Raw genomic sequence first — 72089 nt, forward strand, 5'->3', positions numbered from 1 at the left:
GATCCCTCAGGTTGCTTTACAGAGGCTGTAATTAATCATAAATCATACTCTTCACATAATAAGATTCTGTACTTGAGCTCAAAACTGTGCAACTCTACATGGCTGCATTAAATGCCCATTGTACAGCTCTTCAGATTCTGCACATATTAAAGCCATTGTTCCATGCCATAAACAGCTATTGGTATTCATAGCACACTGGTGGCTTCTGTCAGTTGTAAATAAAAGTCAGTCATTCAATAGACAAGAAAATATTGTCAGTATTTGATCACATATATCACTTATATACGCAGTAATGCACATTTCTAACCATATATTGCTAGAACAGAGCAGAGGAATAATGTAATAAAAGAAAATATTAAACAGTATATAGTTTCATCAAGATTAAGTGCATGCTATTAACAGAAACAGGATAAAGGAGGTCTCTTTTATGTGTTAATGATGATTATTATTATTAACAGGAATTTATAAAATAGCATCTTACAGTGCTGTCCAATAGCATGCACACAATTATTATATATTATGCAAGAAGTAGATAGGGCCCTGCTCATTATAGCATATGTACAGTATATATATATGTGTATATATATATATATATATATATATATATATATATATATATATATATAGAGCGATAGTGGGACGCACATCCATTCAAATGGACAATGTCTGGGTGCCAGTCGTAAAGTAAATAAATATATCCCAGCAGATGACGGCACACCAAAAAATATATATATACATACACAATAAAGACCATGAACACTCCAATATTTGTGATTCTTAAGGTGATATATATATATTACAATTAGAAATAATAAACATATCCTTTACCCTGATACTTATGAATATATTACAACTTTTAGTATGGTTTAGACAAAAGCATTCTATGGCATTTAGCAATTAGTCTTCATTTTTTGTGGTTTTTGAATTATTTATGGGTTTGTTCTACAACTCTCAGGCCTGGAATTTGGTTGCTTAATTACCAGCAAGCAGGCTGCAGCGTGGAAGTCAGAATAAAAGATCAATAGGCAAGAGCTTGAATAGAAAGATAAGCTGTAAAAATAAGAACAGTGAAACTAAAACTTTAAAATCAGTCAGCTTTTTGGTTGCCTTCGTCAGAGTTGGAAATGATGTTAGATCATTGTTAGACTAGTTTCTGAGGATGAAGACGAGAAGGAAGTTCTGCACTGGGCCTTGGAGAAAGTCCATTGTGTCCAGAGGAGGGCCTTGTATCAAAAAGAAGGACACCTAAAGTCTATGATTTGTAACAAAGTATTGCTGCTGTCAGTAAATAGAGGGACATTCTTTAGAAATGTATTGCTTATGCATGATGTTTCCTTCATAGGTCCAGGATTGTCTAATAGCCAAGGGATGCATGCAATGGATAGAAAAAAATGAAGCAAAAAAAATTGTACGGATGTGGGAGTTGTGTAAAATGTGCAGATACTTTTGTACATCCACACACAGGGAGGTGGTATAAATAATACAATTAATAATTTTATTGTCAGAAGGTTATGTGATCTATATATTGAGATATCTCCATGGGTGCAACAACTAGACTCCTTACTATATGGGTGGATGAACACTGTTTTCTATTAGAAATAAGCATGTAAATAGCTCTCTTGTACCAATAATTTGGCCAGTGTAGACTTCTGGCAGCAGCCTGAAGAGGAAAGCAGAAAAGAGAGGGAAGTAGATAGCTTCTCCATAGGTCAGTGATCCTTAACCAGTGGCTCGTGAGCAACATGTTACTCACTAACCCCTTGGATGTCGCTCCCAATGTCCTCAAAGCAGGTGCTTATTTTTGAATTCCTGGCTTGGGTGCAAGTTTTGGTTGCATAAAAACCATGTGTGCTGCCAAACAGCTGCCATCTGTAGGCTACTAGTCCACATAGGGGCTACCAAATGGACAATAATAGCACTTATTTTGCCCCAACCATGAACAATTTTCACGCTTGCGTTGCTTTTTACATCTGAATGTGACTGACAGGTAAAAAAAATGGTTGGTGACCCCCTCCATAGGGAATGAATTAGGATTGGGAGTTATCTCTCTCCTTATAATAAAATAGCTGCTGATGTATTTTTTTAGGTTTTGGCAGAGTTCACTCCAAGAGGCAGATTACTTATGTAGACATTGTAAGGAATAATAAATGGTTTAATACCATACACTGGGCAGGGAGGGTTTTATTATGTTCATTTTTTAGATCTATGGGATTTGTATTATAATACAATTAACAGGTGTAGCAGATCACATAACAAGAGCAGCAGCAGTATGGAGTATTCTGCTTGAGAAAGAATGCAAGTTTGAATCTAGTAACCCATAGCAACCAATCAGATGGTTGTTTTCAAACAGCTGCTCAGTAAATGCTACCTGCTGACAGTTTCTATGGGTTACATATTAGAGCAGACGTATGACCAGTGATCCCCAACCAGTGACTAGTGACCGGCATGTTGCTCACCAATTCCTTGGCTGTTTCTCCTAGTGGCCTCAAAGCAGATTCTTATTTTTGAATTCTAGAGGACATGTTTTGGTTGTATACAAACAAGCTTTACTGCAAAATATAGTCTCCTGTAGGTTTCCAGTATACAAATAGTCAATCATAGCCCTTATTTGGCTTCCCTAGGACTTTTTTCATGCTTGTGGTGCTCCCCAACTCTTTTTAAATTTGAAAGGGTTGGGGACCCCTGCATAAGACCCATTAAGAGTGTTAAATTATAATATTTGTGTGCACAGTTATACTATCCATACCCTATATCAAAAGCAAAGTATGTAATATAACTTTCTGATATTGTTTTATGCCCCTTTAAAAGTCCTAAAAACTGCTGTATTTTCTTCCCATATATATACAGTTTCTTCTATTGCCCTTTTATTGAACCAACCATGTTTAATGTTTATCACTTAGAGAATCCACTTGCAATACACATAGTTCACTCGTAAACATGATTTACAAATTGTATTTGTATTTTTCTATAACAAAAATCTCCAACTTGTGGTCTGTCAGGCTCTTTTGGAGATTCAATAGGAAGAGCAGTTAGAACTGCTGTTAGTGTACAGCTTGCTGAACTAGACCCGAAGGAATAGATGCAAGTCAAAAGCGTGGTCGGAGAACAGGCAGAGAGTCGGTAGGCGGGCAGAGGTAAACGTAGTCAGGGACAGGCAGAGGTCGGAGGCAGGCAGAAGATATTCGTAGACGGTAATCAGGCAATAGGTCAGTAGGCAGGCAGAAATGCTCGTAGTCAGGAACAGGCCGAGGTCGAAGGCAGGCAGAAGGTAATCGAAGTCCAGGTCAGGCCGAGGTCGGTAACAAGAAAGACAAATCCAAAGAATAATCAGAGAACACAGTAACAAGCACTAGCAAGGAAATCACCAAGCACTGTTTGCTCTTGCTGACGTCTTTTTATAGGGACAAGTTTGGCGCCAAAAGCATAATGACGCAGCGTCAACGCGCCCGCGTCCATCGCGACGCGCGCGTCCGAATGAACGGTTCGCGGTTACAGGTACCTTACATTGCCCCCCCCCTGAGGGGCGGCCTCAGGACGTCTTCGGCAGGCTTCTCAGGGTGACTCCTATGGAAAGCTGAAACCAACCTCGGAGCATGAACGTTTTCCACTGGTTCCCAGGAATTCTCTTCGTTAGGAAATCCTTTCCACTTGACAAGATACTGTAATCTCCTGCCTCGAAGCCTTGAATCTAGAATCTTCTCCACCTCAAATTCCGCGTCGCCTTGACAAGAAACCACAGGAGGAGGAGGAAGGATACGACCATGAAAAGTATTAGGAACAACCCTCTTGAGCAGAGCAGAGTGGAAAACAGGATAAGCTTTCAAGGACTTTGGTAAATCAAGTTCAAAAGAGACAGGGTTAACAACTCTTTTAACAGAAAAGGGTCCCAGAAACTTCGGAGCCAGCTTCTTGGAGGGGTTAGAAAGGCGTAGATTCAATGTAGACAGCCAAACTTTATCACCCACCTTGAATTCCGGATCCTCCCCTCGTCTTCGATCTGCAAAGATCTTAAAGTTTTGTTGAGCCTTGCTGATGTGTATCTTCAGAGTCTCAGAATTTTGCTTCAAAAACTTCAAACGATCCTGGAGCGAAGGAAGGGTTATTTCAGGCAAGATATCTGGAAACATAATAGGATGGAATCCCACATTAGAGAAGAATGGTGTTTGACCTGTGGAAGAATGTATAGAGTTGTTATAACAGAACTCAGCACAGGAAGAAGTGAAAACCAATTGTCCTGGAGATAAGAAGAAAAAGTACGAATATATTGTTCAAGAGTCTGATTGGTTCTCTCGGTTTGGCCATTAGTCTGTGGATGATAGGCAGAAGACCGGGACAATGAAATACCTAAAGCCTTACATAAAGCAGTACAGAACTTAGAGGTAAATTGTGACCCTCGATCGGAGATAATTTCATTGGGTAAGCCATGTAGTCTCACAATTTCCTTAATAAATACCTCTGCAGTAACTGCTGCAGAAGGTAACCGAGGAAGCGGAATAAAGTGAGCCATTTTTGTAAGACGATCTACTACCACAAAGATAGTGTTATATTTGTCTGAAGGGGGAAGTTCCACAATAAAATCCATCGAGATAGAACTCCATGGTCTCTCAGGTAAAGGTAAGGGGCGAAGTAACCCTACCGGTTTGTTACAAGATGGTTTAGACCTTGCGCAGGATTCGCATGAACGTACAAAAGAGATACATTCTTTTACTAAAGAAGGCCACCAAAAGAATCTTCTAGCCAAATCCAAAGATCTTCGAATCCCCGAATGTCCAGCTAAAGGATGATCATGAATAAGTTTAAGAGCCTCTAGACGAAGACTGGGAGGAACAACCAACTTGTTGTTTCGAAAAAGAAGTTTATCTTGAAGTGACAAGTCATTAACCCCAGGATAATCCGTTAGTGACTGAGGAAAATTTCTTAAATTTTCGATAAAAGAAGATTGAAGAAGTAAAAAATGTCCAGGCTGAAGAATCGTGTCAGGTGCCAAATCATCTTTTTCTACAGGAAAAATTCTGGAAAGAGCATCCGCCTTCATATTCTTAGAACCAGGCTTGTATGTGATATGGAACTGAAAACGAGAGAAGAAAAGTGCCCATCTTGCTTGTCGAGGATTTAATCTTTTTGCTGTGCGTAAATATTCTAAATTTTTGTGGTCAGTAAAAATGATCATTGGATGCACCGCTCCCTCTAAAAGATGTCGCCATTCTTCTAAGGCTCCTTTAATAGCTAACAGTTCCCGATCTCCCACGTCATAATTTCTTTCAGTCGGGGATAATTTCTTAGAAAAGAAGGCTACTGGATGTAAAATGTCCTTAAGTCCTGTGCGTTGGGAAAGAATTGCTCCAATGGCCACCTCCGAGGCATCAACTTCAAGAATAAAGGGTTTGGATACATCAGCATGTACAAGAATGGGGGCAGAGACAAACAACTTCTTTAGACATTCAAAAGCTTGTTGAGCAGCCGGAGACCAGAAAAATTTAATTTTACTGCTTGTAAGATCGGTGAGAGGTTTGATAATAGAAGAAAAACCCTTGATGAACCTTCTGTAAAAGTTAGCAAACCCTACAAAACGTTGAATACCCTTACGATCCACAGGCGGGGGCCAGTTAACAACTGCCTCTACTTTCTTGGAATCCATCTTGAAACCTTGATCGGAAACTAAAAAACCCAAAAATTCAATGCTGGATCTCTCAAACTCGCATTTGGAGGCCTTGGCATAAAGTTGATGTTGTCTGAGGCGAAGTAACACCTCTCTTATATGAAGCCGGTGTTCTTCCAAGGAATTAGAGAAAATTAGAATATCATCAAGATAGACAATGACGAACTGGTCCAACAGATCATGAAAGATGTCGTTGACAAAGTGCTGAAAAGTGGCAGGAGCGTTGCAAAGACCGAAAGGCATAACAGTATATTCGAAATGACCATAACGAGAACGGAAAGCAGTCTTCCACTCATCTCCCTCACCAATACGAACCAAATTATAGGCTCCCCTGAGATCAAACTTTGAAAAGATTTTAGCACGACAAAGTCTTTGAAAAAGATCAGGAATGAGGGGTAACGGATAACGATTCTTGATAGTTATTTTATTGAGTTCTCGGAAGTCAATGCATGGTCTTAAAGAATGGTCTTTCTTTTCGACAAAGAAGATGCCTGCTCCAGCGGGAGAAGTAGAATGTTGGATAAAACCCTTAGCAAGGTTTTCATCGATGTAATCCTTTAAAGTAGCCAGTTCAGGTTCGGATAAAGGATAAATTCTTCCGAAAGGGATGGCTGCACCGGGAAGTAAATCGATAGGACAATCATAACTTCTGTGTGGAGGAAGGGAGTCCGCTGCTTTCTTACTGAAGACATCTAAAAAATCGTGATACACATGAGGGACCAACTGAAAAGTCTCATCATCCACAGTGGTGAGGCCTAAAACTTGTGAGGAAGGAAGACAATTTTCACGGCAGTAATTAGAATTAAAAACAAGTGTCCCAGACTGCCAATCAATACAGGGATTGTGACTTCTTAACCAAGGAATTCCAAGAATGACAGGGAAGAGAAGATTTTCCATCACATCAAATTTTAATAACTCAAAATGCCCCTGAACAGAAAAGGTCGAAATATGTGGGGTCTCCAAGGATACTGGTCCTGAAGCAACAAAATTTCCATCCGCCATCTTGACAGGAATGGGCTGGGTCTTGGGAATGAGCGGAATCAAATGAAGATCTGCAAAAGCCTGATTAATAAAACATCCATAGGCTCCTGAGTCCACCACGGCATCCACTTCAAACCTTCTTTGGTTCCACTGAAACGAGAGATGAAGTAGAATATAAGATTGCAGCGAAGGAATGCAGGGCAACTTGCAAGTTTGAGATGAAGGAATTTTACCATCAGGTCGTGTGGGACAATTCTTAAGCAGGTGTCCAGCCAGGCCACAGTACAAACATAGATTTAGACGTCTACGTCTCTCCTCCACCGAAAGTGCCTTACGGACCACACCAAGTTGCATGGGTTCTGGGTCAGAGGAAGGAGAAATTGGGAAAACTGGAGGAGGAGCAGTAGCGAGCACCCAGTCCGTAGTAGATGAGGTGACACCTCTTTCTTGGCGCCTCTCCCTGAGTCTCTGGTCGATTTGAATAGCGAGGGAAATCACTTCCTCCAGGGAAGAAGGTAAACCAACCCTTGCCAATTCATCCCTTAGGGTGTCGGACAGTCCCATACGAAATTGATGTCGAAGGGCTCTGTCATTCCAGAGGGTATCTGGAGCCCAGCAGCGAAACTCAGCCACATACTCTTCTACTGGACGACGGAGCTGACGAAGGTTTCGTAGAGCTGCCTCAGCTGTATCTACTTGGTGAGGGTCTTCATAGATTTTAGACAGGGCCTGAATGAAGGAATCTGTCGTAGCCAAGAGGGGACTATTTTGCTCCAATAAACGATGAGCCCACGCCTGAGGTTGCCCTTGAAGCAAAGAAATCATCACTCCCACCCGGATCTGATCGGTAGCATGAGACTGAGGTTTCAATGTAAACAGAAGACGGCAACTATTAATAAAGGTTCTAAAAGTCCTTTGGTCCCCAAAAAACTTGTCAGGCATAGCTACCTTAGGTTCATGAGAAGAAGAAGTTGCTCCTCCGGCGGCAGCACCTGATTGCCCAGATGTGGGAGCGACTGAAGGAATCGCAGAAATCTGTAAATCTTGCAACTGTTCCTGCACATGCAAATAATCTCCCCGCAGTTCTCTCACTACCTGGGTTAGTGAAACGATTTGTTGAGACAAGTCGACCAGGGTAGGCAACTCTTCCGAATGCTCCATTTTGGCTTGGTGATTCTGTCAGGCTCTTTTGGAGATTCAATAGGAAGAGCAGTTAGAACTGCTGTTAGTGTACAGCTTGCTGAACTTGACCCGAAGGAATAGATGCAAGTCAAAAGCGTGGTCGGAGAACAGGCAGAGAGTCGGTAGGCGGGCAGAGGTAAACGTAGTCAGGGACCGGCAGAGGTCGGAGGCAGGCAGAAGATATTCGTAGACGGGAATCAGGCAATAGGTCAGTAGGCAGGCAGAAATACTCGTAGTCAGGAACAGGCCGAGGTCGAAGGCAGGCAGAAGGTAATCGAAGTCCAGGTCAGGCCGAGGTCGGTAACAAGAAAGACAAATCCAAAGAATAATCAGAGAACACAGTAACAAGCACTAGCAAGGAAATCACCAAGCACTGTTTGCTCTTGCTGACGTCTTTTTATAGGGACAAGTTTGGCGCCAAAAATGTAATGACGCAGCGTCAACGCGCCCGCGTCCATCGCGACGCGCACGCGTCCGAATGAACGGACGCGCGCCCGCGCAAAGACGCGCGCGCGCGCGACAGACGCCGGGAATCCTCAGGAACCTAAGCACCCCCGTGTCTGCGCCTCGGCTGCGGTTACAGGTACCTTACATGGTCAGTGCTTTTGTTTGAGTGGATTCTTTCTCTATTTGTCCTCTTTATAGTCTTCTTGAGCCATTGAAGTTAGCCTTTCTAAAATGTTTCTAGTTCCCTTTCAAGCTGCTCTTTTGAAGCACAGTTGCCGAAATAATGGTATTTGGCTGCATGGCAGGATAGTTCTCTTCTGAATACTTTTTCTTTCTGCGTGCAAAGCTGATGTCCCATTCTGCGTGCAGTATATGATCCATTTGTGAGCAATGCTGGATGCGGCTGTGTGTGCTGTGCTACCAAGGTCTGAGTGGGGAGTTTGATCCATTTCTAAGAACGGCAATGGGCACAATTCTATGGGCATTGTTGGATTTATTGTTATGTGCAGTGCTGACTAATCTTGGATATATTTTCTGCATAGTGCTTGGATGGTTCTGAGGTGTTTTTTTTAAGCCCAATATAATGTTCTTTGCTTAAAATGTTTATTTTACTATTGTGTTTGCAGTCTAACAGACCTCTCTCTCATTCATCTGTGTGACTTATACAAGAAAGGTGCATTATTATCAAACCATGTGTTGTTAGACGCGAAGCAATCTCCACAAGCCAAGGACATTTCCTACAATAAAATAACCTGGGAACATTAGAAAAGCACTTCCTTTATTATAAATATAATACATAATTGTCCTCTCAGAGTCTGGCAAGATGTGCAAATTTGGCGGATCTGTCTTTACAGAGTTTGAATGATACGGAAGAGACGAGCATAAGAAAGTGACCTTCGTTTCATTATACATTCAGTTTGGCTGTGTTTAACAGGAAGAATGGGGGAGCACGTAAAACCAAAAAGACAACAAATCTGCATTAAATAAATATGTCAGGGGAAGTAGGTTTGCAAATATCGGCAAAAATAGTTGCCTATTAATCCAGGTTAATATCATTTTACAGAGTATTCCTGCTGTCTTCATAAAATGCTATGCAATGAAATATAGAGAGGATAATACACCCCATCCAGTAATTTATAAGACTATTAAAAGCTGCCAAAGAGTTCTGTAACCCTATAAAAGATTTTAAAAAGGTCATGGAACTCCAAGGTGACTTTTAATCGCCTTTTAAGTTTTAGTAGGAGGGATATTATCCTTTGTTATCTACAGAGTCTAGTGATAGTATGTGATCAGCACTAATATGCTGAGTGCTGTTAAACATCCAGACATCTACTTACCTGTGTACCCCCTTCATTTATTTAAACTGAATCCCCCTCATGCACCTTCAGTCTGTACTGAGCCCCTTTTTATCCCATTTGGGGGATTCACTTACTAATATCTCTCCATCAAGAGAAAGCAGAGGACTTTGACCCATTGAAACTCTCAAATTAGTCAAGTGACTTTGACTTATTTCCATTGGAAAGTGGAACAATTTATTTTGTGTTGTTAAAGGAGAAGAAAAGGTTAAATCAGTAAGTTGTTCCAAATGTAAGGACCCCCCCCCCCCCAGTGATTATACTCACATAATATCCTGGCCCGGATCGGGGGATTTCTCAGCTAGCACCAGAGAGCGATCCCTTCTTTTTGCTTCTTTACTCTACGGTGGCCCCAGGCTGGCACATGAGTAAAAAAGCCGGATTTCAGTTGAAAGTTCAGCTCTACTACCTCACATGGTCACCCAACATGAAGAAGGAAGAACAAGAAAAAGAACGCTCTGTGATGCTCACTCAGTGAGTCAGCCCAGTTTTCTGCTAATAGTGATTATAATTAGTGATAGACTAATTTATTCCCCAGGCCGGAAATTCGCAGCGAATTCCCGCCGACGAATAAATACGCGAAAATTTGCCGGCATCAAAAAAAAAATGGATGCAAATAAAAGGACGTCGGCATCAAAAACGAGACGCCGGCACCGTTTCATGAATTTTTTGCGAATTTCACGGGAAATTCGCACATTTTTCAGCGAAATGCCACAAATTTGCCCATCAGTAATTATAATAACCCCAGTGATCGAAACTCTTCCTCCTCCTTTAAGCATTCTCTAATAGTTGTAAGCGAATTTTTCGCATCAAAATTACGCATTTTGGCATCTGTGAAACTTGCGAACCTCCAGGAAAAAGCGCCCATTAAGTTTAATACATATGGAGTGAGGAAAAAAGTCGCACATGTGAAAATTTGTCGCGCATCAAAAAAATATGTCGCCTATTGCCTTCAATCCTTTCATAAATTTTTTGCCATTTCACAAATTTTTCAGCAATTTTTTTGCTCATAACTATTCCCTAATGATTGACCAGTGATAATAACATAAAAACAAAGGCAACATTTGCTCCAGTTCTAGTAAATCACAGAAATCAGCAAGTATCATTAAAGTTTGAAGGCAAACTTTAAATTGGACACAGTGGGACTCATTATAAACAGTTCCTCAAATTGCGAATTTAAGTTACTGTCAATGCTATTTTCGCACACAAGAACCTCGTACAGTGGGTGCACCCATCACCCATCTTATTTATTCACAATGCAAATTCGCAAAAGACGGGCTGAGCAGTGCAATATATTAGCGTTCAGGAAAAAGCATGTGCAGAACAATCATTTGCGAATAAATATGCGATGTGCAAACTTTATAAATGACCCCCAGTGGGTTTTAAGAGCCGGAGCAAAACTGTTGTTATCATGTCAGATATATTACTGATGGCACGTGAACATTTTGGCATTCTAGCTAGATCTCTCTTCTGTATGATTGACAAAACAACTAAAATTGCCTTTGAATTGAAATCAGTCTGAATCTCTGCTGGTAAGAAAAAAATATGGAAATTATCAATGCAAATTTGCAGCTACTTTTTATTTTTTAGAGTTTTTTAATAATACATATTTTATATGCCTATTTTACCCTTTTTTTAACTTATCTTCAAAGTAAAATATTAAATGCCATCTGGTTTCTAATATCAGAATTTGGAATACACAGTTTGTTGGTTCTGGTTTACTCTTACTACATAGCAGCTTTCCAAACCTGTAGAGAAAAATGGGAACCTATGGGATATAGACTTGTAGCCCACCCTTGAGTGTGCTTTAGCTGTGTATTATGGCTGTGTGTGACCAGGCTACAACTGCTTGTCTTGTGCCAAAGACCCACATGTACCTGGGCAACTCCCTGCAACTCCCGGTACCTGGTGTAGTTCAGTGCAGCAAAGGATCCATTCAGAGAGGTGATTCTTGCAGCAAAATAACTTGTTTATTTACAGAGAACAGTTGCAATGGATTCATTCACAGGCGCTTAGATGTCCACAGAATAACAGTAACAGGATTCTTTCTTTCAAAAAAAAAATAGTACAGTTAGGTTATCACACTCCTGGGGCAAAATCCTCCCATAGAGTAAAGCTTCCTGCCCAGGAATAATCAGCTTGGGGTCTTGGGTCCTGTCACCCTCACTGGTCCTCACCTCACCCACTGAATCCCTGAGCTAGTGGTCTACTCACTATAGGGGGTCTTAACCCCACTACTTCTCTTGGTTGGAGCGGAAACTGCTCACTACATACCCTGAGCCTCTCTATTGCTCCTAGAGCAACTATGAGAAAATCTTACTATCACTCAATAACTCTATCTTTACTACAGGCAGACCTGGACCTGTAATAACTCACAGTGAGGTAAGGTCCCAGGAAAGACTTTGAGCACATGGGGCTAAACCCCTTTATACTTTAAACTGCCACCTAGTGGACAAACCCTTTAATTACTATGGACCCAGGAAAAGGGACATACAGTAACTACTTGAGTAAACTGAAAGGACCCTTAGGTGCCCAGTTACATAGGGGAGACTGCCTGAGTAAACATACACAAACCTCAGGGTCCCTACAGACGGATATTGAAAGATATTATGCAATTGACCTTCATTTCTTATGGCATTTGAAAGGTATAACTTGCTGTAAATTTAGAGTTAATTTTCATTATTTAGAGAGACCTTTCCACAAATAACTTACATCAACTTAAAATACTGTCAGTTCCCAAAAAGTGATCAGTTAGATGCAAAAGCTTTTCATGTAAAAAAAAAACTGGCAATATTCTTTTCAGCAAATATATTTTGGCTGGTTGTCTTCAACTCTGAAGAGTTTAAAAATATGCTCTGTTACACCTAGTTGTTTGACGTAGAGGTATGGAACCTGCTATCCACAATGCTCAGGTCCTTGGGTTTACCAGATAAGGGGTCTTTATGTTATTTGGATCTCCATACTTTAAATATACTAAAAAAAAACATTTAAAGACAAAACAAATTTAATAGGATTGTTTTGCCTCCAATAAGGATTAGGCTCAAGTTAGGCTCAAGTACAAGGTACATGTTTATTATCATCAATTTTTTAAATGGAGTCTACGGGAGATGGCCTTTCCGTAATTCAGATCTTTCTGGATAATGGGTTTCCAGATAAGGAATCCCATACTTGTATTTGAGATATAAATCTTAAATATGGAAGTTTTGTAATGTTAAACCTTTCTTAGCAACAAACCCAACATGTTTTGCCTCCACTTATTACAGAAATGTACTTATTCATTGTCAGTCTATCACGGCTATGAAATGTAATATTTATATCCACATGATTAATGCACGCAGATGCAGTTAAATATTCTGAGTTAATGATTCGACTGGGCAAAGTCTCAGGGCTGCTCAAAGACACAGAAGTTTCGCTCTCGCAGCAAATAACTGTATTTTTCTTTGCTTACTTATATGGTGTTTGTAAAACACTTATTGCGGGCAGTTATTAAACCATGGAGTGATTAAAACACAAGATTAATGAACTAAGCAAGAGAACAAGTCAGAGAAATGCAAGACAGCGATAAGTGCTTGTTTCATTAGGGTTATTAATGTGATGTTTATTTCTTCCTGTTCTTCTAACCAGCTCCATGTTAAAATGACATGTGCATATGATTGTTTGGGGCAGTTCTATTACACCTACTGACAGAGCCTTCCGTTGGGACCCTACAACTGCCACCACCCTGGGCTCCCTTGTGTTAGTAGGCAGTTGCACCCTTGCAGACGGATGGACACAGAGGCTCATGGCACAACTATGTGGAAGTACAAGGAATGTGTTTGAAAGCAAGAAGCTTATGAATAGCTTCTATGTACTCAATAACGTCATTGATTTTAGTACTAGTGCCCTTGCTACTGCATTTGTAAATTAGCCCTAAAGTCTCTGCAGTGTGACAATATTCACTCTTCTAGTATGTCAGGAGTGATCCCTTCTGATAGACATTATGGGGGAAATTTACTAAAGGGCGAAGTGGCTAACGCTAGCGAAAATTCACTAGCGTGACGTCATTTTGGCACTTCGCTGATTTACTAACGGGTGCTGGTGTAAATTCGCTATCGAAGTAGACATACTCTAGTGCTACTTTGCACCCTAACGCCAGGCGAAGTTGCACTCTGGCGAAGGGACGTAACTACCTTAATTCACTAACTTGCGGATTGTACTGAACGCCAGACTTGACTTCGCCACCTCAGACCAGGCGAAGTGCAATAGAATAGATAGGAGGATCTTCAAAAATAGTTGAAACTTTTTCTAAGTCCTAAAAAACGCTGGCGTCTTTTACATTTTTCAGGGTGATAGGCTGAAAAAGATCAAACATTTTTTTGGGGTACCCTCCTTCCCCCCTACATTTCCTAACATGCTATAAACTATACAGTGGGCACATGTGCAATATAAGACCTCTATTTTATTTAATGAATGTTTCCCAGGCTTGTGTAGTGTAACGTAGTTTATGTTGCTACATATACGTCCATTGTACTTTAACTTGGTGCCGTATACAAATTAGGCATCGCTAGCGTAACTTCGCTTTGCTTGACGATTTAACACTGGCGCAACTTTGCTACCTTTTGCCTCCCTGGGCACAATTTCGGATTTTAGTGAATTTGAGCAGGCCTGGCGAAGTGCGGCGAAGTGCGGCGAAGCCGTTGCTAACGCATTTTCAGCACTTAGTGAATTTGACCCATAGAAAGATCATACAAATAACCAATGCTAATAAGCCACTATGTTGAGTGATGATATATATAAGACAAAGTAAACTGTTGATAGTGTTTACTGCCTCACAATGTAAGCACAGCAAAAGCATCCTTGCAAGGAAGTAACATTTTGCTTCAATGTTTTCCATTTTTCTGGGATAGTCAGAAGGTTTTGTAGCACAGCCAGCACATGTGCTTACCAGACCCTGCCTACAGGTTACAGTAATTCTTTATCAACCTCCAATAATAAGATTAATGCTGTATTTTGTCAGAAAGGAAAACACACGTAATATGGACGATTGGATGATTTCAACCAAAATAAACAGCAGGAAAGTAGAAAGATTAAATTTAAATATTCCATCTAAGCTCAGAATGTTTGGGAAGCCTAGTAATAAATGGAAGGTTGTGTTATACTGAGCATGCTGCAGTATGTTGCTGAAATGGCACATGCATTTAGTTTTGCAGAGCTATTCCCAAGAAACCAAAAGTAACATTTAAAATAAGATTTTGAAATTCAGCTGAGAATTCACACTGAAGAGGTGCCATTAGTATCCTCCTATTAGAGTTGCACAAGTTAAACAATTCACAGAATGCGCCTAAATAACAAATGTAGATGATGGAATTATATATTTTTATAGATTCCCAGTAAATATTAACTGTTTTTAATCCAAGATAGCACATAGAATCCAAATTGTATTATAAAAAAATATCTGAACACTTTCTCATAACAAGGTACATGTATGTGCACAAATGCAGTGAGCAAAGAGCAATTTCAAGCACAATTGCCGTGTTTTTTCCCACAATGCAGATTTTTTTACCAGATTCTGCCATCATTAAAGTGTCAAAGGGACGCAATTGCCATATGGATCTTTCTGTAATTTGGATCTTGATACCTTAAGTCTACTAGAAAATCATTTAAACATTGAATAAAGCCAATAGGCTGGTTTTGCTTTCAATAAGGAATAATTATATCTTTGTTTGGATCAGGTGCAGGGTTCTGTTTTATTATTACAGAGAAATAGGAAATAAATCATCATTCATCAAATTCGGATTATTTGGATACAATGGCCTTTCCGTAATTTGGAGCTTTCTGGATAAAAGGTTTCCGCATAACAGATCCCATACTTGTATACTGATATATCTGATTAGTAATTGTTTAGAATTTTCTCGGTGCATAAATATATTGTATACTGTAATTATAGGGGTCATTTACAGCTATGAGTCCAATGTGCAAAGTGCAATTTCAGATGCAATTCACCATGATTCTTTCCTACAATGCAGTGTTTTTTACCCGCAGTTCCAGTATCACTGAAGCTGAGTGCAGAAGAGCCAGGGCCGGAACTATGGGTAGGCGGAGTAGGTAAGTGCCTAGGGTGCAAGGTTTGGGGGGTGCCCAGCACGTACCTTAACTGATGCCTAACCTAGTCCGGTTTGAAGCGTCCTGGTCTTTGAGTGCGTGCGCACACGAGTAAGTGAGTGGAGGGGGATATGTGTGCTGACGCGGCCTGTCATATACGTGCATTTACTCTCACATATAAGTGCAAGCGCAGTGGAGGGGGCAACACAGCATCCGGGTTTCCTCGGGTGCCCGACCGTTCTGGCCCGGCCCAGAGAGGAGCATCTGCAGAATTTGCATCTGATGCATCAAAATGGACATGATTGCTGCATCTAGCATTTCAAGAGTAAAAGTTGCATGACTTCCAAACCGCAAAGTCAGAACAGCGTTTGCATCTGGTTCACTGGGCACATGTCTGGTATGCCTATTAACACAACCCGCTTTAGGAACCCTAGAGCTACTGCCACGTCCAGGGTAGTGATAGCAATTTGCTTCCCCAATGTCAGTAGGCACAGTTTCACACCATTCATCCAAAGAGCCAGGATGGGGACAATTCCTATATGAAAGTGCAGGAGCATGTTTGGATGCAAGCACCTTACTGAATTGCAGCAATATGGGCTCTCCATAGTATGCATTTTAGAGCACTTGTAGTAACATTCATAAATAAGCGCTTAAATGCCTGTAATGCCTAAGCCGTCTTATGACAAGCCAACTGCAAGCTTCCTTATAACCTCTCACAGTCTTCCTATTTTGTCCCATTACAAGAAGCCAGGACAGGGGAAGTCATAATGTTATTAGGGTATAAACGGGTTCATAAATGAAATCATGGAGACAAGAAAACTTGGGGTCTCTTATAGACTGCTCTTTTAGATATCATTAAACGATAACAGCAAAAGTATATAGTAAATGTGTTCTTACCTGTAACATATTACTGATTCTCAGAATTTCAGCATATTTCAGCATATTTAAGCAGTGATAGTGGTGCATAGCACACTCCTTTAGGGGACTGAAAATAAGTAGTAGCTGTAGGTGATCATTACTGCACATCCAGCAGCTATTGCATCTACCTGTGACAAATAAGCACTTAGGACTCATAAGCCATATAGCTCTATACATTACATTATATTCTTATTCAGTGTTGCAATATCCCACTAATGCCAATTTTTAACTCGTGTATTGTTCTTATCTGTACAGAACCTTCAGCTATATCCCTTTGTCCACCTCTAAAGGCCTCTACCTTTCCTTTATTCCATTTGACAGTAGGATATATAAATGTACCTTTATATGATAACATTTCTTCTTTTTTTTTTCCCCTCATAACTTTTCAAGCATTCGATATCAAGCAATCAATCAAAAATCTTTATTGTCAATATGTTTGTTACAGTATATTGAAATTTCCGTTTCACCCATGCAGACATAAAAACAATATGTTTAAAATTTCAAAGATGAAAACCTTAACAAATTTTTCAAAAAGAGTACCAAGCTCTGCTATTGCATTTCCATACAGACGTGCGTAATACATTTTCTAAAACCACCCTCCATCCTTTCACTTTAATATTACCAAGTGACATAAACCTTACATGTGCCCTTCACTTGTTATTCATTATTCAACCTGACCTCTTTCCAACCTCAATTTTACTCAATATCACCAAAATATGTTGATACTTGTGCATTTGCTAATAATTTACTTTTTATCTATGAAAATATTCAAAATACACCTTGTGCAAATATAGCACAGTGGATGCGCAAATACAGAGGGATTCCACCCCTATAGAAATATAAGTCAAGGATTGTATGCGCTTCCTATACAAAATAAATTGTAACCACTTCTCGCCTCCCTATTCATCATAAGCGGCTTAAATGTCTTTAGGTATGCAAACTTCCGAATTAATTCACGATCCTCATCCGATCGTCTCCCAGTGCAACCTCAAAAACATAAGAGTGACATAGATACACACCAATGTGCGTTATCGTAAATAATAAATAATTTAGTTAAAATGATATAAATTAGCTAAATATATGAATTCCAGGAATAAGTAAATTGACTTAAATTATTACTTAAATTATAAATTTTTGTTCTATTCCTGGAATTCATAGTTTTAGCTAATTTATATCATTTTAACTAAATTATTGAATCTGAACCATCATGTAAAAGTTGCTAATTGGGATCATGTCAATGTCAATTATGTTAAATATGTTAATTATAAAAAAAAGTGACCTAGTGATGTGGGCTAGAGCCTCTGATGAAGTGAATCAATTGATAAAATGCGTTAGGCTGAGTACTCTAATTTTAAATGTACCGTATATACTCGAGTATAAGCCGAGGTACCTAATTTTACCTCCAAAAACTGGGAAAGCTTATTGACTCAAGTATAAGCCTAGGGTGAGAAATGCAGCAGCTTCTAGTAAGTTTCAATCAAAAAATTGAGGGTTTCTGCTCCCATGGAGGTACCGGCGTCTCGTTTTTGGATGCTGGCGACCATTTATGGACGCCGGCGAATATTCTTGGAGACTATTCTTGGACGCCGGTGACTATTCTTGGACGCCGGCGACTATTCTTGAACGTTGGCGACCGTTTTTGCGCTTGACCCGAGTATAAGCCGAGAATTTCCTATGATTCCTTCTACTGTTCTAACTACTTTCTAGGGATTTTTGTTCAGCAACTGTGCTATTTCCATACCAAACTGTAATATAACAGCTCAAGACACTCCCAGTAGTGCCACGATAAAAGGATGTAAGACTGGAGGGGGGAAGACTAGCTTTCTTTAACTTTAAGAAATATAGCCGCTGACTTGCTTTCTTAGTAATCAAAGCAGTATTTACATTCCATGAGAGATCATCTGCTAAATTCACCACTAGGAACTTCACATTCCTAACTATCTCAACAGCCGATACATAATGGGGAATAATCTTCAGTTTACCTACCAAAGTCAATTATCATCTCTTTAGTCTTTTCTACATTCAAAATTAAGTTATTTTTGTGGCACCAATTCACCAGTTCCATAACCTCCTTCCTGTATGCAGAGTCATCATTTTTACTGATGAGTCCTATAACTGTTGTGTCGTCTGCAAATTTTACAAAGTGGTTAGAATTGTACTGAGCCACGCAATCATGTGTCAACAAGGTAAACAATAATGGACTGAGCACACAACCCTGAGGAGAGCCTGTGCTCAGTCTAAGGGGCAGATTCATTTAAGGGCAAAGTGGCTAAAGCTAGCGACTTTTCCTCAGCATTGCCACCTGCAGGGACATCGCCAATTCACTAACAGGTGCAGGCGCCAATTCGCTAGCGAATGGGACCGTCTCTAGCATTCATTTGCACTCTATCGGCAGGCGACTTTTCACTTTGGCGAACGATCGTTACTCCGCAAATTCACTGAAGTGCTGATTTTACTGAACGTTACCTCTTTCACCAGAGTTGACTTCTCCACCTCAGACCAGGCAAAATGCTACAAAGCAGCTAGATCTTCCTCTATCTTATGTCACTTACATCATATCTTGTGAGCTGAAAATGCATTAAAGGGATACTGTCATGGGAAAAAAAAAATTTCAAAATGAATCAGTTAATAGTGCTGCTCCAGCAGAATTCTGCACTGAAATCCATTTCTCAAAAGAGCAAACAGATTTTTTTATATTCAATTTTGAAATCTGACATGGGGCTAGACATTTTGTCAATTTCCCAGCTGCCCCAAGTCATGTGACTTGTGCTCTGATAAACTTCAATCACTCTTTACTGCTGTACTGCAAGTTGGAGTGATATCACCCCCTCCCTCCCCCCCCAAGCAGCCAAACAATAGAACAACGGGAAGGTAACCAGATAGCAGCTCCCTAACACAAGATAACAGCTGCCTGGTAGATCTAAGAACAAGACTCAATAGTAAAAACCCATGTCTCATTGAGACACATTCAGTTACATTGAGAAAGAAAAACAGCAGCCTGCCAGAAAGCATTTCTCTCCTAAAGTGCAGGCACAAGTCACATGACTTGGGGCAGCTGGGAAATTGACAAAATGTCTAGCCCCATGTCAGATTTCAAAATTGAATATAAAAAAATCTGTTTGCTCTTTTGAGAAATGGATTTCAGTGCACAATTCTAATGGAGTAGCACTATTAACTGATGCGTTTTGAAAAAAAACATTTTGACAGTATCCCTTTAAAGTTAAAAAAACACTGGAGACTTTTCCTTTTCTGAAGCGGAATTACCTGCAAAAGTCCTGACAAACTTTTTTTGGGTTTTCTCCAGACATTTCATAACGTATGGAACATCCATTTTACAGTGGGCTCATGTGTAGGGGATTATATTAACTCTCTTGTCTTTATTAAGGTTCCCTGGACATTTGTAATAAAAAGTGGTAACTTCAAGCATTTGCACCTACATTTATAATAAAGACGTCCATACAACTTTAAATTACCCGCCGTATGCACAGTGACCTAAGTGCAAGATCACTAGCGAATTTGTGCTAGGCACAAACGAATGCTAGCATATCTTCGCTATGAAATGCTCGCACTGCCAAAGTAACGCACAAAAAGAAAAGTCGTCAGCGTTCAGCGCCCAGGGTGCATCTTTGCATCTTAGTGAATTCGTGTAGTGGTAGCTAATTCGCGCCTGGTGAAGTGTGATAAGCAGTCGCTGGCGACAATTCGCCCTTTAGTAAATCTGCCCCTAAGTGTTTTTGAGTTTCTAATTGACACATATTTTGGTCTATCAGTTACACAATGAGTCACTTATACCCAACAATCCAAGTTTCTCTATCAGCTTCTGTGGAACAAGTGCATCCCACTGTGAATTAGCTGAACAGAGGCAGGTGAGAACATTTGCATTATCATGTACATAATTATGATGCGCAGTTGCTTCCATGACATTGATGAATCAGCCAGTGATTTCCTTCTAATTAATGATTCATATAAGGCTAATATCTTATATTATTAATTTATGGCAGATAAAACTGCCACTGTTTAATTTATAACATTGTGAAAACTTGCAGTTTCTAAGTGAAAGCAATATATTTCATGATTGCAGGACCAGCTATACACACAGTGGCCTGGGCCTTGATATGTCAACTTATGGCCCTGCAGCTTTAATAGCCACTGCTTTGGGAATATGTAACATGTAATAGTTTGGACTGACCTCATTATAATAAATGTTCCCACTACAGTTAGGGGTGCTGCCCATCATGCAATGCCAGGGGGCCCTTTTCTAAAGCAACCTTTCAATTGGACTTAATTGTTTCATTTTTATAGTTTTTGAATTGTTTGCCTTTTTCCTCTCTTTCCAGCTTTCATATAATCACTCTGTACGGCTACACAATTAGGGGCAGATTTATCAAGGGTCGAAGGGAATTTGAGGGAATTTTCGAAGTAAAAAAATTCCATATTCAAAGTAATTTTTTGGATACTTTGACCATCGAATAGGCTACTACGACTTCGACTTCGAATTCGATTCAAAGTAAAAATACTTAGACTATTCGACCATTTGATAATCGAAGTACTGTCTCTTTAAAAAACTTTGACTTCAATACTTCGCCAAATTAAACCTGTCGAAGTGCTATGTTAGTCTATGGGGACCTTCTAGAGCATTTTTCCAAGTTTTTTGAAGTCGAAGAAAAATCGTTAGATCGATGGATGAAATACTTCGAATTGTTCGATTCAAAGGATTTCATCGATCGATCGAACGATTTTACTTCGACCGCAAATGGCCAAATTCGATGTAAAAAAAATTTTAATAATAGAATCCACCAAACGATTTATTGTAGGAGATCCCCCATAAGCTAAAACACCAATTTGTCAGGTTTTAAATGACGAAAAGTTGAATTCAAATTCTTAAAGGGACACCACATGATAATTTAAAAAAAAAATTTTAAACTCAAATCGAATTTGGACTATTCCCTAGTCGAATTACACTAAAATAAACTCGAAATTTGAATTTTCAATTCGACCCTTGATGAAACTACCCCTTAGTGTTAAGCAACAAACCACAATCGTTTGAATTAAACAGTTATATCAAAACCAGTACTAATTTATAAGCCTTTATGTTTTCAGTAGTCATTTCCTAGGTCCATCCATTTTTCAGTAAAACAAATTTTACTAAATAATAACTGATTTTTTTCCCTATGTTGATAAATGACTGTGTCCTGCTGTTTCACATATGGCGAGTTTATTGTTGGCCAACGTTAATGTGATCCTTAAATCAGTGTTGTCAGTCTCCTACACGCCTTCCATCCTAACATTTAAAACTTTAATCTCAACTAATGTTTTTTAAGATAATTTCTAGCTACATTAAGTATAATCAAATAGGGTTTAAATTATACAATCTGATATAAATTACTGTGCTTAACTGTTTTTGAGGCTTAGCTAAGTCAATGAGATAATAGGATTCTACAAAATATCCTAGAGGCATTCATACTAGTATCTTTTAGTGGCGACAGTTTCCTTGTTCAAGTAGGAGACCCGAAAAGATCAATCCCTTGTAAATCCTGTGTTGTGCACATGTTCATAAAGACAAAACCTTATAGAAGTTAGAGTTTATAATAAAGCAAATGGTACTAATAACTTATAACACGTTCTCTTTGTTTCATGCGTCAACATCCATCCAGGAACATTCATTAGCCCTGCTCTTCTCAAATTCTTAACCAAAGTAAATCACTTTTAGATATGAATAGTGTAAGTTATACATATCAATGACCAGAATAGCTTTAGTTGAGCTATACATGAATGCAAAATTTCTTTAAGGAGAAGGAAAGTCATTTTATACTTGGGGGTGCCAAAAGTTAAGTTCTTCCAGTGAGCACCACCGAGCGATCCTCTTCCTGCCTCTTCTTTCAGCTCGTGGGGATGCCTAACTTTTGGCACCCCCAAGTATAAAATGACTTTCCTTCTCCTTTAAATAAGCATCATAAAAATGCATTACAATACTAGGGAAACATCTTCACAACATCATGTTCCCATAATTAAATTTTTACATTTTCTCTTGCTTCAGGCATTATCTCTACCACCACTCTACTACTCATTCCCCACTCAGTACATATATCTTTGTCCTTCCAAATGGGGAAGGAAAGTCTCAATTACTGGTGGGGGCCAGTTCAAATTAGTCACTGTCATTAGACACCCCAGGCCAGTATTATTCTTAGAATGTAGGCACCCTAATAACTGGGAAATGCATCTTACTTAATCCAGTATGATAATAGTATAAATAATTGCTGTTGACGTAACATTATTATAATGGCTCCTTGTACATCTCAAACTCACCTTGCAGCTTATGCTCACTTTGCTACTGATCGGTCTGTGCTTTAGGCTTGGCCCCTTCTGAAAATATTCCTGATAGTCAGGAAAGTTTTAATAACTCATAAACTAGATGAAACTGCTGAGAATCCTTCTTCAACTTGATCTAAATTCGTAGAAATCAGCCCCAGGGTACTATGGTAAGATTGTTGCTCATCAAAAAATGTTGAATTCATACTTCTGTTGTGCTTAGTAAAGTAGATTAGTGTTGGAAATATTGAGTATTTGATTTTCGCAAAACATTATGATCCATTTTTTTGTCATGTACAGAAGGGTATAGTACTGTCATTTACATCATTTATGGCTGATATCTTAGCAATATTAATCGAGAAGCCGAACTTTATCTAAAAAGTCGGCTATTTCGTTCAACTTCGTCTGCGTTTGCCCGGGGAAATTTGAAGAAAGAAGAAGTCGGAAGAGGATCGCTCCCTGGTGCTCAAGGGTACAACCCCCGGCTGGTGCAGTTCACTTTGGGGAGGCTAACATTTGGCACCCCCAAGTGCAGGATGACTTTCCTTCTCCTTTAAGACTTCTGTATTTAGCAGTCAATTGTAATCTATCACTAGGTGAGTCAGTTATTTTGAAAGACTGAATATACAGTATATTTGTAGGTGTTTTCTACAGTATCATTATTGTGAGCAAATACTGTGAATGTCTTGTGTCTCCAGTGTGATTGTAAAATCAGCGACCAAGGCACTCATCCAGAAGCAATTGCAATACCAAAACTAATCTCAGAGATGATAGTTCTGGATTTACAGTCTTATAGAATGGCAGCGTAACCTGGATTGAAAATGTGTTTGCATCACCTGTCACCGATATGACGCTCAGTCCTTTTATATCTATAACTCATTGCTATTGTAATAGAAGCTATAAAATGAGTTCTAAAAGGCCTCTTATGGTGTTGTCCATGTGATTGCTCACGTGTGGATAAGTTGTCAGCTGAGAGCACAGCCAGTAAAGTCACTGAATACACATTTGTTTTTATTTGCTGACATAAAACACTTCTGTAAAGCTGAAATTCTCCTGAAAAAGAGCTGTGTATAGCGGTGACATTTTCACAAACGTACACTGTAATAAAGAATGACATTTTTCTAAATGTTTTTCACGGCAACAAATGTCTAGTGGAATCTATTTTAAATAATGTAACGTACCATAACTGTTGCAGAAAATGATGCATGAGGCGTAGATGCTCTGCCCCCTTAAATGGGAACAGGATTATTTCATTGTTTTTTAAGACTTGATTTACAATACACATAGCTAGTGCTAGAGTCCTGCAGTGGGTTTGGTTCGGGTATAGATGCGGGTCATTAGTCAGGTCGCTGGCTTAATCTATATTTCTTATAGTATATTATCTATATTTTACACCTTTTAGGACAGAGACACACAGTCAGATTCGGGGAGATTAGTCGCCCGGCGACAAATCTCATCTTCTTCGGGTTGACTAATCTCCCGCAGGCTAGAATGAAAATTCCCCAGATGGCAATCAGAGCAATTCGTTCTCCGAAGTCGCCCAAAGTTTCCTCGTGAGGCAACATTGGAAAACGAAGCGCTCCGAGTGCCATCCCGCTGGCGATTTTCATTCTAGCCGGCGGGAAGGCAGTTTAGGGAGATTAGCCATCCTGAATAAGAGATTTGTAGCCGGGACGACTAATCTCTAAAGTCTGACCGCGTGTCTCTGCCCTAAATATTTTACATTTTTTTACCCCACCAACTTCTGATGATGCCACTTCTGGTCTGCAGCAACATCACTTCCTGTTGGTGGTCAGTGGATTATGGATTGGATTGAGGATAAGGCAGTTGCTGGTTGGTTGGTGGGTCCAAGCGGGTAAAAATGCAGGTAGTGGGTTTCGGAACGCAAGTATTGGTTTTGACACCTATGCTTTTGGAAGAATCTATCTTCTATTAGAGCCTGAAATTGAGGTCATGAAAGAATATATTCTATATATTCTATTTTATAGAATATATACATATAAGCCTCATACAGCTATTTTCTTTGTGGAGAAGAAATACTACTCCCTGCCTGTGTATTGACTAACATGAATCAAATATACTCATCATCAGAAATTGGTACCTTCTGCCTCTAGTATCAGAGTAGCTTCAATGCCTCTATTCAGCTTTAGTGTTCTCCAAGTAGCAAATGAGAGAAGAGCATGATTTAATGTGCATCAAGGAAGATGGCAAATTTTTGAATTTAGTCATGCCATTTGGGTTCTTATAATGCTTCAGCAACCTTTTAGCACTTCAATAATGACATCTCAAAGAGATTTTCTGAATCTCTTTGTTATTGTTTATTATGGTATTCTAGTCTTACCTATCTCTAAAGAGTGTAATTATATCAAGAAGGTATTTTCTTCTTTAATCCTGATGAGAAATTGAGGTGCACATTGACAACAATCATTTATTACAGGTTCTTGCATCCATACATGCTCCTTACATTTGTGAGAAGCCCCACAACAGCTGCCCAGCCTGCTCTGATGAATAGTTCGCAAGTGAGCTCATTTAAAAAAGGGCACTCAGAAATTACTGTCAGCCAGCAAGTGGTGGTTAGTTTGGAGTGTAGTATAAACACAACTGACCTGCACAAGCATATTAGATTGTGAGCATGCACCCCCTGCATTCTAATGCAAATCTAATCTGTGTCTATTGCAACTTGCAAACAATTGTCCAAAGGGATGCTTCATTTACAGACCCTTCAAATGGACGCTACATTTTCATCTGTACTGGAGCATAATGTTCAAGTTTCCATAGAAGCAACTTTCAAAGTTGTTAAAACCTCTATTCCACCTTCTGTTCATCTATAGAGGTCCTGGTATTGGTACACAACCATCTCAATCCAGAAAACCAATGGCTTGGCCCAAAGGTTTTTTTATTGGCCAAATGTAGTTACCGCTCCTCAATTATTAAATACAATTATGTATTTAAAGACTTTAGTTTAACAGCTACCTTTATCTAAATATCCTTGGCACTCCATTTCTAATTTTTTTTTCTTCTTCTTGCAATACAGTTTTGTTGTGATGGCTCATTTTGTCCCACTATCGTAATTACTCTCTGCTTCTAATATTTTATCAAGCAAATTATTCATCTACACAGTTTTACTGAAATAGGTAAATTTGAGTGTGGACTCCAACTCATCTGCAAATTCTGGAGATCTATAAGTCAGAGCATCTGTTCATAATAAGTCTATAGCAACCAGCTGAGTTGTCCCAGCAGCTTGTCCCAATAAGATAGTTGATCAGTAGTATCACTACCTTAATGGACATTCTGTTATTTTTGCCCTGATACTTATATCTTAAAGGGATACTGTCATGGGAAAAAACATTTTTTTCAAAATGAATCGGTCAATAGTGCTGCACCAGCAGAATTTTGCGCTGAAATCCATTTCTCAAAAGAGCAAACAGATTTTTTTATATTGAATTTTGAAATCTGACATGGGGCTAGACATATTGTCAATTTCCCAGCTGCCCCAAGTCATGTGACTTGTGCTCTGATAAACCTCAATCACTCTTTACTGCTGTACTGCAAGTTGGAGGGATATCACCCCCCTTCCTCCCCCAGCAGCCAAACAAAAGAACAATGGGAAGGTAACCAGATAGCAGCTCCCTAAGGCTAAGGCCACACTAGGCGATAGCGCCGCGATTTGACTCGCGGCGACTTTTCGCCGCGACTTTTAAGCCGCAATCGCTGGGGAAACTTTTGCGCTGGCGTCTATGGGGAATCGCGAAAAATCGCCAGCGTAAAAACACACGCGGCGATCTTTTTTCTATTGTCGCTCGAAATCGCCTAGCGATCAATAGTAAAAACCCATGTCCCACTGAGACACATTCAGTTACATTGAGAAAGAAAAACAGCAGCCTGCCAGAAAGCATTTCTCTCCTAAAGTGCAGGCACAAGTCACATGACATGGGGCAGCTGGGAAATTGACAAAATGTCTAGCCCCATGTCAGATTTCAAAATTGAATATAAAAAAATCTGTTTGCTCTTTTGAGAAATGGATTTCAGTGCAGAATTCTACTGGAGCAGCACTATTAACTGATGTGTTTTGAAAAAAACATGTTTTCCGATGACAGGATCCCTTTAACAAACAGCCCTTGACATCTACAGTATGTGCGCTCACCTAAACTCTTCTGGAGTAGGGGTGAGTAGGAAGAGAAGCTTATAATGAATACCAGATGACAATTAAAGTAATAGCGATGGCGCCATAAACTAGGCCATGAATTTGCAATTTAACTGCATTTTGGATATAAAAAAGTATCATTTTATTACATGTTGTGTTATTGTTCCAGAATTCAACTGGAATCCCTCTAGCCCTCTACTCTACTCTACTAAAACTCCCAGAATTATTTTCAAACTATGAAAACTATTTTATTTGCATTTCTGCTAGAAACAAAATAATATCTCTGAGTAATATAAGTGGCTACTAGTACTAGCTGAGACCATGAAACTATTTTCCAGCATTTTCACAAATTATGTTTGCTAATATATAATTAATTTCAGTTTTAGATAAATACAAAAAGTTTGAGCATAATTCATGCTTAAGTCAAAGTGAAAATGAATAATGTTTTTATAAATTGTGTGAAATTGTGTGAAAATGTAAGAACTCAGTTTCTTTTGTTTTAAAAGAAAAATAAGAATAGTCCTTTTAATCCAAGAGTATCCGAGTCTTCTCCTCCCTGTAGCACAAAAAAGTTACTTGTGTTTCTTCTGATGAAATGTGTACATGCCAAAAGCTTCTGATAGACAACTCATTGGGATTCAGAGCCTGATCACTTTGATCACTGTAATCAGGACCACTTTAATCCTGACATCGATTTAGGAATGTATTAAATCTAAAAACATTGCAATTACTCTTTGAAAGGCTTCACAGCAGGGTATCCAAATCATTTGACTCGCCCATTTTTCTAGTCACTGACTCTTTGTTTTAAGACACATATATCAAGCACTGAAGGTCTCAGCCTAGCTTTCTGTCACTTAGAATGGGATTTTTCCTATGACAAAAAAAATTTAGGTGTTTTGCAGCTGCTGCTAAGTAAATTTCTCATTGTAAATGTATCTATTTGCATAGTAATCTCACCAACTACTACTGTTTTCAAGGAGTAGTAACTCATTATACCTTTTGCCCAAAATGTTCTATATTTACCTTAATAATTTGCTGTCATTCTTAATAACTATACTGTTTTTAACAATCTGTTTATTAAATGTTGTCTCATTTAGACTATAGGGTTTGTTTAAGGGATACTGTCATGGGAAAAAATGTTTTTTTCAAAATGAATCAGTTAATAGTGCTGCTCCAGCAGAATTCTGCACTGAAATCCATTTCTCAAAAGAGCAAACAAATTTTTTTATATTCAATTTTGAAATCTGACATGGGGCTAGACATATTGTCAATTTCCCAGCTGCCCCAAGTCATGTGACTTGTGCTCTGATAAACTTCAATCACTCTTTACTGCTGTACTGCAAGTGTGATATCATCCCCTCCATTTCCCCCCCAGCAGCCAAACAAAAGAACAATGGGAAGGTAACCAGATAGCAGCTCCCTAACACAAGATAACAGCTGCCTGGTAGATCTAAGAACAACACTCAATAGTAAAAACCCATGTCCCACTGAGACACATTCAGTTACATTGAGAAGGAAAAACAGCAGCCTGCCAGAAAGCATTTCTCTCCTAAAGTGCAGGCACAAGTCACATGACCAGGGGCAGCTGGGAAATTGACAAAATGTCTAGCCCCATGTCAGAATTCAAAATTGAATATAAAAAAATCAGTTTGCTCTTTTGAGAAATGGACTTCAGTGCAGAATTCTGCTGGAGTAGCACTATTAACTGATGTGTTTTGAAAAAAACATGTTTTCCCATGACAGTATCCCTTTAAGTACTGCATTACATAGTCAGCAAAATAATAAGACTTTATTGCTGCCTCAAAAAAAATGGAATCAAAATTATTTGATGGTAATTTTAGGTGGATTGTGTCACCAAGACTGTCCTTGAGACATAATTTTCTCTTGATTGGCCATATATTTCCTAATATACTTGTGTCTTCAAGCAGAGCTGTTTTGTCAGTGGATAGATCAATAAATAGATTTTATGGGCTGAATCAAACATTTTGTTGTCAAATGGCAAATCTTCCATAAAAGGATCATCCAAATAAAACAGTGGTTACTGTCACTGCATTTTTTCAGTGTTTGCTTGATTACAGCAAGGGCAATTGTAGTAGGATAAGGGCACATGAGAGTCAAAGGAAAACGTTAGTACAGTAGATAGGACCACATATTACTTTGTTACACCTCTAAAACCAGAAGACAAAAATAACATATTAAATATTCAAAATGTTTGTGATTCTTCACCTTGAAATGCCTTTGCTAGAGAAACTACACTTGGGAACAATACAAGAGGTTTTGTGATTAAAGCTGGTCTGTTTCTTTATTTCCAGAAGATACTAGTAGTTAGGGTTGGCACTAGTGATGGGCGAATCTGTGACGATTCGCTTCGCCGAATTTTTCGTAAATTTCTAGCAAAATTCGCGAAACGGCGAAAAATTCGCGAAACTGCTGCAGCGCGACTCGTTTTGACGCGCGACGATCTTGTCGCGCGTCAAGTTTGAAGTTGACGCGCGTCGAGTTCGACGTTGACGGGCGTCGAGTTCGAAGCACACGTATCTGCTGGATTTGTCTACATTTTATGGGGCAAATCTACTATAGGGTGAAAATTCACCAAAAGTTTGGTGTAAAATAATGGTCCCATATGTTATAAAATGTATGGTGGAAATCAGTTACAGAAAAAAATTTAAACACTTTTGCAGCCTATCAGCGTGAAAAACGGAAAAGACGGCAGCATTTAGTACTTAGATGATATTCCACTTAAAAATGATAATGTAAGTAACTGAAGAATGAGGATGTTTTATGCACTATGCAGGTCAGAGCTGAAGGCAAGTCTAGTGAACTGTCACTAACAGTAGCCACTAACCCCCTTTATAAATCTGTCCCTATGGCTTTGTTTGTGTCACCTTTTTTCTGCTTTGGACAGGCCTGGACTGACAATCTGTAGCTTCTGACAAGTACCAGAGGGGCTGCTATCAGGTGCCATAGAAAGTCATTATTTAGTTGGCTGATGGGCCTGTTTGGGACTCTCATTACTTTGAATGCCAGGGGCCCAGGGCCTGTTTTGCCTCCCAAACCAGATGTATCTTTGATGCTCCCATTAAAACTTTTACCTGCCCTGTTGCCTGCCCCCCCTAGCAGAGGTTGGTAGAGCCGGCTCTTCATCCTCCTCATCATCAACAACACACAGTTCCCCCCCTGAACTGCTGCTGTTATCCTCCTGAGCCAGCTCCCAGGGTCCGTCCCTGTCATCATCCTCCCCCAGACCAGACCCTGCCTCATACATGGCATCAAGTCCCACATCCAGCATGCTGGTGTCTGACCCCACACCAGCAGCCTGCTGCCCTGCCATTAGGGGACCCTGCCCAATATCCCCTACTGGTGATGTGGGCTGTGCCATGACCACCTCCTCCTCCTCATCAGACATGAATGCCCCCCCCCATTCCTGCCTGATCATCAAAAAGATCCTGGGTGTCTGGGCCCAAGTCCACCTCAGGATCAAATAGGAGGGATGGAGTGTCCCCCAGTTCTGAGCTAGCAGGTGATGCCACTTCCTGCTGCTCACTGGTGCCCGCTTCAGACGAGGTAGCCTGGGTCAGCCAGTCTACCACCGCCTCTGCCTGCTGCGAGCGTATGGGTCGCGAAGCAGCAGCAAAAAAATCGGGCACAGTCCTACGTGGACCAGTTGCGCCGCTGCTGCGGCCCACAGCCACCTGCTGCTGTGGCAGAAGCTGCTGCGGCTGCTGCGTTGGCAGCAGCTGTTGCTGCTTTACAGTGCCCGGACTGGGCATAGTACGTGGGCTAGGCTGTTGTGGGGTTGGATGCCCACAGCCAGCACCACGGCCTCTTCCTCTGCCTCCCCTCCCTATCCCACCACCCAGACCCCTCCCCCCTCTCCCACGGCCCGTCATATTGGGCAAACTAAACTTAAAAAAAATAAAATAAGGGGGGGTGTGGATACTTCGGGGAAGGAAAGGAGAAAACAATAAAAACCCTCAACTAAATCCCCTCAGCACAAGTGTACCCACAAGGGATACACACACAGACAATCACAGATAGTTAGCCCTAAAAAGGGCTATTGTGGGGTGAGCAGGCAAGCAAAAGAGGGAAAACAGTAAACTGAAATCCACAACCTCCATTTGCACTGACTCAGAAAAAAAAAGCTCTCTAAACTAACTCAACTAGCTAAATCGAACACCAATCTCTCTCTCAAACCTGCTCTCTCTAACCTACCAAAAACGCACTGAGTAATGGCCGCCTCTACACCTCCTTATATAGACAGTAGGACGGCTCAAATCTGATTGGCTGCTTGTCCGTTTGTCGCGCGGCGAACTCGACGCGCGCGACGCGCGGCGAAACGAGACGCGCAGCGAATTTCTTTTGCAGTTTCGCGAAAAAATTCGCCTATGGCGAAACGCGCAAATTCGCCGCGAATTCACCATAGGCGAATTTTTTCGCCCATCACTAGTTGGCACCTTTTCTGGAAAAAAATACCAGCCTTCCTATATTTTTATCTTTTTTTCCTTATTGATAACATTGGGATCATTTTTACCGGCCAGGTGGCAACCCTACTAGTAGCAATGAGACTATTTAATGACTAGTTAATGATTTATGAAGTTCACATTATATTTTTTTTTACAAATATGTCCCTGTAGAATTGCTGATCTTATCTGAAAAAGAACAATGATTTTTAAAGTCCACTTCTGTTTATGTAGTGGCCTTAACTGCACTAAAGGCAGAAAAACATCCTAATTAAAAATATACATTTTGAAAATTTTAATGTAAATATGAGATTATGGTAAATGTATGTATTATATAATATAAATATAGGTTACCCTAGGCTCTTTGCCTAAAAAAAGACAAGATGCTAGAGTAGTCTTCAAATCATGTAGCACCTTCAATAGGGGGTCAAGCAACAGAACTAATTGGCAATAAGCTTTGCAATCCCATAGTTCCTTAGGCTGATGTCACACAGAGCTGATTATTGGCTTGCCAATAAATGTATCTCCATGTGTCTGCACCCGGCTAACAGAGTGGCATTAGCCTTCAATCTGACTTGCTACTTGGGAGTATGGGGTCTGCTTCCTCTATAGTTGTTACAAATCCCCAGCTGCTCTCCTACCTAGTATGCAGGCGGATTTAGGAGGGGGGCCCAGCACATTAAAATTACGCCACTGTATGTAGCCCTGCTTATGAATTGTTTGGATTCACTATTGTGTTATTAAATAAGAGAACAGATTCTATAATTAAATATTAATTGTGATGTATAGTTCTCCAGTTTTTTTGTTTTGGATTTAATTAAAATTTGACGTTTAATTCAAATATTTATTCAATTGAATTGAATTTTTTTTCTTTTGTTTTTTTTTTTACGAATATGCAAAAAAATAAGTGTTGTATTTATTAAAATATTAGCATTTTTGAAACCCATTATGTATATGTGTACGATAACATCAATTTATTTAAAACTAGTGGCTATGAAATATCTACTATTCATAAAGCATCCTAATTAAATGTCAAATCAGATTCCTATATTTATGTTTAGATCATTGCTAATCAATATTGTCGACGCATTCTTGGAAATGTGTTTAATATCTTTAAATCATTTTCTTTATATCTATATGGATATATTCTGTTATCCAGAATGCTCAGGACCTTGTTTTTTTTTTTTTATAAAGGGTCTTTCTGTATTTTAAATCCACATACCTTTAGTTTTCTAAAAGATCATTTAACATGAATAAACCCACCAATTTTTCTACCCCTAATATGGATTCATGCAGTTTAGTTAGGATTAAAGGAGAAGCAAACCCTAAAGTTTAAAAGCCCCTACCCCCTACCCTAAGACTCCCTCCCTCCTCCCCCCCAGCCTTCCTGCTACCCCGGGTAAATGCCCCTAAATCTTTACTTACCCCACGGTGTAGACTCTGCCCAGCAGAGTTTACAAGCGCCATCTTCTTCTTTTAAATAATCTTTGGGAAGTAAGTGCCTTATCGGCTCATGCGCAGTTGGAGCAATTTTCCGAAGCACTGAGAGAAGTCCTGAAGATTACAGAAGCGGCTGAAGATGGTGCCTGTGATCTCCGCTGGACAGAATCTGCACCGAGTAAAGACTTTGGGGCATTTGCCCGGAATAGCAGCTAGGCTGGGGGGGAGGAGGGAGGGGGGTTTATGTAGGGTAGGGGGGGTAGGGGTTTATTAACTTTAGGGTTTGCTTCTCCTTTAAGTACAAGCTACTGTTTTATTATTACAGAGGAACTTACATACGGAAATCATTTTTATAAATTAAAAAGACTTGCTTAAAAAGACTCTGGATAATGTGTTTCCAGGGATCTGTTTTTTAATTTTTTAAAGTCACTATTTATCATGTTCTAAGATTTTTTTCATAACCACCCTGCTTTAATTTTAAAACAAAGCCAAGGCCCATACTGTATTTGTTGTGATCACTGACTGTCAAATGATAAAAAAATATGGTAAATAACACAAGCCAAAGATTTTTTGGGGGTTGGTTTGTCTGGTTTGATGAATACATTATGCCACAGGATAAATCAACAGTATTTGCATGGTTGTAGGTATATTTGACTTTAAAATATGCATCAAATTCTGGTGTAGGAGAGAACGAAGAAAGTCGGCAGTTCACCATAGCCTCCGGCATACTGTTTTGCATCTCAGATTAAAGGATTTTCAAAACTAACTGTGATTGTCTTGTCACGGTTGAGATGCACATTAGTTGACTGAGCTGAGTATCAAATATGTGAAATTAGTTGCCATTAAAAGCTTGCTTTAGGCAGTTCATTTCTCATCAGCCAAGCTGTGAGAGCCTCCTGCTGCGGACAGTGAACATTAGCTTACTAAATATTGTTGCTAATCAAACTCTGCATTACAAATTGATGTTTCTAAATTTAAGAAGGTAAAATAAAAATCATTTAAGTGGGGGATAAAGTTTATTCCGAAGGATTAAAGGGGTCATCTTTAAACTGCAGGTTTCATTTCTACAGTATGAAGATATTTTTGGGCTACAAACAAATATAAATGTAGTAACTGTGGAACAGACTTTTATAATGTACAGTATAGGACATGGTTTATTTAAACAAGGGCTGCCCTGAAATCACAAGCAAGAACACTCACATTTGTGCAGCTCTCTTCTCAAATGTTTGTGATGAAGAAGAAAGGAGAAAGGGGTGATTACTCTTAAAGGAGGTATCTACAGGTATCATATAAACATTAAATAAACTAGGGATGCACCAAATCCAGGATTCAGTTGGGGATTCAGCCTTTTTCAGCAGGATTCAGATTCGCCCTAATCCTTCTGCCCGGAAGAACCGAATCCTAATATGCGTATGTAAATTAGGGGTAGGGAGTGAAATCGCGTGACTTTTTGTCAAGGAAGTAAAAAATGTTTTCCCCTTCCCACCAGGATTCGGATTCGATCGCATCTTTCGTGAAGGATTCAGGGCTTTGGCAACTCTAAAATAAACCCAATAGGGTTAATTAACCCTCGATATTTGTCCGTCGAAGTAAAATCCTTTGAAGTCGAAGGATTTACCACTATTCCTACGATCGAAGGAATAATCGTTCAATTGAACGATTAAATCCTTCGAATCGAATGATTCGAAGGATTTTAATCCATCGATCGAAGGATATTCCTTCGATCAGAAAATTGTTAGGAAGCCTATGGGGACCTTCCCCGTAGGCTAACATTGGCCTCGGTAGGTTTTAGGTGGTGAAATAAGGGGGTTGAAGAATTTTTTAAAGAGACAGTACTTAGACTATCGAATAGTCGAATAGTCGAATAGTCGAATAGTCGAACGATTTGTAGTTCGAATCGTTCGATTCGAAGGTCGTAGTCGAAGGTCGAAGTAGCCCATTCGATGGTCGAAGTAGCCAAACAAACCATTCGAAATTCGAACTATATTTCCTCTATTCCTTCACTCGAGCAAAGTAAATGGGCCCCTAAATAAACCCAATAGGCCCGGTTTGGCCTCCCATAAGAATTAATTATATCTTAGTTGGGATCAAGTACAAGGTACTGTTTTATCATTACCGAGAAAAAGGAAATCAGTTTTAAAAAATTGGATTATTTGATTATAATGGAGTCTATGGGTGACTGCCTTTCCATAGTTTGGAGCTTTCTGTATAGTGGGTTTCCGGAAAATGGATCCTATACCTGTATATATAGTTATGGGATTCGTTACCCGGAAAACTGTTGTCCAGAAAACTCCAATTTACGGACATTTTATTCAAATAATCCAAATGTTTAAAAATTATTTCCTTTTTCTCTGTAATAATAAAACAGTAGCTTGTACTTGATCCCAACTAAGATATAATGAATCCTTATTGGAAGCAAAACCAGCCTATTGGGTTTATTTATATGTTTATATGATTTTCTAGTAGACTAGAGCAGTCTGGATAATAGGTCCCATACCTGTACGTCTTTACTTCTTTTTTTTTTTTGTTTTTCCATTAAATACGGTATACAAGTAGTGCTATACAAAGAAACATATACATACACAAGTTCTTCACTTATCATTCATATTCAAATGTTAATAGTGAGAGTTCCACAAAGCATTGTTATGTTGTTGGTATTGACTTTCCAACCACCAGGATGATTAGGTCATAGATCTCCCCTGGGCCCTCATAATATTCCGATAATATCCACTAATATGTCTCTTCTTTCCTGCCTGTATAGATACAGTATAACCAACCACAACCACATACTATTCTGTTATACATTTGTAGTTAAATCTATTCTTCATTATGTGGAAAGCATTTGGCAATCAGCCCTTGACAACCTCACAAAAGTTCTCCAACACAACTCTCCAGTTCCAAGTTGGAATAATATTAGACAGCCCACTCATTGGAGGAGACTGTCTACCAATCAGAACTCTGTCAGTAACAATATTAGCGCGGACATAAGGAAAAATATTATTTGCATGTTATTGTCACTAAATATCTTCACTATCTGTTTTTATATAATCATTTTAAAAGAACTGGAAACTAAAGGATAATTGCAATGGTTGTATTGTGCTATTATGTCTGTTATATACTACAGGTATGGGAACTGTTATCCAAAATGCTCAGGACCTGAGGCTTTCCAGATAACAGATCTTTCTGGAATTTGGATCTTCATAACTTAAGTCTACTAGAAAATCATATAAACATTAATGAAACCGAATAGGCTGGTTCTGCTTCCAATAAAGATTAATTATATCTTGAAGTATATCAAGTACAAGCTCTTGTTTTATTATTAAAGAGAAAAAGTAAATCATTTTTATTTGGATAAAATGGAGTCTATGGGGCAAATTCACTAAGGCGCGAAGCGCCGAACGCTAGCGTTAATTCGCTAGCGTTTGGCATTTTCGCTACTGCGCAAATTCACTAACGAACGCTGGCGTAGTTTCACTAGTGTTACTTCGCAACCTTACGCCAGGCGAATCTTCGCTAGCGACGAAACTACGCAAATTCACTAACTTGCGCAGTGTAGTGAACGCTACCTTTTACGCTAGACTTCCTTCGCCACCTCAGACCTGGTGAAGCGCAATAGAGTAGATAGGGATTGTTTAAAAAAAAGTCAAAATTTTTTCTAAGTCCCAAAAAACGCTGGCGTGTTTTCTACATGATGGCTGATAGGCTGAAAAAGATCGAAAATTTTTTGGGGCTTCCCTTCCTCCCCCCTGCATTTCCTGACTCATGGCAACTTACCTAGTGGGCACATGTGTAGGGCAAAATAAAATTTTTATTTCCAGATTTGAAGGTTTTCTAGGCATTTGTAGTGCAGATACGTGTTCCTCCATTGAAATTTGAATTTCGCGCGTATGCAAATTAGCCTTCGCTAGCGCAACTTCGCTTTATATAGCGAAACAACGCTAGCGCAACTCCGCAACCTTCCGCTACCCCTGTGCGCAACTTCGGATTTTAGTGAATTTGCGAACCGCTGGCGAAACTACGCCTGGCGAAGTGCGGCGAAGTGCGGCGAAGTTGCCCCTTAGTGAATTTGCCCCTATGGGAGACAGCCTTTCCGTAATTTGGAGCTTTCTGGAGAACGAGTTTCTGGATAACTGATCAAATACATGTACATACAAATGTGTCCTTGTGCTTTATTCTAACAGGTTATAAATGATCAGCACCACTCTCTCTGCAGTTAAAGACAGATTAGGGTTGGTTAGTATTACATTATTATTGCGTTAGCGGTTTACAGCCTCATTAGTGTGGAGTAATGTTGTCTCTATGCATTTTCAATGTCACTATAGCAGCCCTAATAAGATCTGAAGTTAAAGCTGTGACAGATAATCAATTTATAATGCATATTAGGTCTTTTCAGCACGACTTGCTAATGTTTGCAGTGAGAGTGCCAAAGTAAAAACTCATTAATTATCAGGGAAGTGACATATTCAGCCATTAATAATCTGATTATCAGTGACTCAATTCATCATGTTTGAATTCATTTTATTTGCAGATTGCTGGAAGGAAATGAGTACTGGGCACCAGAAATAAACATAACAGGGGAAAAAGAATAAAGAAAAAGTTGATAGCAATAGTCAGATTTTGTACGGTGCATTGGCCTGTTGCCTTCAATGCCTTCGTTACATTACCAGTGGGATTACTTTATCAACCCCTTGATTCCCTCAGAGAGTTTTACTTACCTTTCCCAGCTGCTGAACTTGCATGTATCATTCTAAGATGTATCATTCTGTCCTGTGTTATGTCCTCCTGTTGGACCTATGTTCTCCAAAGTTTCCCTCATCCTAGTGATGAATGTGGTGTCTGACATACCCAACTCTCCTCTTCCTGTACTAGGTTGCAATAGTTCAAGCGGGACAGGATAAGAAAGAATATAAGACAGTTACTTAAGAAACAAGAGGGAGTTAATTTGGCAATATTACAAAGGTGACAAGGTTTTGGCAGTTGCATTAATATGAGAATAATAGGGAATGATTAAAGATAAACCCTAGGCAGTGTGCTTGATCAACAGGGTTAATGACTACTATCAGTAGAAGAAAGTAGCAGAAGAAAGGCCTAGGTTTTGGTGCAAAGACTATAAACTCCACTTATAGATAGGTTCAGTTTCAAGAGGAGTTGATTCTTCCAGGAGGATATAGCTAGGAGGCAGATAGTATCCAGGTTTGCTCATCAGTGTTGAATATGTCTAAATATAGTTAAATGTCATGCACAAATAAGTAATTTTGAAGGCCAAATGAATGGATGAGATCTCCCAGAGGAACATTGTACAAGGAGAACAACAAAGGGCAGAGTAGAGAACCCTGAGGCACCCCCACTCTAAGTTAAATGGGAGAAGAGGGTTTGTTTGGTTAAGAGACAGAGAAGGATCAATTAAAGGAAAACTATACCCCCCAAACAATGTAGGTCTCTATTAAAAGATACTGAGTAAAACAGCTCATGTGTAAAACCCTGCTTCATGTAAATGAACCATTTTCATAATAATATACTTTTTTAGTAGTATGTGCCATTGGGTAATCATAAATAGAAAATTACCATTTTAAAAAATAAGGTCCGCCTCCTGAGATCGTAAGATTCACTGTGTACACATACAAACCACATGTAAGGTCACATGAGCCAATTAACAGACAGAGTTCTGCCTTTTGCTTCCTCACTTCTTCCTGTTACAGTTAGTGTTGTAGTATTTCTGGTCAGGTGATCTCTGAGGCAGCACAGATAGAGTCACGAAATGGTGGTTCAAGGCAAGAGATGTAAAAGGGCAATATTTATGTAAATATATATTCCAGTTTGGTGAGATTCTTTAATATGTCATTCAATTTGATATAAACTATCTGTTGCTTAAGTATTCATTTTGGGGGTATAGTTTTCCTTTAAAAAGGTAGGAAGAGAACCAGGATGCAGCTTGATTAAGAGAATAGAGAATTTTCCATAGAATGCAAAGGTCAGCAGTATTAAAAGAAAATGTAACTGGTGGTATTTGTAACAGGATTTTAGATGCCAGTAGTAGAAGGGAAACAAGGTGGCAGCTAAAGAGACAGGATGGTTATAGTATAGCATTTTTAAAAATGGGTGTGACATTGACATTTGTGAATGAAGAGAGTAAAGTAGCAGACGCTAAACATTAATTGAATGGGATCTGTAATCCAAAAACCTGTTATCCAGAAAGCTCTGAATTACTGTAGACACAATAATAATAATTCTAGTTTTCAAAAATAATAGCTTTTAATAATAATAATTAATAATAAAACAGTAACTAGTACTCGATCCAAACTAATATATAATTAATTCCTATTGGAGGCAACCCGATCCTATTTTGTTTATTTAATGTTTAAATGATTTTTTAGTAGTCTTGAGGTATGGAGATCCAAATTATGAAAAGATCTGTGATCGGGATAACCCCAGGTTTCGAGCATTCTGTATAACAGGTCTCATACCTGTAATAGACATGCCTGGATGCAAGCCATGTACTGAATTACAAAAGATATGGAGTAGCCAGAGTTTCAAGGGAAAAGAGCACAATAAAGAGTGGGCAATTGTGTTTGGAAGGGTAAGGGCATACTTTCAGCCCATAGTTAAGATTACGGGGCAGATGTATCATGGGTCGAATATCGAGGGTTAATTAACCCTCGATATTCGACTGCCGAATTAAAATCCTTCGACTTCAAATATCGAAGTCGAAGGATTTTGCACAATTCGTTCGATCTAATGATTGAAGGAATAATCATTCGATCGAACGATTAAATCCTTCGAATCTAATGATTCGAAGGATTTTAATCCATCCATCGAAGGATTATCTTTCGATCATAAAATTGTTAGCAAGCCTATGGGGACCTTCCCCATAGGCTAACATTGGCCTCGGTAGGTTTTAGGTGGCGAAGTAGGGGGTCGAAGAAATTTTTAAAGAGACAGTACTTTGACTATCGAATAGTCGAATAGTCGAACGATTTTTAGTTTGGATCGTTCGATTTGAAGTCGAAGGTCGTAGTCGAAGGTCGAAGTAGCCAAGTTGATGGTCGAAGTAGCCAAAAAAAACATTCGAAATTCGAACTATTTTTCCTCTATTCCTTCACTCGAACTTAGTGAAGTGGCCCCTACAAGTCTCATTCTTTATAATTAGCCACTGAGAAAGGTTCCTATGCATTTAAGTTTCAGCTCAAAAACCTTCCTTGGTTATGGTTCAGTAATGTCTCTTTTCTTCCACCCGTGCCATTTATCTATATTAGAACCTTCCTCTGTTCTAAACTTGTTAAAGAGAAGGGGGAAAAAAATCATTTCCCGTTTGTTTGTAGTTTTCCATAACGCATAATAGCAATCACTGCTGATTTGTGACCTGAATGTTTTCTCAGAAAGAATTTTACATTTCAGGTTTACAAAAGCCTCAGAAATAGGAAGCAGAAAGCATGCATTGCTTAACAACCCTGTATTCATCTCTGATTCTTCTAAAAGCTTTGCAATTGCCGCATGATGGAATCTGTCAGAGCCCCTTGTCATTCCCCAAGCGCATATTTACTTTTTTTTGGGGTTGTCATTTCCTGTTTTGATTCCTCTCGCTGCAATTTAAATGCAGTTCACTCACCGAGTTGAACAATCCTGCAACCGAGAAGTATATTTTAGCAACCAAACCATTTTGAAATGATTTCAGAAATGTGTGGCCAAGTGATACAAATGGTAGTGAAAGATAAAATCTAATTACTGTTTTCACTTTGGCTAGGGATTGTAAGGGATTCTGCAACAGCAACGGTATTATTTGGAATATCTCATTGCAATGTTATACGCTCCAAAGCGAGGGTTGCTATGTCTTTGTTTATTAACTTCCACTTTCTATAAAGGCAGATTTGGACTTGTATAAGCTTCCACTGTTTATTGACTGGTTAGAAACAATATTCCCTGTCTGCACCATACTGATGCAATTCATTAAGGGAATGTGCATCTAAGCACTTCCATATGTTTGCCAATGCATCCATCCTGCCTCATCTGGTGAATGGTGCACAACTGCACCTACTGACCCTGGGGATCATCATCATTTATTTATATAGCGCTGTCAAGATATGCAGTGCTTTCAGTGATATAATTACAAGTGAACTGGCCTCCCCTCCAAAAAAAAACTTTGGGGGTGCCTGACTCTCACGCTTAGCCTTGCGCATTCAGCTGCCGCCCTCTTGCTTACTTGTTGTGAGTAGTAAGCTTTATTGCATTGGTGAGGGGGACTACAATACAGTAAACCCCACGGTCTGGGCCATCCTGTTCCCAGCCCCTCCTCCAGCCGCTAGGGATGTCGCGGACTGTTCGCCGGCGAACTTGTTTGCGCGAACATCGACTGTTCGCGCTCGCCGAATGTTCGCGAACGTTGCGCGACGTTCGCCAATTTGGGTTCGCCTTAGCTGGCGCTTGGCTGCCAGACCAGCAGATACATGGCAGCCAATCAGGAAGCTCTCCCTCCTGGGCCACCCCCACACCCCCTGGACCACTCCCCTTCCATATATAAACTGAAGCCCTGCAGCGTTTTTTCATTCTGCCTGTGTGTACTTGGAAGAGCTAGTGTAGGGAGAGAGCTGTTAGTGATTTGAGGGACAGTTGATAGTAACTTTGCTGGCTAGTAATCTACTTGATACTGCTCTGTATTGTAGGGACAGAACTCTGCAGGGATTTGAGGGACATTTTAGGTTAGGTAGCTTTGCTGGCTAGTAATCTACCTTCTACTGCAGTGCTCTGTATGTAGCTGCTGTGGGCACTGCTTCTGATCTCTCATCTGCTGACTGCTGCCTGTAACCCAATAGTCCTTGTAAGGACTGCTTTTATTTTCTTTTTTCTTTTTTTACTTTGCTACTATAAGAGCCCAGTGCTATTAGTCTAGCTGTGTTGGGGAGTGGGACTGGTGTGCTGCTCCTCCTAGTAGTTCACCACCACCAGCACCAACCAGAGTCAAAATTGTTACAAAGTATCTTATTTGCACCTGTTAGCTGTTCTGAGCTCTCTGCCAAAAGCTAATTAAGTTAGAAACTGTTTTTTTTCTGGCTGTTCAGTTCAGAGAAAAGAGGGACTGGTGTGCTGCTCCTCCTAGTAGTTCACCACCACCAGCACCAACCAGAGTCAAAATTGTTACAAAGTATCTTGTTTGCACCTGTTAGCTGTTCTGAGCTCTCTGCCAAAAGCTAATTAAGTTAGAAACTGTTTTTTTCTGGCTGTTCAGTGCAGAGAAAAGAGGGACTTTCCAGTACAAAAGAGGGACAGGGGGTTGAGTGGTCAAAAGAGGGACAGTTGGGAGGTATGCAAGTGCCACCTAGCTGTGTGAGCTTTTTCACATTCTGTCTAAATAATAATAATAATTCCGTGTCCGTAAACATCACCTGAGTGATGTTTTTACAGCAGCAATAATATATTCCGTATCCACTATTGTATACGTTGCCCTTGCAGGCATTGTTTGCCCAGTCTTTAACCAAGTGCCACCTAGCTGTGTGAGCTTTTTCACATTCCGTGTCCAGAAACATCACCTGAGTGACGTAGTGTGATTTCTGCCCTTTACAGCACAAAACGCAGCGCTGTGTCAACAATGTATTTTTCAGATACATTTTTGCCCTTGATCCCCCTCTGGCATGCCACTGTCCAGGTCGTTGCACCCTTTAAACAACTTTAAAATCATTTTTCTGGCCAGAAATGTCTTTTCTAGCTTTTAAAATTCGCCTTCCCATTGAAGTCTATGGGGTTCGCGACGTTCGCGAACCGTTCGCATTTTTGACGCAAGTTCGCGAATATGTTCGCGAACTTTTTTTCCGACGTTCGCTACATCCCTACCAGCCGCAGAATCTGCTCTATTGCAGTTATACCCAGGCCCAGATTCACAAACCCGCCACCCCTAGGCCAAGTCTCACACTCACCTGGACATCTCAGCTCGCTCACTCCCGTCTGCTCCCCCAACACTAATGATCTTCTGTTTTGGGGACTTTGCATGCAGAAGAATGCTTTAGGAAAAATGTAGAAGCAGTTGGGTAGCATGCTGCCCCTTAATTTGTGCCTCCTTTGCACGCCCCTTTGTGATCTTCCCAGAAATCCGGGCCTGGTTATGTCACTACTGGGGATTCCTAGAGACAGGCCCGTACTGGCAATCTGTGGGTTCTGGCAAATGCCAGAGGGGCTGCTATAAGTTCCCATAGAATGTCAGTATTTAGTGGGCTGGTGGGGGCTGTTTTGGCCTCTATGTCGGCTGATTGGGCCTCCGTGTGCCTGAAATGCCAGGGCCTATTTTATTTCTCAGTCTGGACCTGCCTAGAGATATCACTACCCTTGACCTGACAGTATCTCCAGGGTTCCCACAGGTCCACGGTACAAACACAACCCTCACTCTGAAAATAATAGGCGTAACTTACATGTGATTTGCATCAAAGTGCAGGCTCAATTACATCAACTTTGAAGCATAGGGCACAATTGCAGCCAATGCAACTTGGAATTATGGCAAAAAATGCTGCTTTATGGGTAAAAACAACGATGATTTCCATCTGAAATTGCACTTTGTACACGTTATAAATGGTCCCTATAAAGACATATGCTGCTTCCCAAAAAAACATCGGGCACATGACCTAAAAGCTGTGAAGTTTGGTTCGACAATAGTTGGGCAATGGCCTTGCACAGTGGCCATTAATGGTTGTTCACGGCATAACATCCCCTTTAGTTTAATCATAACGGGGAGACTAATCTGTGGCATTATGCTTATTTACCTGTTTTAATCATAATTGGGCAGGACAATTCTATGTTGGAAATGAACAAAACCACACAATGATACATTTGCACATGCAAATAATGTTTTTCCCTATAAATGTTTTATGGATTTTTTTAAAGGGAAACTATACCCCCAAAATGAATACTTAAGCAACAGATAGTTTATATCATATTATGTGGCATATTAAAGAATCTTACCAAACTGGAATATATATTTAAGTAAATATTGCCCTTTTACATCTCTTGCCTTGAGCCACCATTTCGTGACTCTATCTGTGCTGCCTCAGAGATCACCTGACCAGAAATACTACAGCTCTAACTGTAACAGGAAGAAGTGTGGAAGCAAAAGACACAACTCTGTCTGTTAATTGGCTCATGTGACCTAACACATATAGTTTGTTGGTATGTTTGTGTGCACAGTGAATCGTACGATCCCAGGGGGTGGCCCTTATTTTTTAAAATGGCAATTTTCTATTTATGATTACCCAATGGCACATACTACTAGAAAATTATATTATTATGAAAAATGGTTTATTTGCATGAAGCAGGGTTTTACATATGAGCTGTTTTATACAATAAATTTTATAGATACCTACATTGTTTGGGGGGGTATAGTTTTCCTTTAAAGTTCCTTTAGGGCAATAGCACACAGAGGCATTTGTGGGAAATCAAACTCCCCATGGGTGAGAAAATACCTTTGAATTGAAAATCCTTAAAAGCAGCAGTTCCTTGCCAACTGAATCACATACTCACACGAAAAAAAAATATTTTTGGTACCTCGGGAGTTAAGAAAGAACAGTCAGTAGATTTTTCTTCTCTAAATTTTGCAGGGTTTGAATTGACTCACTGTATCTATCACATCAAGATCTATGTTTATCTCTGGTGGGAAGCGTGCTGGAGGACATATATTTTAGATGGAGTAGTAAATGCTGTAAAACCCGTTTTAACTATGCAGTTATCTTTAAGCTTTGTTTTAGGGAACTTTTTTTATTTACTTTTTCTGCATTGCTCTTATTGATTTATTTATCCACTAAAATGTACAATAAAGTTTATATCGTTGCAAGCGGTTACTGCAGAGAAGCTGGTGGAGATAAAACAACTTGGTCCACTATGTTATAGCACTTTAACCCTGCTTCTGTGGAGACAGAGTAGTCTTACTTACTGCCTTCCCTAATGTGCTTTTTATGTAAATAACAGCATCATTTTCTTCCCAATCTGTAGTGTTAAAAGAAATCAAAAAATGTTTGTTTGTTTTTAAAAAACCTTGGGCCAATTTCAAGTGCCTAGCTCCGGGAGGGAGAGTGTAACTATTTAAATATATAATTGGCTGCAAGGAATGGACGTATCTGTTTCCAGAAGTCCCTTTGAACTGAAGAAAAGAGAACCTTATTGTTGCCATTTGTTCAATGTTTAATGGGTATAGGGGAGTTGGCTTGAACCAAAACCATCCATGTTCTTAATAGTATATAGTCCCTATACAGCAGTGGCTGTTGGACATTTATCCAGAATGCTCAGGGCCTGGGGTTTTCCAGATAATGGATCTTTCCATAATTTGAACCTTTATACCTTAAGTCTACTAGAAAATCATTAAATAAACCCAATAGGCTGGTTTTGTTTCCAATAAGGATTAATTATATCTTTGTTTGGATCAAGTACAAGCTACTGTTTGAGAAAAGTCCCATGCACTACCCCTTCATAGTGCCCCCTCTCTGCTTCCTCCCAACATACGGCATTAGTGAAAAATATATTCCTTTTGTGAATCTCGCATATCCGCGCAGAGTAGTGCAGCGGAGCTCAAGGACGCCATCTTCCGCATCTTTAGTTTTCTTCGAATCCTCTTCCTTCCCTCCGACGCATGCGCAGCTGGCATCGAAGATGCCACCCTTGAGCTCCGCTACGCTACTTTCTGCGGATAAGTGAGATTCACAATTAGGGTTACATTTTTTACAAATGCACTATGAGGGAGGAAGCAGGGAGGGGGGAGGGTAGTGGATGGGGTTTAGTTCTCCTTTAAAGAGCATTTATTTTTTAGGTGGGGTCTGTGACTCCCATTTGAAAGATGAAGAGTCAAAAGAAGAAGGCAAATAATTAAAAAACTATAAAAGAAAAAATGAAGACCAATTGAATTAGACATTATATCATACTAATAGTTAACCTAAAGGTTAACCATTCCTTTAAAAACTAAGGTTTATTGGGAGAACTAGAATGGAAACAAACTACTGGGTTATTTATTATCTTCTCTTGCTTCGAATGTCATAATATATACATAGAGGGGAGTACAGATGCATCAATCTTTGGGGAAGACTCTGGCAGACAAACTTCATAAGAACACTGTGATCTATATGGAAAGGATTGAGCTGTTTTGTACCAAATGCTTCATTAATATGTCTTTTATTTGTATGTGTTCGTTAATTTCTACTTGAATGAGTCTATTTAGGCAGTCACGGTGACTTTACTATGTGTAAGGAAATGGAAGTGACCACCTTTTTATAGTTTCAAGCTTTATTTTCAGTTTGAATTAATTAATGTTAAAGGAGAAGGAAAGGTTAAAACTAGAAAAGGTCCACCTAAATACACCAGTAAACCCTCAAAGTAATGCTGCTCTGAGTCATCTGTCAAAAGAAACACTGCATTTCTTTCCTTCTATTGTGTACTCATGGGCTTCTGTATCAGACTTCCTGCCTTCATCTTAAACCTCCCTGCCCCAGGCGTGAGCATGCTCAGTTTGCTCCTCTCCCCCCCCCCTCCCTTCTCTGCTGTAATCTGAGCCCAGTGCTATAAGTGAGCAGAGACTCAGACAGGAAGTGATGTCACACCAAGCTAATACACCAAGCTAATACTTCTGCTGCTATCCTAAAACAGAGAGCTTGGAAAGCTTTTTATTCAGGTATGGTAAAACATTCTACAGAATAAACATAGCATTCTAGCTTGCACTATTGCAGCAAATCTATTGGCAATAAAATGCCTCCGTAGCTTTCCTTCACCTTTAAGCCATTTATTTCCTCCTTTATATGTCCCCTTCGCTAGCATTCTTCCTCCAAAACACAGATGTGATCCAATCCATAGAATCCATATAGCCCCCTTAGAATTTACAAAAAAAAATTATTCACTATATCTTTATCAGGAACAGAAATACTTTCAAGTAAACAAAAAGCCAAATTCTTAAGATGTGAATTATTGTGGCTGAGAGGAACAAGAGGAAGTGTTGAATGGTATCTGGGCAATACTTCATGAAAGACTGACAGAGAAGCTCATTTTCTTTTCCCTGCCATTATTTATGGCTCTGATCTGCTTCTTCTCAGCACATGAAATAAAGATGGAAACGTTACATCTGCCGTGCATGAAATGAGTTCCCCTGAAATTGTTTCTCTTATGACAACTCAGTATCAGATTTTTTGTTGTTCTTGTCATTTTAAATACATTGAAGTCCCACACAGAAGGAATTAATAACGTTGCCTCTGGTTTTTTTTGTCACTTTAAAGGGGACCTGTCACCCTAAGAAATAATTTCAAATTCTTTTCTATCATGTTAGTTGAGCAAAATAAACTTTACTTACACTGTATTTTTTATTTAAATTTTGTTTCCTTCTGTTTTGGAATTATACAATCATAGCAAGCAGGCAGCTGCCATTTTGTGGACACGGTTATTAAGGGAAATTGTGTATCACCCCAAAATCTTGTGTATGAACCAGAATGAAGGACCTAATGTCCATGTGCAGTGCCGTACACAATTCTAGAGCCTGAGTAGGGAAGGAGGAATGTGAGGAGAGCAGTGACATCTAGGAAGTGCTGAATGGAAAGTGAAAGTAATTGACTGCCCCTCCTCTATGCCACGGGCATAGAGGCGGGGCAGGTAATATTTGATTGACAGTTTAGATATTTAAACACCTTTATAACAGGTATGGATGTTTTAATGAAAACATTTTTTGGGGTTCCATATTTAATTTGGAAAGGACGTTCATTATGCAGTTTTTTTATGTATAGGTGACAGGTCCACTTTAATTTGATATTTGTTTAAATCCCAACTATAACTACGATCATGTTTGTGTTACTTTGTCTTCATATGTTAATGTTTGTGTTTTCCCTTAAGCTCTGCTGCAAAATATGCATGTGCTGCTTAATAAATCATTCACAACTCACTAGTACCAGTGAACAGTGTGTGCCACTAACATTTAACTTAAAGGAAAGGTCAACCCTCAAAAAAAGGTAATGAAAAGTTGTTTTGAGTGCTATTGTAAACATTTTTGCAATCTATAATAATTGTAGATTTTAGATTTCAAGATATTAGCTGTTTCTACACCGCTACGATAAATTTGAAACAACAGCATCACCTGCTATTTATTTTGGCCATCTTGGCAGCAGCGGAAAATTAATTTTGTGAGAAAAGCAAAGTTTGGTGATGTTCTGCATAGAAAATGAGGTTAGTGAGCATAGAAAAGTCATCTGACATTTCTCTGGTCAGTTCTAAGCAAACCCAAGACCACAAGACTTTCCTTTTCTCACAAATTAAATATTCCTGCCTGCTGGGTAGAAATGAATAGCAGGTGCTATTGTTCACTATGTTCACAGGGTCATTATGTTTTCAGTGTTAAAACGGATAAATCTTGAAAACAAGAAATAAGAGTAATGTAAATTGCAAAAATGAAGCCATTCTACATTTATTTATTTTGAGGGTTTATGTTTCCTTTACATTTATTTTTGTTATACTCTTATATACTGCACTGGTAATTTAAATTTCTACCTCACAAGGACCAAATATGGAGTAACTTAAATTTTCCTGTTAGCCCGATTTATCTCAAGATCTTTGTATTTTTTTAGTGACTAGAATATACTTTAGCTAGAAGAGTAGAGTATATTTCAATCATATAGTGCTTCATTAAAGTCTATTGGTGTCCAAAAAAATAGTTGCGCGGCAAATTTTTTTGGACGCACGACTTTTTACTTTGACGCACAGCGCCATACAACTCTATGGGCGTAATTTTTTTGGCGAAACAAGGCGAAAAAATTTGCCTATCCCTATATCTAAGAGATGTGCCCACTCCACGCCATCCAAGGCTAGGCTGTCTCAGAACAGCAGCATACTGTACCTCCCAACATTTTACAACAAGAAAGAGGGACCAACATTTTTGGCCATGCCCACTCACAGACCACACCCCCAAAGCCACACCAATTTTACAAAAACACTCCCCTTTCCTTACTTCTCTAAGTCTAAGTTATTCTGACTCACCAACTAGAGAAGTGCCAGGCAGAGTAAATCTTAGCAGCAGTAGCAGTGTTTTTAGCTAGGCCTACATCAGCAGCACAGCTTGCCAGCATCTGATTGTCCATCTCAATACTTCAAATTCTGATTCAACGAGATTTCAGTTCGGAAAACTCATTGGAAGGAGAAGAGATGACCCGAAGCACTGGAAAGAGCCAAAGAGAAGAGCGCTGGGAGAAGCCGCAAAGGCCCAAAGACAACTGCACCAGAAAGAGCCAAGAAGACGAGAAGCGAGAATCACAGGAAGAAGTGGGGAAGATCTGAAGATGATAGGACACAGCGGGACATCTCTACAACTATCCAGGATGGTGGAACAGGCAGCAAAAATCAGGACTGCGTAATGTGGGACAGCTGGGAGGTATGCAGCAGTGCATTATGCCCCTAACCAGAGAGGATGGACAGGCATTCACAAGTGAAATAAAGAGGAATCAAGAAGAATCATGGATGATGTGGGCAGAGTATGGCCCAAGACCCACTAAAGATGTGCTTTGCCTCCTGACCGGGGGGTTTTACAGCACTACTATATACAGGTTCATATATAATCTATAAATGAATACTTTTGGGGGCAGATTTATCAAGGTTCAAAATGAAAATACGAATTTTCGAGTTTTTTTTTATGGCCAAAACTGACACATTTGACTAGGGAATTATTAAAATTAGATTCCAGTTTTTTAAAAATTCGAAAATTTATCCTACACTGGCCCTTTAAGAACTCGAATTTGCCACCTTAAACCTGCCGTATTGTCGTTTTAGCCTATGTAAGACATCCTGGGATCAATTTGGAGTTGTTTCCAGCCTTCCTGACATTCGAGTTTTTTTTCGGAGAAAAAACTCCAGTCGAATTTTCATTCACCCGAGTTTAAAAAATTAGATATTTTTTAAATAAATTGTAATTGGTCAAATTTCGAGTTCATGGGAGTTATTTAAAACTCCCATGAAGTCCCATGAACTCGAAATTCGACTTATTGCAATTTATTAAAAAAAAAAAACTTTTGATAAATCTGCCCCTTGGTGTCACTGTCCTTTTAACCTACCTTTGTCACTGCTTCTTCTAATTTACTATTAATAATTGACAGCTTTCTTGCCATGTATGGAAAGGGAAACGAAACCTTAAAGTCTATGGGAATCAAAAAAAAGATTTCTTGGACGCAGGGCGCCATACAAGTCTATGGGCGTCATTTTTACGGCGAAACAAGGCGAAAAAACCTAGCGCACACACACACATATATATATATATATATATATATATTGTGTGTGTGTGTGTGTGTGTGTGTTATATCTCTCATCACTCTTCCAAGAAATATATGAAACCAATGTATGAGGTTATTACCCAGGAATTCTGAATCATCCTCGTGACTCTCCTGCGTTTATGAGAACTAGAATTAAAGGTGCTGCATCAGGCAAGGTTATTATTTGCTAATTTGCAGTCGTTGAAATCTAAGCCACACTATCCATTATGTATCCCGCATAACAATTACAAAAACAGTTTAATTAATCACCAAGACTCTTTTTTTTTTCCTGCTGATGGATTCTGGGTAATGTCGTTGTTTACTATCTAGCAAATAGCAACATTTAACACTGTTTCAGTACATTAAACTGCTCAAATAAAGCAAATGGTTGTTAAAAGGAGTTGGCCATCTGCCTTTATTTTCTTTTACTTTTGTAAAAATCCACTTGAAGGGGAAAGGGAAACGGATAGTGGCACAAAGTGCTCCCTTTTATCAGGTTAAAATCTCACCTAAATGCTTTTGTTGTGAATGGGCAAACAAAAAAATAAAAAATAATAGCGTGTCTTTGTAGCGGGTCTGAAGGCAAGCCATGAAGTTTAATGATTATTTAATGGCGCTGCATCTGAAATAGGATTAGACAAGGCTCTTGTCCCTTTAAGAGTTTGATGAATAGGGCTAGTGACAAGCATTTAGGAATACACACAAAAAAATTGCCAGTCTGCATAAGAAAAGGCCAGTTTATAGATTAAATTTCCAGTGGTAATTCATGAGGTCAGTCCCATTGAACATACACTATAAAGAGCCATATTCCTGAGAATACTGTAGCCATAGTGGGAAATTGCTCCGATGAGCCCCCTTTGCACAATGCTGCCTTTCAGAAAGGTGTCTGGGTATTTCTGGTCCCACACAGCTAGGGAGGCCCATGGGCTTGTCACTGGGATGGCCTTCAAGGCTAGGACCTCATTGCTCTATTAAAGAGCTCCGTGACCCCATTAATTGAAAGTATTTAAAGCACGGGTGAAGTTCAAAGCAATTCTTTTCCGCTGCTATTACATATGTGCCTGGGCTCTGAAACATCTGCTGTCAGTTCCTCTCTGTCGACTCTGGAGTAGGTCAGCAAAGCACTTCTATTTACAATAAACTGGATTCCTTTTTTAGGATCCAGCATTTCACATTGTAACCATAGGCTTTCGCTGCTTCATGTAACTGGGGCACTTTATACTGTTTAATATAATCGTCTTTGGACCCATTTGCACTAAAAGTTCAACAACAGAAACAGAGATAGAAAGGAATTTGCATCAACAATGGCAAGAAAGTAGATTAGTGCAGAAGTACATAGAAAAAAGCCGATGATGGATAATAATTTCCCTTGTTACGGAGAATCGTGTAAATGGGTTTGAGCCGAGCTGGTTACAGAATTAAGATCATGCTGGTCATTTTATTCCATGACTAAGAGCATAAAAGGAGTTTTAATTGCAGCTATGCAGTGGCAGTGATCAGAGTGGCAGATATCACCATAGGTTGCTGGCGGAGCCAAGTTTACATATGGTGGCACCAGGGCAAAACAAACTTGTAGGACCCCATTATTTATATAATGAAAAGACAAGGCTACCAGGGCCTTTCAGTTGATGTTTAACTTGTAGCACCCGCCAACAGCTAAAAGACACAGGCTTTACAACACTGACATTATTTACGACTGTAGAGTGCAGCTGCAGTTATTGTTGTTGTACTCAGCGCAACTACTTCCATCCCACCTCCTGTGACTATTGATGCAGAGGAAAAATGGAGCTATGGTCACCCCAAAAAGGTAGCAGTAGATCCAGGGTTCCCGTAGTGGCCTGCATAAATACAGCAGAGTCAGCACAGTGTAGCTCACGGGCGCATCTTCTGGCTCTTCGTTCTTCTTCTTCGGGTCTTCTTCCTTCCCTTTGGCAATTTCCGTTACTTACGGCAGATGGGCAGTTGTCATGAACTGCGCCGATACACAGATCAATTCCCGAAGAAGACCGAAGAGGTGATGATGGCACCCATGAGCTCCGCTGTGCTGACTCTGCAAGGAGAGTTAATTAAAGAATTAGGGGCAATTACAGCAGGTAACACCTAAGCTGGAAGAAGCCGAGAAGGGGGCTATGTAGGGTAGGGGGTAGCGATTTTAAATAGCAATGGGGTTTAGTTCTCCTTAAATATGAAAACAATGTTGGAAACCAACCCAGATGTATCTCTCTCCAGCTAATGCAGTAGCAAGTTCTGACATCTCCTGACATGTTTCACTCACCCTGGGTGTTTACTTTCATCGTTCCATTAATTATTATTTGATTTCCCTTTCTAACTGAAGTGAATTCAGGTATTTTTATTTGTTTAGGGTTATATCTTACTTGTGTATTCAATAACAACATGCTAGCTATTTCTCCAACAATCATTATTTGATTATACAAAACCAGCAGCACCATTGATGTAACTCAATTGTCGCACATAAATGTAACCTTCAGCTTGATTTGATAGCTCTTTGGGAGGCTCTAATGAAACACAAGACAGAATCAAAACATCCAAGCAATAAGAGCTGTTATTTACAATATAGCAAAAAATAAAAGCTGAAACTGTCTGTGAATTAAATATTTCCAACATCAGTTTGGTTAAAGGGCCCACATTCTAAACACACAACAGGAAAGTCTAAGGGGCAAATTTACTTAATTTATTTAACTCCGAAATTGCACCAGCGACGGCTTCGCTGACATCGCAACACTTCACTCAGCGTAGATTCCGCTGGAGAACGCTAATTCACGAAAATCCAAAGTTGCATCCAGGGTTCCGAACGCTTGCGAAGTTGCGCTAGCGAAAATACGATAAGCAGTTCAAAGTTAGACTAGCGATGCCTAATTAGCATACGGCAGGAAGTTAAAGTACAATGGACGTATATGTTGCAGTAACTACATTACACTACACAAGCCCAGGGAACCATAATAAAATAAAATAGAGTTGTTATATTGACCGACACATGAGCCCACTGTATAGTTTAGGTGCCGTATCTTAGGAAATGTAGGGAGGATCGTAAGAGATCGTTAGAGTGCAAAGAAGCGCTAGAGTCTACCTCCTTCGCTAGCGAATTTACGCCGGCGACCGTTCCAAAGTTCCAAAATGACCTCACGCTGACGAATTTTCGCCAGCGTTAGTCACTTCGCCCTTTAGTAAATTTCTCATAGTGATGAAACCAATAACAGTGAAAGACAGATGATACATTTGATTAATATGTGTGCTACTGCCATAGGGGAGGCGGTAAGGATAGAACCCTGTTACAACCTCTGCCTCCTGTAATTTGTGCGTGTGAATGGCGTTTGGGCGAGGGAAGGGAGATGCACACGCTTCCCATATAGATAGAGTTCTCTATAGGTCTCTCTAAACTCTAAAACACAGAGACCAGCGACCAGTCTGCAAAAGCAGAAAGCAATATGCAAACTGCAAAAAATAGCTGTATGCTTCCTTTTTTTTTGCACACTGCATTCTAAAAATAAATGAGCCCTTATAGGTAACCAAGCTCTGAGTGGCAACTTGATATTACTGGATATCAGAGGCCCCCCATACACCCAAAGTTGTACGAAAGACCAATGCAGACCACATAGGGGGTTATTGGCTTTTGGGGGCAAAAACTCAAATTTTTGGAGATTTATTAAAGCCTGATGCTGCAAAATGCCCGAATTCCGAAAATCTGCCAACTCAGACCTGCCGAGGTTGTGGTTGTGTATAAGTCAGTGGCAGAGGTCTCTATCCTAATTTGAAGTTATGGTGGTCTGCGCTAGAATTAGCTTGAAAAACTGAGGGCTAATTAGGGCTGTTCGGGCAAAAAAAAAAAAACGCATGATTGTACGATAAAATTTTTCATACGATTTTTCCTGTTTTTCCCCCTAACCGATTAATTTGAGCTTTTAAAATAATACATAAGGTCAAATTGGGTATGGTTGTGGTTTTTTTTAATTAAAATAATGAGATAAATTCAGATTTTAGTAAATAACCCTCCCCATGTTTACAATGTTGTATCTTGCTTCCTCTTCATTTTACACTTTATTCAGGTATGGGATTCGTTATCAGGAAACCTGTTATCCAGAAAGCTACGAATTACGGAAAGGGCATCTCCCATAGACTCCATTCTATTCATATAATCCAGATTTTTAAAAATGATTTCCTTTTTCTCTGTAATAATTAAACAGTAGCTTGTACTTGATCCCAAATAAGACATAATTAAAGGAGAACTAAACCCTAAAAATGAATATGGCTAAAAATTCCATGTTTAATATAATGATCTTATTGCAGCAGCCTAAAGTTTCAGCTTGTCAATAGCAGCAATGATCCAGGACTTCAAACTTGTCACAGGGGGTCACCATCTTGGAAAGCATCTGCGACACTCACATGCTCAGTGGGCTCTGAGCAGCTGTTGAGAAGCTAAGCTTAGGGGTTGTTGCAAATTATCAAGCAGAAAATGAGGTTGGTCTGTAATATAAGCTGATGCTACAGGGCTGATTATTAAATGCTGATGCTAGTTGCACTGGTTTCTGTGCAGCCATGTAGTAATTATCTGTATTAATTACTAATCAGCCTTATATTGTGACATTTATATTCTATGTGTTCTGTATATTGTGAGTGGGTCCCTAAGCTCCGTAAGTGACAGCAGCACAGAGCATGTGCAGTGAATCAGCAGAAAAGAAGATGGGGATCTACTGGGGCATCTTTGGAGACACAGATCTTTACTGCTAAAGGGTTGGGGTTGCCTTGGGCTGGTACAGAAGCCCAAAATATAAAGTACAGCATTTCTAGCTACTTCTTTAGTAAAGATTTAGTTCTCCTTTAATCCATTATTGGAGGCAAATCCCATCTATTGGGTTATTTAATGTTTACATGATTTTCTAGTAGACTAGTGACTGGTCCATTCTGACTCCAACACCGTGGAATGTTCACTCAAGCATTACTCCATTACCCAGAGCAGTGATGTTTAGTTACATATTTCTGGTTATCTGGTTATTTGCTAAAGCACAAAAAACTTATCTTTATTAAGAAAAAACTTTCGTGGGGGGGGACTTAAAAAACATCCTAAATTAATAGACTGTTCCTGCCTTGTGACGCTTGTATTATCAAAATGACAAATCCCATTAGCATGCTCTGCTGTATTGTCTAGTGAGCGACTGCTATTGAAGCCAGTGTCAGACTGTGTGTATACTGCTGACAATCAAACACCATAAACTGCTGCTTTCCCCACTTGCTGTATAGAAAGAGGTTGGTTTCCTACAGCTGAAATCTCAGAACCTGTAATATACTGTGGAATGTAATGCTTACTAACAAGATTAGCCGGCTAGCATTAGTAACAGTGTTTTGTTTTAGTTGGACGTTTAGTTGCATTCTCATGATCTCTTGCAGGTGCTCCATGAATGGTGAGTAAACAGATGCCTTCAGACAATGGAGCAACAAAAGTGTCTGGGGAACGTGTGTTATGAGAGTTGGGAAGAAGGACACTCTATTAGATGTCAAGTAAATTCACTAATGTATTTTAATGCACTAATGTAAGGATAGGGGATGGATAGTTACATGATAGATGATAGATAGATAGATGATAGATAGATAGATAGATAGATAGATAGATAGATAGATAGATAGATAGATAGATAGATACATGATAGATAGATAGATAGATAGATAGATAGATAGATAGATAGATAGATAGATAGATGATAGATAGATAGATAGATAGATAGATAGATAGATAGATAGATAGATAGATAGATAGATAGATAGATAGATAAATGTAAGGATAGGGGATGGATAGTTACATGATAGATGATAGATAGATAGATAGATAGATAGATAGATAGATAGATAGATAGATAGATAGATAGATAGATAGATAGATAGATAACAGATATATCTTGCTTTAAGATGTGCTTCACTAATTTTTAAAGGGAACTCTAAAGGAGAAATGTATCCAAACATCAACGCTTTGTCAAGTGTCACTTGGTGCCTGGTATTTGGAAAACTGCCATTCAACTAGTAGGCCATATCTAGAGTATATAATGAGCCATATATATATATAGTAGATAGTACATGTTTGCTTAAAGAGGTTGTTTACCTTTTAAATTTTAGTATGATGTAGAGAGTGATATAGTGAGACAATTTGCAATTGGTTTTCATTTTTTATTTCTGGCTTTTGAGTTATTTAGCTTTTAATTCAGCAGCTCTCCAGTTTGCAGTTTTCGCAATCTGGTGGCTTGGGTTCAAATTACCCTAACCCACCATGCATTGGTTTGAATAAGAGACTGGAACATGAATAGGAGAGGCCTGAATACAAAATCATAATAAATGTGTAGCCTTTTAGAGCATTTATGGAGTCAGTGACCTCAATTTGAAAGCTGGAAGGAGTCAGGAGAAGAAGGCAAATAATTAAAAAATATACAAATAAATAATGAGGACCAAATGAAAAGTTGTTTATCATTGGCCATTCTTTAACATACTAAAAGTTAAGGTAAAGGTGAACCACCCCTTTAAAGTGAAATGTATTATTGATAGTTTACTGTTAGTAGGGTCATTTCCCTAATTTGCTTGTCGATCTATCAGTAGGAAGGTCCCCTGAATAAAGGCATTCAGTGCAGGGATTTGAATACCTGTTATCGAGATGCCTAGCTAGGAATTAAGTATACCACATGGAATACAAAGGGCAAGGGAGATTGGTTAATTATCTGCCGCACTCAGTGATTGATTTGGATACCCCACTTTACAAGGTCATAGCACAGGTAACCCCCCCCCCCCACAGTAATTTCTTTCACTCTTGCAGTCAGCTGAAAGAGAGATTTTGGCTTCTCCCTCTACAAACTAATCAGCCAAGCTGGCAACACTCACCAACAACTCAATTTTCCCTTTAAATCATGCCAAACCACTGTTTCTTTCGCTTAATTCTTTCTTTCGCTTAATTCTGTCCGTTACCCACTTGCCGGTGTTCCCCTGATCTAACGGCTAATACTTTTAAAAACAATGGCGTTAATAAATACTGAAGTGCACACTAACCTTCCTTTCTCCATAAGGAATGTACATCAAGAAATCATCTGCCAATATCATCAAACATCATTTATAAGTGGTAATACGGATATGGGATCGATTATCTTTAAACATGTTATCCAGAAAGCTCTGAATTACGGAAAGGCCGTCTCCCATAGACTCCATTTTATCCAAATAATCCAAATATTTATAAATGATTTCCTTTTTCTCTGTAATAATAAAACAGTACCTTGTACTTGATCCAAACTAAGATATAATGAATCCTTATTGGAAGCAAAAGAATCCTGCTTGGTTTAATGGATGTTTCAATGATTTTTTAAAAGGTTTAAGGTATAAAGATCCAAATTACAGAAAGATTCCTTATCTGGGACCTGTTATCCCGTGCATTCTAGATTTAGAATTTAGATTGCAGAGCTATCACTAAGTCAACACAGTCGAAAGTCTAATGTATTTTTAAGCATTCAAGTGAAAAATGAAATGTGTTACATATTAAGGAATATTCTTTTTTACGTTTTAAGAACAATAATCTATATAATAAAACTGAGAATGGCACTTTTTTATTTTTGCAGAAATAACACATAGGGGTTGATTTACTAAAACCCAAATTAATCTCAGTTTTTTATGAAAACAAAATTGGCCAAACTATCTTCCATGAAATGAACTGATTTATTAATAGTTTTTCTCGAAAACATCAGAGCGACAAAACATTCCGAAAAAATTGAGTGTCAATTGGTATCATATGATTGACGATCCGAAAACTAGATTTCATCACATTTTTGCTGCGAATACTTGACTTTTTCAGATTATTCAAACAAAACACTGAGTTTTTCAGATTATCCAGCTTCAAGAAAACAACTCCGGGGACATCTGCCATTGACTTCTACATGGCCTCAACAGGTTTGAGATGGAGTATTTTCGGATTTGGCTTTTCAGCAGCTTTGGGGTATGATAAATCTCTAAAAATTCGAGTTTTTCTATGTCCACGAAAAATTCAAGTTTTCCCCCTCGACCAGAAAATAACAAATGGGCCCCATTCTGTACATTGTTTCCCAATACAAAGCTGTGCAGCAAACTTCGTGACTGTGCCAACTCAGATGCATCATCATCATTACTTTGCATTTATTGACCCCTAACAAAATGCGCCAGTCAATCAGATGTTCAGCAAAGAGGGAGATGTGGAGAGGCTGCTTTCTGTTTTAGACAATGCAGAGCATAATCTTCTATATAAAAAAAAAAAAATATAAATAAATAAATATAAATACAGTATATATATATACAGTATATATATATATATATATATATATATATATATATATATATATATATATATATATATATATATATATATATATATATATATATATATATATATATATATAGTTGTCAGTTTGGAAATCATTCCTTGCTACTAGGCAGCAGCTGGTAAAGTTTACGCCAGCTCAGCTCTTTCAAGACTGCCGACTCCTGAGACTATTATAATCTTGTCACCCTATTGCGGATATAATGGTTTTTTCACTGTGTCTTCCTGAACTCAGCATGCATGACAAGTCATTACTGGGGACTGAAAGCAATTGCTTCATTATATGAATTGCAACAAATGCTGGAACAGCAACCCTGATGGAAATTCATTGCATCGCTTGCTGATATTTCTACTACTACATTTCCAGGACACAATCTGTACTGTGTTTTCAGTCACTGTATTTTCATTATATATGTGTATCTATATGTGTCTGTGTGTGTGTATATATATATATAGAGAGAGAGAGAGAGAGAGAGAGAGAGAGAGAGAGAGAGAGAGAGAGAGATACAGCAGAATCCTTATGTCACCTGAATTTACGGTTTCCAAGATTATTTGCCAATTATTCACAATCCCACACTCGTACACCCCATTCGTTTTTCCACGTATTTTATGTTTTCCCAAATTTCACGTTTGTTTCACTCAGTCTCATTGAGAAATGTATAAGCAGGGTTCTACTGTAGGTATGTATTGTTATATATAATTCCCAGTTAGAAAGCAAGTGTCTCACACCAGCTCTAGAGTAAAATTGTATGCTTTATTTTAATCGCTCATTAAAACATTGATGCGTTTCGATCCGTAGGAGATCGCCATCAGGAATATATATATATATCTATATACATCAGCAGCGTGACTAGATATTACTGGGCCCCACAAAAAAAATTTTCAGGCCCCCAAAATGTGTAGAGATTGAACTGTTTTACTGCAATTTATTGAAATTGTATATGAATAAGGGCCTCATGGGGCCTGTTTAGCTCCTGGACTCCTCTGCAGCCGCAGGGTCTGCTTCCTCTGTACTTACACCCCAGACCTGCTGCAATTTTAATACAGCGCAATAGAAGTCCGGTTTCACCCTGTGTGTGCATGACAGCATAAAAAAATTAACCAATTTGTTAAAGATTTTTAATCTGGAGCAATGTTCCAATCTTCCAAGTTGTGCTGGGTTATCTGTTAGATTGAAGTTATTAAACTCTGAACACAAAGGATTAATGTAATAAAAGTTGCAGCGTCTAGCAGCAAGACCTGGAGCAAACAGTATGACTTTTAAATTAATTGCCCCTGGCAACAAAAACTATAAGGTATTGCAACTAAATGGCACCTTTATGTTTTGGGAAATTCATAATATTTTATTTTTTAAATCCTTTCCTTGGTGCACTTGGAGTGAAGCTATTTCAATCCAAGACCTTAAGCCAAGTACTCAGTAGGGGGTTATTTACAAAGCTTACCGCAGTGTGCTAAATGCATAAAGAAGGCTATTTTGAAACATGGCCCATTTATCAAAGGTCGAATTTCAAATTCATGTTAGTTTTTTTAACTCTAATGAATTCGATTACACTCGAAATTCGACTGGGGGTTATTTAATAAAAAAATTGAATATCTAAAACTCACACAAATTTTACCGACTCGAAAACTTGAATCAAATTCAAATCAAATTCGACTAAACTTTGATTTGAGTGTTTTTTTCGAATGTCAGGAAGGCTAGTAACATGTCCAAATTGGTCCCTGGATCTCTCCCATTCACTTATACACAAACTCAGCAGGTTTTAGGTGGCGAATAGTCGAATTTGAATTTTTAAAGGGCCAGAGTTTGATAAATCTCGAAATTTGAATCTGAATTAAAATTCAAATCGACTGGATAATTCACAATTCGAATTTGAGAGTTTTGACCATAAAAATAATTCGAAAATTTGAATTCGAGCCCACAACTTTACAGCTGGGAGAGTGAACACAAGACCTTCCAGAGTATTCAGACGTGCAACTATCTCACCCTTCATAATTCTATTGATACACTCGGTGATGTCCAGGTTTAGACTTACAGCTACCAGACCAAAAGCTAATGGGGGATGAAAGATGAGGGAGATTCATACCTGATCAACTGGTGAGATGCCAACTAAAATTGTATATAAATTGCACTGGATTCAATATATAAGCATCTATTAAAGAAAAGATGGGTGGGCAAAAATGTGCCACCTACACATCTGGCAAGAGGCCATATTAATACAGCTGGGATCTGCTATGAGCCAGGAAGAGATAGCTTTGTAACATCCACACAGACATCAGATAATACTCTTGCCCCGATTCCCAGTCCACTTTATGGAGCTTCTATTTATAAACTGTGTATAAGACACACATGGGAGTCAATTCTTCATTACAGTCCTGAACATCTGTTCACTCACAACTCAGACAATGGATCAGACCTTAAATCAAAGAATTTGTAGTGAAGTCACTCTCTCTGTTGGGTTCTCCCCCATTACTACTGAATTCATCTTCCAGGCTCTTCCTTATGCTGGAGGTTTAATACAGAGGCTGATGGTAGCGGATAGATTTTTGTATGCATGGCACCTGTGGAAGCTTCCATTTGATGTTAAGCACACCATCTGTCATTTTCACTCTTACCATGTTTGGAACCTCTCGGCAAGAGAAATATTACTTTAGGAGCTATGTACAAAGACAGCTCTATCAATAGATATAGACTGACTATCCATTATCAGAAGGTGCACATTTGACACCAGGTGTACAGTAGAAACCCATAGCAATCAGTGAAATGTTTAATATTTAACAGGCAACCAATGTGGGTGTCCATGAAATTTTACAGGGCTGGCAAAGCCAATAGCCAAAAGAATGATACCAGTCTTATGTCACTCTGAGAAAATCACAAGATGATACTCATGCATGTTAAAGTATGCCCTCTGGGTAGATCAATGTCATCAACATTAAAGTAATACTTTTCACTCTGGAAATTACATTTTAAGCCATAATATGACTGAGGGCACTGCTTGTCAATGGTAATGCTGAAGGTGTTGGGCAGATGCACAGACGGGAGAAACAGTCCATGGAACAAATACATGTTGGAAAACTAAAAGTACTCAGAGTTACTTCTCCTGGGGCACTGAATGCAGGGCCTCGAATTCCACAGCTTATGTGTTCTGAATAACATGCTAGGGTGTCTTCTAGGGGCTCCCCAATTCTATATGCATATAGTCTATTCTAGAAGTACAAAGAGCACCTCCACTCTATTTGTAAATAAGATAGCTTGCCTCTGAGATCTCGAATTCCATATCTAAGGCGCATCATTATCATTGATTCCGTTTACACAGGGGTTGGCAGATGTTTACCACTAAACCTCCAAACTCAGACTCTCCAGGTGGCTCACTGATTTTGGGGTACAGTACCAAAACTATAGAAGGGGTCCCCAGTGTGCCAGCTGTGGTGTTCAAGCTTCATCTTTGATGTTTCCTAACAGCATCATATGGATCGCAAGCATCATGTTTGCTCCAAGATGCCTCAACATTTTCATACATGCTTGTATGTTGACTGGTACTAAAAAGGCCCAAACAGGGTCTTCAGAAGACACTTGGTTGTCAAGTTCCAATCTTGCATTCCTGTTATTTCAAGAACTTCTTGTTCCCTAACCTTGCTTGCCCTGACCCAGATCTGTTGACTCCTGTCTGAACCTTTGATACTTTGTTACTTGAACTTCTGGCATCTACTTTGCATTTATTTCTGCCCAGTCTGAGGAGAAGAGAAGCCCTCAAAGTCACAATTACAGCTGCCATCAATGACATACACTGTATGGTTGACATTTTATTTTTTTTGTAAAAAAACCTAATTTCATCAGGGTTGAACTGAGCTGACGGGACACAGGGAAAACACCTTGTGGGTCCCACAGGCCCAGACCCAATTCCCACAGCCACCTGAGCTACTCTGACTTTTCCCCACCCCAACTGTGACCACGTGAAGAAACGAGTAAGTACCTGCTGGTTGAGGGGTTGTGCGGATCCCTAATGTGGCAACTCCTGTGGGCCTGGACGCTGCATGTCATTTTGCTGTCTAGAAAAACATTATTTATATCTTCAAATATTAATGTAGATGTAACACAATTAGTACTACATACAACCTCTCCCTAACCAATGAGAAGCCCCCAAAAACAAATTAAAGGGATCTCTGTCTGTGTTTTCAAGCTCTATCCCTTGTATTACCTGTATTCCTGTATTCCCACAGGCTGGTCATCATAAGCTTGAAGCCGCTTGAAGGCCGCGGCCTGTGTTTTCATTTATCCGCAAATAGATTATAAGGCAATGAAAGAACAATATTGTATAATTGCTGTAAAGCCGCAAATAAAAAACCGAAAATGCCACAATGGAGTTCATTTTAATTTGGGGATAGATTACGATTTTGTTTTCCTGAGCTCTTGTGTTTAGGATTCAGCGAGAGTTTTACAGAAGTACTTGAACTCTGCATGGGAGTTACCTGAGGGAGTGTGTAATCCTCAGAGCTCCAGCTCATGTGTAAAGAAGTTTATGTACTCTAGCCTGCAGAACGTGCCTGGAAACTTTTAAGTTCTGTAAGAAAGTTGTAGATGCAGAAGAGGTAAAACAAACTTTTAAATACGTTTAGTCAATGCGATCGATTGGCACCAAAGCACCTCTTTAAATCCCTTTGTCTCGACCTGTGTTTAAGCATCTGATTAACTCTGTTTCTCAAAGAGAAAAAAAGAAAAAAGGTCTTATTTCTATCAATTGAGTTTGAATACATTTTTGTGTTTATTTACTAAAAGCCAAAAATGTCGGAGAGGGTCTGAATCAAAAGACAAATAATAAAAAGTAGCAATAACAATACATTTGTAGCCTTACAGAGCATTTGTTTTTAAGATGGGGTCAGTGACCCCTATTTCAAAGCTGGAAAGAGTCCGAAGACAAAGGCAATTTAAAACTATATAAAAAAAAAAAGAAAAAATGAAGGCCAATTGAAAAGTTGCTTAGAATTAACATGCTAAAACATAAAGGTGAACCAAAAGGAGCGCGTTCATGCATTGACTGGGGCAAAAGACGATCGACTGCAACAACAGGTGCACTTGATAAATGGGCTCTAGTGACTGTATTTCCAGCCTGCAAACGGGAAAGTCAGAGAGTGCAGGAAACTGGAGTCAGAAAGTGGTTTCCCAAGCTGACTGCTTGCTGGTAATTAGATGAATTAATAAGGGTCATGTAAACACCTATTAATTATAAGTGAATGCCTTGGCATGTTACAGCGCAAATTAGAAAGGCTGTTTGTACAAAGGCAGTAGTTATCCTCTCTGTTGCTATCCAGTAAGAGACAAAAAGTCTTCTAGTACAGGTATGGGATCCATTACCCAGAAACACATTTGTCGCCAGCGTTTTATGCCTGTTGCGAATTTCGGGGAGAAGCGAAATGGGACAAATTTGTCCACCATTATAATGAAATAATCCAATTTTTTTTAAATCATTTCCTTTTTCTCTGTAATAATAAAACAGTACTTTGTACTTGATCCCAAATAAAATATAATTAATGCTTATTGGAGGCAAAACCAGCCTATTGTTTTATTTAAAGTTTACATGATTTTCTAGTAGACTAAGGGCTCTTACAGACGAGCGTTTGAAGCTGCGCTCCGCTGCGTTCTGTTTTTATGCATTCAGCCGCAGGGGAGCGCAGGAATAGACGCATTCAGTTTTTTCAATGGAGCTGTACTCACACAGGCGCATGTAGGCGCCAAACGCAGGTTGAGACGCAACATGCTGCATTTTTCCTGCGTTCAGCTCCTACATGCGCCTGTGTGAGTACAGCCCCATTGAAAAAAACTGAATGCGTCTACTCCTACGCTCCCCTTCGGCTGAACGCATAAAGACGGAACGCAGGGGAGCGCAGCTTCAAACGCTCGTCTGTAAGAGCCCTTAGGGGCAGATTTATCAAGGGTCGAATTTCAAATAAAAAAAAACTTAAAAATCTGAATAAAAAAATCAAAGGTTTTTTTGGGGCAAATAGGCCGTTTTTGTTCGAATTAACAGCGCAATCGATCAAATTGTCCACCAATTGACTTCAAATAGGTTCTACGAGGTTCCCCATAGGCTAAAACAGCAATTTGGCAGGTTTTAGATGGCGAATGATTGAAGTCGAACTTTTAAAGAGACAGTACGTGATAAATTTTGATATTCTAATTTTATCATTTTTACAAATTCGAATCGAATTTGGACTATTCTCTAGTCGAAGTACATTAAAATAGCTCGAAATTCGAAATTAGAATTTTCACTTCGACCCTTGATAAATCTGTCCTTTTAAAGTATGAAGATCCAAATTACAGAAAGATCCATTATCCAGAAAACCACAGGTCCCAAGCATCCTGGATAACACGTCCCATACCTGTATTACCCTTTCATTTACAAGACTACATTTTGGAAGCAGAAACCAGTTATGAAATATTTATCTATACCCACAATGAGAATGGTTGGAATACTTGTAGATGACATTAGGAAGAAGCATTTCTATTTTTTTAAATCATAGACTTGTTTTTATTCAACCTTGATTTGCCCAGCACAACAGGGGAATTTTTTTTTCATGCCATCTTATTCAATTTCCATATTTTTTTATACTTTGGGAAAATAGAAAAAAAATGAAAAACAAATAATGAGATGAGATCCCTGAAGAGCTGGAAAAGGATTCTGCAAACATGCTAATTAAAGATTCTTTCTGAAAATACAAATGTATGTATAGGAGGCACAGACAGGAATACATAATGCTTTTTACTGTGAGGGAAGCAAAGGCCACCAGAATTAGATGATGGAAATGGAAAAGTCAAAAATGCAAAAAAAATAAGTAAAAGTCATGAATGAAAAAAAATAGAATAAAATAATCATAATAACAAAATGTTTTTTTTTTAATCGTATTTCACTGTGATTTTTAATTGTACATAGCAAATGTCTAAGGCCTGCAGGTTTTTTTATTCAATGAGAAGTTTTATTACTTACACTGCGCTCTGTTGCAATCTATAATATTGATCCCAAGAATTCTCTTACCTGCTGGATTTCCTTAAGTCTGAAACAAATAAAAACCTTAAATAAACATCATTTACCACCAATATAGATCCACGCAGCTTAGTTACCATCATGTACAAGGTACTGGTATGGGACCTTATATCCAGAATGCTTGGGACCTGGAATTTTCCAGATACAGTATGGGGTCTTTCCATTATTGGGATCTCAATACTTCTGCTTAAATTGCTAAAGATCATGTAAACATTAAATGAACCCAATACAGATATGGAACCTGTTATCCAGAATGCTCAGGACATAGCATTTTCCGGATAAGGGATCTTCCTGTAATTTGAATCATCATACCTTAAGTCTACTAGAAAAACATTAAATAAACCCAATACATTGGTTTTGCCATAGACTCCATTTTATACAAATAATCCAAATGTTTAAAAATGATTTCCTTATACTCTGTAATAATAAAACAGTAACTTTTACTTGATCCCAGTTTAGATGTGATTAAGCCATATTGATGGCAAAACAATACTACAGTTAAGGGATCTGTTGTCTGGAAACCTGTTATCCAGAAAGATCCGAATTATGGAAAGGCCGTCTCCCATAAACTCCATTTTTTCCAAATAATTCAGATTTTTAAAAATGATTTCCTTTTTCTCTGTAATAATAAAACAGTACCTTGTACTTGATCCCAACTAAGATATTATTAATCCTTATTGGAAGCAAAACCAGCCTATTGGGTTTATTTAATGTTTATATGATTTTCTAGTAGACTTAAGGTATGAAGATCCAAATTACAGAAAGATCCATTATCCGAAAAACCCCAGGTCTCGAGCATTCTGGATAACAGGTCCCATACCTGGAATCTGAGGGTCAGTTATTATACTCATTCTGTCAATGATTCCAATAAAAAACTGGCAAGCAAATGACTGCTTTTTTTATTTTCTGCATTTTATTTTTGGTGGTCAATAACAAACTGCAAACACAGAAGTAATCAAACTTTAAAAGCATTTTCCTTTTCTGTTATGAATGTGATTAAGGGGGTTATTTACTAAACTCGGAATCCAAAAATCATGAAAAATTTGTGATTTTTTTTTTTAATAAACTCTGACTTCTAAAAAATCTGAAAAGTCCGAATCAGAAAATCCGGCATCTCAGACCTGTCGAGGTTGCATATGAGTCAATGGGAGAAGTCCCAATAATTTTTTGATGTGCGCTGGGTTTCGTGCAATACCCAAAAGGTTCTGAGTTTTCGGGTAAAAATCTGAGTTTTCAGGTGAAAAATAGAAAAAAATGGTGCAAATCGGATAAAAAATTCGAAAAATTGTGAAAATTTTGTCCCGCAAAGCAAATTTTTGGGAAATTGTAATACTTAATAAGTCCAATTTGATCGGAGTTTGTAGCAGAAAATAATGAGATAAATTCGGACTTTGATAAATAAACCCCCCAAGAGTTTGAACTGATGGACATTTCTTTAGTGACAGGACCATTACACTGTTGCTTTACACAGGATTGAGATACTTGTCTTATTAATGGATGTATACACTATTTATTCTTTGTTTTAATGGAAGTGGGAAATTCTAACTACATAATAAAGAGCTTTGTGAAGAAATCCCTGCAGCAAAGTGACACTGAGAACTCCAGGGGACGGCAGGGCTGTTTATGAGAGATGTACAGAGAACGGAAATTTACTCTCTGGGGCACAATTACACTGTTTTTGTCCGAATGCTCCCTAAGCTCAAGCTGCACAGGCAGATCAATTACCTACCTACCCGGTATTTCCAAAATACAGTTTTTTTAAAAAATTTGAAGAACGTTCGGATAATATTTTAAATTGTATGTGCTTTTTCACAAAATACGTCAGTGTTATATATTTATACAAACTTGTAAAAAAAAAAGTTATATATATTTTTTTTAGTTCAGGAAAAAACTGTAAAATTGTAAATGTGTTAACCTTTGGATCTGAATAATTCATTCCGGTTACAGAAATGCCTGCAATAATGTAGGTCACATAGACAGTGATTGCCAGATTTAGTCGGAGAGCATAAATAGGCTAATATAAAGCAGAAATAAGACAGTATATCGGTTACAGTCTAGTTGCGGGATGTCATGGCATGTCAACGGAACGGCTAATAATCCTACAGGGAGGGAGTTCTGTGTTGCAGTTGGCAGTTCTGCTTGCTCTCTGGCACCGACTATACACTGAACTGATTCCCTTTCCCAGAACCTGATTATTTGCAGTTTTATGAACAGGTGAAGCTGGTAAATTAGCACTTTTTCGGATAATTAAGGGCAGGATCACATTTTTCACTTTAATAAATAAGTCTATCGAGGGTTATAGAGGCTGCTAAATAATAAAAGGGGTTTTGGCCTAATGAGGCAACATTGATGCTGAATGTGTCTCTTAGCAGTGCTCAACCCATGTGCAGGCAGTGTAAGTATAGGCCAGTATGTTCGGAGTACAATGGCACATATCATTTCAACAGGAACATAATTCTTGAAGGATTGTGTTGTGACAACATGACTCTGTATTTAGAAGACACCACAACCGAGTTCTACTTATCCTAGTCACAGCTGCAGCATATGTCTGTGTTTTTTAAATATAAATGAACAATAGTAAATAGGCACCTAACTAGGATTCATACAATTTGTACTATACACGGGTACGCTCAAATCCTAACACCTTTCTAGATTTAAATTGCAGGTTAATTAGTTCCCTGCCACGCTCACCCTTCTCCCGGGTGGGCCTGGGTGCTCCAGCCCGGACCTTTCGCTTAATTTTCAAAGATCAATAATGCATAAACATTAACCAGGTCACTCACTGCTCCGAATCTCTGGTCCGGGTGCGACGCCCGAACCCGCAGCTTTGGGAGATTTTCGTAGCCAATTCAGAACCCTTGTGGCGTGCACTCCAAGGAACAGTCGGCAGCGGAGTAATTAAAAGCAGTTTTATTTACCTTCAATAGGAAGAGGATTGTTTGGTAAATAAAACAGATTTTAATTTCCCCGCTGCCGACTGTTCCTTGGAGTGCACACCACAAAGGTTCTGAATTGGCTACCTAACTATGATTATATGTCATCTTATGCTATGCTATATGAAATTAATGAAGGGAGCAATAAGCAATCTACCTTTTAAACGAGAACTAAACCCTAAAAATGAATATGGCTGGAAATGACCATCTTGAATTGTGTTAGGAGTGTCAGTGACACGCACATGCTCAGTATGGTCTCAGGCCCGGATTTGTGGAAAGGCCACCTAGGCCCGGGCCTAGGGCGGCAGGATTTTGGGGGCGGCATGCTGTCCAACCACACCCACATTGGTTCAGAAACACTGGGGATGCGCTGGATATACAATCATTTTTTAAATTTCCCGTGCGCCAATCCCCATTGCTCCAGTCCAGATGATGATAATTTGCATGAATAAAGGGGAGAGGACAAGGGCGACAAACGGCAGTGGGCCTAGGGTCACCCGCTATGTAAATCCGGCCCTATATGGTCTGAGCAGCTGTTGAGAAGCTTAGGGGTCGTAGGAAATCATCAAGTGGAAACTGATGTGTGCCTGTCATATAAGCTGATGCCACAGGGCTAATTATTAATTCTGAGACTAAGGGGCATATTTATCAAGGGTCAAATTTCAAATTGAAAAAACTTCTAAATTCTAATTCAAAAAGACCAACCGAAATTAATTCAAAGTTGTTGTTTTTTTTGTCGAATAGGTCCGTTTTCGATCGAATAGGTTTGTATTCAGATGAATTGAATTGTACGAATCAAAGTAAAAGCGCATTGGATCAATTTCTCAAAGTCCACCAATTGACTCCAAATCGGTTCTACGAGATCCTCCATAGGCTAAAACAGCAATTCGTCAGGTTTTAGATGGTGAATGGTCGAAGTTGAATTTGTAAATAGACATAATACCTGGTACATGATAAATTTCGACCATAAATTTCGACATTCTAATTTTTGAATTTTTTTCAAATTCGAATTGCATTTGGACTATTCCGTCGTCAAAATAGCTCGAAATTTTATTTTTTTTATTCAAAAATTCACCTCGACTTTTGATAAATCTGCCCCTTTTAATTGTGCTGGTTTCTTAGATGCCATGTACTAATAATCTGAATTATTTTCTATTTGTATTGTGATATTTATATTCTATATATACAGTTGTCTATTGTGCATCAGTCCCTAAGGTCAGTAAGTGACAGCAGCCCCGAACATGTGCAGTAAATCAGCAGAAAAGAAGTTGTAGAGCTACCGGGGCATCTTTGAAAGCATAGATCTTCCCTGCTAAAGGGTTGTGGTTGTTTTGGGCTGCTATAAATGCCCAATGACCACTGTCCTCCCCTTTATCCTATGATGGTGCTGGATGATATACCTGGCATTCTGGAAGCCAGCAGGGTGAAAAAAGCAAAGTGACACGTGGCTTGCTTATCTGCTTATCAACTTGCAAGTGTTACTCCTGCCTTATTTCTTAGGTGCAAGGCCAACTATACACCCAAATACAGAGGTTGCTACTCACTCTTTGCCAAACCCATGTTCTTATGAGGCATAAGGATGGCTTGTAGAATGCAAAGCTTGCATTGCTATACAGAAGATCACTTCTCTTTTGGAAAATTAATTTAAGATTCCTGTAATTAAAGTGGCAACCATACCTTTAAATATGCCCAGAAGATAATGTATTCTTCTAGGGACCTTGAAACTGCAAAACTGACCTACTGGCCCCACCTAGGAAAGAAAGAAGGGGTATTGGCCTCCCAAGTACCTTCTTGACAGCTCTCTAAACTAAACTAACGCAGGGACAAAAAGCAGTGGTCAGTTCTAGGCAATGCCGGGCCTACTCGGCCAGGCACCATAGGCAACCTGGCCAACTACTTCACCCCCGCCGCTCGCGCATGCGCAGAAGTGTAGGAGCGGAAAGGACGCACGAGTGCGTATGCGCAGAAACCGCGCGAATGCGCATGCGTAAACTACGTCGAAGTGCGGCCACAGCTTCTGAACATAGCGGTCCGAGCTAGGGGAAGGCGTCAGAAGAGGTACGTGCCTGGCACCCCTGTGCCTTTGCGCCCTAGGCAAGTGCCTCTTCTGCCTACCCCTAGTTCCGGCCCTGGTTCAAGGAAACAAGCTGCTTAAAATGAGTGAAGCAATGGTATTTCTCTTTAAAACAGATGGACAACCTTAACTGAAGTCTCAGACCCAAGGACTGAATTGTTCTGGAGAAGAATAGAAAACATGATTCAGTCATTCCTTCCTACAAGCAATAGGGTTATAATAAACCCACAAGACTCAATCATATGGTTACTTTCCTACAGACGATTTATAAATTGCTAATTGGTTGCTATGGGTTACTAGAACTGATATGACCTGTATTTCTCCCTAATGCTCTATACCGGTTTAGATAATCAACTTTTTTCACTTTCTTAATCCAAAATTTCGAGAACACCATTAAAACCCACACTCTACCATTACTGTTTTTCAAGCTGCCAGCCGGCAATCTGCACATCAGTATAATTCGGTAGCTATAGCAGGAATTATAAAAGTGACGTTCATGTATATTGGTAGGTGATAGCTCTGCCTTCAGTTCCGAGAATACGTCTAAATCAGTGATGCATCTGCAGCGAGCAAGATATTAAAAGTAGCAGTTATTGTTCATTTCTAATATATAGCGGTTTGAAAGATAATCGCAGTAAATAACAGGGGGAGGGAATTTTAAGAGCTTTTAGAATGTTTGAGGTACCAACAGTATAATAAACTAATCACTCAAGTGTCATGATGTGAATTATAACTTGCAAAGAGTAAACTCCATTAACATGTAACCAGGATAGCATAAAGCATTGTATTCATAAATAGGCAGTTCAGTTAAAAGCTTAGAGTGGATATTACTTTCCCAAGGAAGGATATTTAGATGGCAGGACTAAAAATATAAATAAATTATTGAACCATGTGACGTTGTGAATTATACATGCGCCACAAGGCTCCTCAATTAAGGGAAGTTGAGAAAGTCCGCACTTTTTTTAAAAAAGTTTTAACATGTACGTCCAGGAATAAACATAATGAGTGATTTTCCGTAAAGGCATAAAAAACTATTTCAGTGGCCAGTTTAAAAGTGGATTTCGGCTGAATTCTGTACTTGCTAATGTTCCTAAGCATTACTCTCCATTATTAATTAGAACATTTTGATAATCTGCCAATGGAGATACAGGTTTCTTAGGTCAAAATATATTCATGCAAAAAGTCCCAGTAATAGTTTCCAATAAATAAAAAGAGTTACTGTATAATATATATATATTTACATTAAAGGGTTGTTTCAATATTCCAAGATGATATTGTGGCCCAACACAATACTAAACAAAGTGGTTTAAGAAACTCCATTGAAATGTCCTTCTTGACTCTCCAGTCACCAGAGGGCAGTAGTTCTGGAGGCTTTTCTTGATGGATCATCCAATATCCCACTACAGTATATGGGGTATATTTATCAAAGAGTGAAGTTAATAGTGAAGTTCCGCCACTAGATTGAAATTCCGCAGCTCTCAATTCATTTCTATGGGATTTTTATAG

Source organism: Xenopus laevis, chromosome 6L (genome assembly GCF_017654675.1).
Source record: "Xenopus laevis strain J_2021 chromosome 6L, Xenopus_laevis_v10.1, whole genome shotgun sequence".
Classification (NCBI taxonomy): Eukaryota; Metazoa; Chordata; class Amphibia; order Anura; family Pipidae; genus Xenopus; species Xenopus laevis.